Raw genomic sequence first — 72,089 nt, forward strand, 5'->3', positions numbered from 1 at the left:
CCTCCGCCCCAGAGCCAATGGCTACGATATAAAGGTACCAACCCCAAAACCCTACCCTTGGGCTATAAATAGCCCAAGAAGGTGAGGTTTTGGGGTTAATCATTCTTTCACACTCATATACACACACAGCCACCTTACATTCATATTCATCTTCATCTTTCCAAAAAACTAGTTCTTACTCTCACGCCGGAGGCGCCACGGGACTCCAACCCCCCTTACGGTGTTGTTTTGCAGGAACCCAACCACAGCTACACCTCTACAGCGGCGAAGGATCCAGGACGGTGTCGAAAGAGCAGCCCCGCCACCAGGAGTTATCAAGTTACACTTATTTCTTAACTATATTTATATGTAACGTAAAAGGCACATGAAGAAGCAAAGTACTGTTTGGCAGAAGTGCATGAAGGGATATGCGGAGACCACATATCTGCAAAGGCCCTAGCTCATAAGATTATAAGGCAAGGATACTATTGGCCAACTATTCATCAGAATGCAATAGAATTCGTCAAGAAGTGCAAGGAATGCCAACTTTTCAGCAACGTGCCCCGGATCAGCCCGGTCCTACCATCCTCAGTCCTGTCACCTACCTTCGCTGTTTGGGGTATTGACATTATGAGACCCTTCCCCCGGGCCAAAGGAGACCTCAGGTACCTACTAGTCTCTATTGATTACATGACAAAATGGGTTGAAGCAAAAGCAATGAGGACAATCAATCAACAAGACTGCATAAGGTTTATGGACAACATTTTGATGAGGTTCGGGATACCGCGAGTCCTAGTATCAGACAATGGGCCCCAATTCATTGGATCAGAGTTCGAGTCCTACCTCCAAGAGCGCGGGATCAAGCACAAAAAATCATCAGTGGCATATCCCCAAGGAAATGGCCAAGTAGAAGTAACTAACAGAATTCTGCTCCGAGGTATCGAGAAAAGACTCAAATAAAGCAAAAGCAAATGGCCAGAATAACTACCAAGTGTACTTTGGTCCTACAGGACAAGCCCAAGGACAAACACCGGAGAAACTCCATTCAAACTAGCTTATGGAACAGAAGCAATGCTTCCTATTGAAGTGGGATCTCCTTCCCACATAGCAATAAACTTTGAAGAAGAAGCAAATGAAGAAGGACTCAGAACAAACATGGAGCTAATTGATGAGGTCCGGGACCAAGCTGTAGAAAGGATGGAAAAATACAAGGAGAAAATAAGAGATCATTTCAGTAAGAAGTCAAGAGTCAAAAACTTCCAAGTTGGAGACTTAGTTCTTCGAGACACTGAAGCATCAGATCCCACAAACACTGGAAAGCTAATGCCCAAATGGGAAGGACCATACAAGATCAAAGAAGTCCTCAGGCCAAGAACCTACAAGCTCCTGAACATGGATGGCTCAGAAGTCCCAAACATTTGGCATGGACTAAGGCTAAGAAAATTCTACCAGTAGGAGAACAAACAAAGCAACCAAAAATCTTATAGCCAATATGACAAGCAACCAATTTGATTATCCTTCTATTTTGTATGAATGATTAATGAAAAACTTTTCCCCCTTTACATACTCTTCAAAACTAACCACTAGTACGGACAAACTATTAGTCAGGACTAGAGCAACCATTTTTACTTAGAATTAATTTTCTAACTAAAAGTCATCACTAGTCCGAACAAGCTATTAGTCAGGATTAGAGCAACCATTTTTACTTAGAATTAATTTTCTAACTAAAAGTCGCCACTAGTCCGGACAAACTATTAGTCAGGACTAGAGCAACCATTTTTACTTAGAATTAATTTTCTAACTAAAAGCCATCACTAGTCCGGACATGAAATCAGTCAGGACTAGAACAACCATTTTTACTTAGAATTAATTTTCTAACTAAAAGCCATCACTAGTCCGGACAAGCTATTAGTCAGGACTAGAGCAACCATTTTTACTTAGAATTAATTTTCTAACTAAAAGCCGTCACTAGTCCGGACAAACTAAGTCAGGACTAGAGCAACCATTTTTACTTAGAATTAATTTTCTAACTAAAAGCAATAACTAGTCCGGACAAGATATTAGTCAGGACTAGAGCAACCATTTTTACTTAGAATTAATTTTCTAACTAAAAGCCATCACTAGTCTGGACAAGCTATTAGTCATGACTAAAGCAACCGTTTTTACTTAGAATTAATTTTCTAACTAAAAGCCACTAATAGTCCGGACAAGCAATTAGTCAGGACTAGCGCAACAATTTTTACTTGGAAAAATATTCTAAGGCAAAAATAAACTACAAAAACAAAGCAAAATGATAGCCAACATTGAAAAATTACCGGACTTGAATAAGCCCGGAGCAAAGTACGAATATTACAGATGTCAAAGTTATCAAACGTCTTCAAGAAAAATCAAAATTACAAATTCAAGACTCCGGAGCATTAGGAGGCAGGAAACTGGGACAGGGCCCGTCGAACGGCTCCGGATCCCCTAGCCCAAGCTCAAAATCTTCCTTTGCCTTGATAAACTCAGTAACAAAGCTGTCCCAGTCGGCTTCCGGATTGGTCTTGATATGTCGCTCCGCCACCAACCAACAACGGGCTATCTCCGGAGCACCAGCATTGGCAAGAGCTTTGTCATACTCTTCAGATCTCTTAAACTCCGCAATAACTTCAGACTCCGGACGCACATCAGACATTTGCCTCCGGAGCTCAGCCAATTCAGATTTCAGATCAGAAGCTTCTTTTTCAGCACTCTCATCCCGGATCCTGACATCATCAAGCTATTGGTTCAGCCCGGAGAGAGAGGTGTCCTTAGCAATGATCTGGTCCCGGAGCCTACTAATCTCAGAATCCTTATCAGCAATAGCAGTCCGAAAACTTTTCAGCTCATTGTAAGCCAGAGAAGCTGATCCATCCATATACCCACCCAACTGCAAAAAACAGGAAAACTTAGAAAAATATTCTAAGGCAAACAAAAACAAGAAACAAGAACAAGAAGAAAACATACCTGACCCCAGAGCCGGGAACACTCCTTCATAGTTGCATCGAATCCGGACTGATTCATCCTTCTCCAATCAGCTTGAGTAGGAATCCCAGCCATGAAACGAGCAACTTTCTCCTCCAGCCCCGAACAACTGGCATCCAGACTCTCTTCATCAACAGTCTTTCCTTTACCAGCCTCGGACCCGGAACCAGCTTTAAAGTTTACGGCCCGGGGAGGCTTACTTCCAAGGGTGCGAAGCCTCTTCCTCCTTCTCCCAGAATCACCACCCGGAGCCTCGCCTATAAGACCAAGGTCCTCAAGATTAGAAAACTCATCTCCCATTTCAACCTCAGCATCTAGCTCCGGACCAGGATGATTCACATCAACTTCAGGTTCCGGTATCGGAACCGCATTACTCTGGGATCCCTCCTCCACAGAGGCATTAGATCCGGACCCACCAGCAGCAGTCTCCTTGGGCAACTTGAAAGCCTTACCAAGACCTTTCAATGCATCACTATATGCAGAAGACGACATGTCCGGATTGTAGTGTGGCAAACCTGCAAGGAACAAAGCAAAAACACAAGTTAAAACCAATAAACAACCAAGGCAGATGAAAAAATATGATAAATATATGAGAGGCCCGGACAGGAAGGAAACTACTTACAACCTAATCTATGCATAGTTCTATGATTCATAAAAGTGTCTCGGGTCATTTGGAAACCCGGAGATTCACAAAACGCAAAAATTAACCGGATAGCTTCACCCCGGAGTACATCCCTACGGAAGCGAGTCCGGACTCCTTTTGAAGCAATGTGGGGAATATAATACAAGTCTAAGCCCCGAAGCATGATCAACTCTCCATTCCAGTACTTCAACGAAGATTGCTGGATAACAGGCCTGTAGGAGCCACCATAACCGCTCTCCGGAGCCCGGAACCGAAGTTCATATAGAGGGAACTGACTGGACCGGACCAGATGAAAAATATGATGCCATAACTTGAACGTGGGTTGCACCTTGAACTTATTGCAAGTAGAAATGAACCAGGTCATCCACTTTATACCATTAGGGGTTATCTGCATCGGAGAGACCTTGTACACATATTTACACAGATGCTTCAGGAACAAATGCCAATGAGGATTCCATCTGGACCGGAGATGCTCCAGCCACACCGGAACAAACCCATCAGTCGGCCTATGATGAGCCCTCTCGTCCGGAGTCGTCCACCTCCACTCGATCCGGCGGTCCAATTGAAAAGCAGCCCGAACCGCAGAATCCTGAGCCGCGTGATCCAGGCCAGCATACTCATCCTTGAGCTCATAGTGCTCCTTAGCCACTATGCTATCAGCAAACTTCCTATCAAACGCCTCCCTATCGTAAAGTCCCGGACCAACGTTTTGCTTCCTAGCATATCCGGACCTAATGCTCCTATAATAAAAGCTATCTTCTATTTCCTCACTCTTACTAACAAAGTACCCCAGATTCTCCACCCACAGACCCTCCGGACTGCAAGGTACCTTTCTCGAAGAAATCTTAGCAACTGAAAGCTTCGTTACGGCCTCAGAGTCCGAAGTGGAAGCCCTCTTCCCCATCCCAGCTCGTTCAGAGTCAGCAGAAGCCTCGAGATCAGAACCAGATGGCCCCGGATATCAAGTTATGTAAGCTTTGGCACACGCCTTAGTCCGGACCATAAACCTAAAACAAGTGATAAAGGTTAGTCTAAAAACCCTACAGTTTATTTATCTTCAAAGCTAGATGGTCCGGACTACCCTATGTTCAATTTTATTATAAGTTAAAAGCGAACGGTCCGGAGACCAAATCCAAAAGAAAACAAAAACCCACAACTAAACAGACGCTCCGGACTGCAAAACCCCGAAGCTAAACAAACAAACCTAGCCTATTACTCCGAACTCAGATGTCACAATAACATAAAAACAACAACCAATTACAAACTCCAAATACAACATCATTAGTCCGGACTAGGTAACCAAGTCCGGACCCAACCAAAAAACCCTAATTCCAGAAACACTTACAAAACAAAATCAAACACCAAAATATAACACAACCACATATAGATACATATACACGAACATAAACACAACAACTCAACAGCAACCAAACATAGAAACACAAAAACACAACAAAAGCAACATATGAATCAATCGGAAAACAGAATAGAGAATGAAGCTTACAAGACAGAGATACCAGAGTGATTGGGGACGACCAAGAAATAATCACGAAGCTTCACGGACTCCTGTAATAAATGGCGACAACGACAAAAACAGCAAAGAGAAAGAAGAAAATAAGAAGTAGAACAAGCAAAGAAAACCAAAGGTAAAAAAAAAGTGAGGAAGCAGGGGCGCCTTTTATAGGCGTGGTGAATACAAAAGGGTCACGCCACGTGGCAACATCCTGACCACCCATCACACACGGTTATTAATGAAGAGTCATTATTACAGCACGTCTTTTGAAAAAAGACAACTGTAACAATTCAAATTATTGGGGGGAAAATACCAAAAAACGTTTCAACTTCCGAGTCCGGACTCCACCACTCAGCGCAATCCGGACTGAGGGGCTAGAAAAGCTCAGCCCTTTCCAAATACAACCTTAGTCCTGATTTGCCGAACTCGGCGCAATCCGGACTGGGGGCAAGAAAAGCTCAACTCCTTAAAAAAGCCAACCGCCTTAGTCCTGATTCGCCGAACTCAGCGCAATCCAGACTAGGAGCAAGAAAAGCTCAACTCCTGACAAGACCAACCACCTTAGTCCTGATTTTCCGAAATCAGCGCAATCCGGACTGGGGGCAAGAAAACCTCAACTCCTTAAAAAGCCAAACGCCTTAGTCCTGATTTTCCGAACTCAACGCAATCCGGACTGGGGGCCAAAAAAAGCTCAACTCCTGACAAAGACAACCACCTTATTCCCGATTCGCCGAACTCAACGCAATCCGGACTGGGGGCAAGAAAAGCTCAACTCCTGACAAGGCCAACCGCCTTAGTCCTGATTCGCCGAACTCAGCGCAATCCGGACTGGCTGGCAAGAAAAACTCAACTCCTGACAAGGACAACCACCTTAGTCCTGATTCGCCGAACTCAGCGCAATCTAAACTGGGAGGCAAGAAAAACTCAACTCCTGACAAGGACAACCACCTTAGTCCTGATTTGCCGAACTCAGCACAACCCAGACTGGGAGGCATAAAAAGCTCAAATTCTTCTAACAAAACAATCAAAAGCCCATGTTCAACAAATAAACCCAAATTCACTACCCCATCCAGAAAATCTGCATAAGGGAGTGGGGGGCAAATGATAGTACATATAGCTCCTAGAAGGACTACTCCTAGGCCTTCAACTCTATACAGCTCCTAGAAGGACTACTCCTAAGCTCCTAACTCCATATAACTCCTGGGAGGGCTACTCCTAGGCCCCTAACCCCACGCAGCTCCTGGAAGGAGTAGTCCCGCGCACTATCACTCCTAACCAGCTCAGTCCCGCATGCCTAACCTTGGTGGATCCCATCACGTGAGACGTTGGCCCAGGAACATGATGGGGACAACTGTCACACATCAATCATGGGAATAATCAGGGCACGTGTCAGAGGATCCTCAGAACATTCCTCAGTCAGTCCCGCGCTGACACGTGTAAAGCATCCACTCCAGCCAGGTGTCCTCCGCCCTAGATCCAATGGCTATGATCTAAAGGTACCAACCCCAAAACCCTACCCTTGGGCTATAAATAGCCCAAGAAGGTGAGGTTTTGGGGTTAATTATTCTTTCACACTCATATACACACACAGCCACCTTACATTCATATTCATCTTCATCTTCCCAAAAAGCTAGTTCTTACTCTCACGCCGGAGGCGCCGCGGGACTCCAACCCCCCTTCCGGTGTTGTTTTGTAGGAACTCAACCACAACTACACCTCTACAGCGGCGAAGGATCCAGGACGGCGTCGAAGGAGCAGCCCCGCCACCAGGAGTTATCAAGTTACACTTATTTCTTAACTATATTTATATGTAACGTAAAAGGCACATGCAACATGCAATTGCAAGAGATAATATCTTCGCGAGATGCTCGTAATTAAGTTGCGAGTGTCCCCGCAGAGTTTAGAGATGGAAGAAGCCAAAGGCATTAGCCATGCTCTTTTAAACGCCACCCACAGCTTATTTGTTTGGCTAAATTCTGACATTAGATATAAATTTTAGCTTTTTTAACCCCATATTTAATATTTGATTCAGAAAAAATTAATTTGATAGTTATTCTTCAAAATCTCAATATATGGATTTTTTATATTCAAGTAGAGAGGTGGGTATGATTTATGAGAAACAGATATGCGTATCAACTTTAGTTCTACTATTTAAATTTCTATTTAAACATTTAAATGTAAATATTTAATATTGAAATAAATCTATAAACCAAAAATATATTAAAATAAAAAATAAATTTAATTTTTTTAATGAAATTAAATTTTTTGACTTAAAATATTTTTTAAAAAAATATTCATTACAACACTCAACCAAACACATGATATCAAATATGATAATGGTACCTCATTCCCATAGCACTATAACCCTATTTCTGATTTCAACCCGATATCAAATCTTGAACCAAACGACCTCTAAGATGACTAATTATAAAACTATTTAAATGTTAGAGAAGTCATTATTGGATTTAGTATTTTACGAAATTTTTTAACAAAATTATATTATTCTCAAATTAGATCAATTTAATTTTCTACTAAATCAGATTATATAAACATGAGCATGATATGCAAGAACATTATGGACTGAAGAAAATGTGTTCGATTAATAACCTCAACTAAAAGAGGATAATCTAGTGTATACAGATGAGGTTGAAGAAGGAGGTAAGACAACAAGTGGTGAAAATGTTGATGAAGACGAGAATGAGGGTGATGCTAAATGTCTTGTTAAATAGGTGCAAAAATTGTTGTAAAAATAATTATACATCACTGAAGATAGATGATTCGCACCATCAGAACTTTATTCAATTATTATGCATGATGAGTTCTCAAAATTATAAGATTATGGTAGATTGCAAATATCTCGAGAACTTTTATTTGAGAAAGATGATTGGTGAAATAAAATTGCCTCTATAAATTTATTTTGCAACATATAATATTGTTTGGAATAATCCAATGGTTGTGATTACCATAAGTGAAAATTTTGGAATTGATATTTCTAACTTGAGGTACAAAGATACTACAGTTTTTGATAATTTTGATGTGGAATTTTGTGAGTTGGTATTGGGTAGACCGTATCAGTTTGATTTGAACTTATCTCACAAAACTAGGGAGAAAACAATTGACTACTATTTCTATTTATCAGGAATAGTCACAAAATCAACTTTTGTATCGAACAGTGCATCTCACTGCCCAAGAAACAGCCAAGAAATCATTGTTCAACAATCGTAATAAAGTCTAACAAAATAATTACTAGAAGTATTTCTCAACCAGTATCACAGTGATAAGTTGTATTAAAACAATATTGTAATTCATTTGCCAAAATATCAAGTCAAGATGGAAATAGTTGCACAATCAGAAGTAAATATTTTGTATTTAAAAGATTTAACTATTCTAGAAGTAGAATAGTGGAGGAGTACTTAAACTTTGTTTTGGATCCCAACATCTTTTCTTGATTGTCTCGAACGATCTGCATCAATAATTAAAAGATATCATTTTAATCGTGTATACGATAATAACTCGATGAACGGCTTGTCTAAACTCTATCGTCTACCCATACGATAAACCACAAATAAGGATAACCATTTAACAAAACATAATTCACGTAGCATGTGAGCACATAACTCAAGTAACATATAACTTGTTTTGTGAAAATATAGGTTTCAAAATTTTTAAAACTGAATTCGATTCAAAATATGATTTCTCAGTAAATACGCGACTCAAAAATATTTTCAAAATAAGGGACCTTTCGATTCCAGACACGTTCGTTTTGTTTAAAACGGATAAACAGTCTAATTGTTATCGAATTATTAAGAATAACTGAATTAATAAATCATTTATTAATTAAATAATTCAATCAATCACTGAAAATAATTAATAAAAATAAAATTTTATATTTCGAAAATGATTTAAGCATAATTTAATTTGTTATTTTAAATGAATTAATCAATTATATATATAATTGACAAATTTAAAACAAATGAACAAATTAAATTTTTAAATAAAAGAAAAAAGAAATATATTATAAACAAAATGACGATTTGAGTACCAAAATGAAGCTTAATATTATACAAAACTAATACATATCCCAACATTATCAAACAACAAGTTAATAGTCCGGAAAATTGATGAATATGAAGAACATAACCCCCCAATTTCCAATATAGACTTCTAGTAATCAAACATAACGATTAGATACCATATCCGACAAATGATCATATAAAGCTATATACATCATCAAAATAAGCCAAATATCATTCAATCAACTCCCAAATTCGAAAATAAATCTTAGAATCGAGTTTGGAAATTTACCGGTCAATGAAACGATATGATGTTATAATTGGATAGAACATGAAACAACGATCAATTTGACTACAAACATGAACACTTTTGCTTTACGGATCACCTCAAAACCATCGATTGTTTAAGAACACAAATCACCCTAACCTTACTTTTGAGAGAAAAAAAATAATATTTAATATATTTTTCTGAATTTTTATAAAATTTTATTAAATAAAATATATTTATTATATCATTAAATATCCATAAAATTATTTGGGGTCTAATTATATCCTTTAATAATAATAATTAATCCAAAATAAAAATAATTAACGGGAAAAATATTATTATCAAATAAATACAGAGGTTATGTCAAAATTCTCCAAAAATTACGACATTTCCAAAAATGTGAAAATATAAAAAAATTTGAAAGTCCCACAATTTTATAAAAATACAAATTTTGTGGGATTTGACGTCCCGATAGGGGTCTAGTCTAATAAACTTTTGAAAAACTAAATATTTCGTAAATTCATAATAAACCTCGAAAACAAATAGAATAAGGACCAACACATGACAAACAATTCAAAACACGCCATGTATAATATACGTTATTAGACACGTGCCTAAACAACGTATAATTCATATAAATGTATTTTAAACACGTAACAATTATCCAAAATTTATTCTAACCATTATGAATATTGACGCAAATATAATTTTCACTCGATCCCTATAATTTTAAAACAAACTCAATTTACCGATATTTGATAAAATGACCGGTTTTTAAATAAATTTTGAAAAAATAATAAAAATGGTTAAATACTGACAGAGATCGATACGGATCTAACAATTAGCACATTGAACCATACAAAAACACAACCTCGTCAAACATGAATAAAATATCCATAATTTTATTACTTTTAATTCAGAATAATCACATAAAATACTTCAATAATAATAAAAATAAATTCTGAAATTTCGGGTTATTACATAAATATTGATGATCATACCGCTTTATAAGAAATATCTTATTTTAGTTAGGATTTATTTTTATTTCGTTTTAGGATTTTCTATTTCTATATAAACAGTTTTATGATGTAATGCATGAAAAATCTTTTATTGAAATTAGATCCTAATTTTTTTTCTCTTTATCTTTATTGTGTATTTAAGAAAACCCTAGCGAATTCAAGATTGAACTTAGGAATTCAAGATTTTAAAAATATTTTTTGTGAAAATTCCTTGCTAAGATTAGCGTTGCGTGTTGAGGTGCTGGTTCACTAATTAATTAATGCTCTGTTTGGTAGTGCTGTTGAAAACTGTTGTTCTGTGAGAAAAAATGATGGTGGAAAAAGTGATGTGAGGAAAATTTAAATGACTGTTTGGTAATTTTTTTTTAATTATACATATTTTGAGATATAATATATAAAGTAATATTTTTGAAAATGTTTGATGGTGAAACTGATAGTTATTTCCTGTAAAAACTTAAAACTGGTTTTTCCAAAAGCACATGGGGACATGTTTTTGATAACAGCAACTTTTAGACCAAAAGCATTTTTCGAGACAAAAGCATTTTTCGAGACAGACAGTTTTAGAATTTATCAAACACCTTTTCGACAGTTTTTCTGGTAAAAAGCTGTTGCTGTAACTTTCTGGAACAACAATACCAAACGGAGCCTAAGTATCCTTGTACTTGTACAATATTCTACACTTCAGAGTTCAAGACACTTCTTCTCCAAGTACAACCAACACTACAACTAAAAGGTCAACAAAAAACAAATGTCGTGGGATCTCATCAGACGACCCAACGTACCCTGCCTTGTTCCTCACCTGTTCTGCTGTGCACACATATAATTCAAACATGTTAAGTACAGGCAGTGCATGCAGAAGAAGCCATACATGGTGAAGTGTTATTGAGTTAGCACACATTACACAAATGACTAAATGAGGTATATTATAAAATGGATAAACACATGCACAGATATATCCCTAGCTAGTACACGTCTCATGCCGTATGGTAAAAGGCTTTAGATATATAGAAAGACAACCCAACACTGTCTTCAAATGTACTATAAATTAATCAAGTATCGTTGTAAGCTTAAAATAAAATATAAGACCTTTTACAGCTTTCTTGCTAAAGTACACCTTGTTTAAGTTAAGTTTAAATCTTTGGAGGCATCTTAATTAGAGTCTATATATCCAAATTTTCAGTTCAAGTACAATATGAAGTAGCTAGATCTATCTCAAAACAGAAACTGAAACGGATCTCTGTGTTCATAGACTAGATATAAGCAGTATTGGCTACATCTGTGATGGCCTGGTGGCCTTTTTAAACCTAAAATTCCATCAACCTTTAACTTATAGTAGCATGGTCTGGTGTCACTGCACACACACATCTAATATAAATTACCTAAACTTCTTATAGGTGTAGTGAGAATACAAATGTATGATTCATGATACCAGTCAAGCAGAAAAGATATTTCAACCGATTTTTGTGTTTACAATATACAAGATTTTTTCAGATACTTATTATTATATCATTTATCTATCTATCTGTTTAGATCACAAGACTGGAGTACTGAGAAAAAACTGATACCATAAATCAGGATCTTGTGTAGAAAATATCGACAGGGAACCTTTTCAACCCACATAGCCGAATAAAGTGCAAATATTTTAGGGTGATCGCTTGGTCGTATCTGCTCTACCTACCAATTGCATGCAGCTTACAGCTGGACTCGGACCACATGATGATTGTCGTCGAGCAATATTAGGATAACATAAAGTGCACCTATTTTAATACGCACTTGATCATCTGACCACATAAAGTGCAATTTTTTTATGTTTTGAAAGCTTGTTCGTATCTTCGATTGTTTGCTAGCCATATTTGTAAACCAATGTGGATTTTTGGATCTGATATAATGTGATCATTATTTATTTAAATTTTTATTGTAAAGGTGGTGATTTATTCCGAGATCTCCGGTGTTTGCAAAGGAAGAAGAGACTTGTAACTATGCTACCAAGTTACTCGAACTTCATACATAACATGATTTTCAGGCCAACGTATGCTCAATATATATTTAGGGAGATACATTTCCGAAAAAGTAAATTGTCAGAGGAGCCGAGACGAGTCGAGGCGAGTCAAATCGTTCATAATGAACTGAAATAAGTGGGGGCGAGCCGACCGATTTGACCACCTCTAATAGGTAATAGCCCATCTAGCTATAAGAGGTTGTCAAGTTAGTTGTCTTTGCCAAATTATCATATATATTAATATTTTATTTTCACTCAATTTTATACCAACTTAGCAGCATTCTACTTCAATAATTAGCAACCTGTAATTGTTGTCTATTTGGTTCGTTAAATTAAATTGTAAATGACTGATAAACTAAAAAAATCATTATTGATATAAACCTTTTACATTTGTATATGTATTTTAACCATTTTAGAAAATTACCAAGTTTTGACAATCTTGATAGACTACTTCTTGACAATCATACAACTCCAACAAATTGATAACCAAAACTGTCATGTCATATAAGATTTTGTAACCCGTTGACAACTTCACGGGAGATGCTCTAATTGGAATTTAACATCGTAAGTCATGACGAGTCACTTTGAAGCAGGCACATGGAAATGAAGTACATATAATTAGAGTGAAAACTCATGTGAAAGTACAACAAGTCACTACTAGCACCTAGGATTTAATATTAAGAAAAATAAGATATCTACAAGTGACAACCATGCACGAGGAGTAATGCTTCATTATACACGCCTTGGGGATATTTTTTCTACTTTGATCCGTTTTTTGCTGGAGATATTATACATTGCACAAATGATATTTACAATTCCTTTAAAGACATTTTATCTTTGATTACTGTAAGAAGCATTGCACAAATCAGTTTTGTTGACAAGAGCTGCATGATGCAAATAAGCCCGCGTTTATATATTTAGCAACAAAAAGAAAACCCAAAGTATATATAATATTAAATAGATCTTCGCAAAGAAAAATTCAATGAATATAATACGATTAATATCCACATGAAAAAAGGGGCAGAGCGACATACGTACGTGCTAGGGTGAGAGAATAGAGGGATGCTAGGGGCTACATTTTTGTATTCATATGTAGGACAGCGTATCACAAACTTAACAATAGTCAGTGAACACGTATATTTTTGCAAGAAGAACAATAAAATATATGATCTGGACCTTTTGGTTGTTCCGGATAAAATATTTAATATATGTTTTTTTCTCGGCATATAATTTCGCATTCACCATCGAACAAAAGCCTAAATACCAAATACTGATTATCATGTTTATGAACTTAGTTGATCCACAAACCAGGTTGTATAAACTATAACAGCATTTTTAAGGGAGCATCCTCGATGAGTAGTTACTGAAATAGTTGTCAATTTTGACAAATATTATATAGATTCATATTTTATTTTCACTCAATTTTATATAAATTTGTTAACATTTTATTCCAATAGTTAGCAACTTCTAAAAGTTTTGGAAGTTGCAAAAAATAATTCATGTGATAAATGCCTAAAATGCTAATTCTAGACACCATCCTAACATCATATTAGCACCCAAACAATGCTAATTCATCTGTATTCCTGATAAATGTCTGAAATGCAAAAACACTACAAAAATACGTTAAAAACACTAACAACTTGATTACAAATCATCAATCCAAAACTTTACGGAGCGTTATAAAGTGTCATAAATGCCACTCAACAACCCCTTGCTAGGTCTTACCTGACTAATTCATTCATAGTCTTGAAGTTCAAATGAGACAGTTTCCTGTGTCATAGCCAACTTTCATCTTGACTTGCTTTTCTAAAAAGATAAGTAATAAAATTTGTATTAGATGAGTTGAAATAAGCTAGATACACATTTCATTTTCTCACTCCAGTGAGAACCCCTTTGTTGTTTGTAACAACACAGGATTCAGAATTGAAAGTTACAGAGTTGCCTTTATCACATAACTGGCTGACACTTCAAAGATTGTACTTGAGTTCATCCACTAGAGCAACTTCTTCAATGATGACATTCTCTTTTGAAATTAAGCCATATCCCACAGTATACCCTTTGCTGTCATCTCCAAAATTAAATACCTAAGCCAACTTTTTCATTGAACTCAGTGAGCAGGGTAGAGTCTCCAGTCATATGCCTTGAGCATCCACTATCTAGATACCATAGACTCTTTCTGTTTCCCTACACACATCAAAATCAAACCAAGTTGATTTTGGTACCCAAATTTCCTTGGGTCCAGCCTTGTTAGCCTTTTTCTTAGGTTTCTTAGTTTTTCTAGCATTAGACTTAGGTGACTGTAAATTAACCTTTATCTTAGGAGTGGGACTTTGAAACCCTTAATCAGTTATACAATCATCAGGCACATTGGGATTAACATGAAATGGCAAATATTGTGCAAATATGTTATTCCAGTAACGCATGCTAAATGAAATTTGAGGCATATTAAATGCAATATAATAAGGATTGTATGCAAATGGCATATTAGCATAATGTGCAGATAAATTTTGTGCAGGCATAACAGGCAAAACATGCATGGGTGATATGGACATGTTAGGCAAAGATGGAGGTGCATACATGGGTGCATGTATTACAGACTTGTAATTAGTAGATAAATGATTAACATTGCCACACTTAATACATGTCTTTCTAGGTGCATACTTATCAGGTATGTAGTTATTGTGCTTGTTAATTCCTACTTTCCCATTCCTATTATTTTTCCTTTTTGAATCTGTATTGACCTCAATCTTCTCCAATCTGCCACTCAACTGCTTCATTGACAGATGCCCTACATTCACTATGTTTGCATCTTTGACTTTGCTTGATTCTCCCCGAACAAAGTGCTTGGTTACTGAGCCATATTTCTCATTCAGCTTAGCTAGCTTGGCTTTGCTAATTGGCTTCTTTTCTATCAACTGATGTGCATCCTTGTCTTTCAGCGGATATTTACTTTCATTTTTCGACGGATAAGCTTCATCATCCGTTAATTTCACATCCGTTAATCAACCATCAACCAAAACAGGGTCTAGTTTCTTCTTGTCCTTTTTCCAGACTTCTTCACAGAAAGACTCAATTCCTTGAACTTTGGCAATTTGGGCACTTACATTCCTCGATGATTTCCAAGCCTTGATCACCTCTTACTCACGTTCAAGCTGCTTTCTTAAAATGTCCTATTTCTTCAAAGATTCAGTCAGTTAATCCTTTGCAATCTCGCACTCTATTTTTAGTTTCTCAGACTCAATAAATTGAGTTTTTAACACAATATTTCTCTCACTTAAAAACAGATTATCATCTTTAATTCTTGTGTTTTATTTAGTGATTGATTTAAGTGTAACACGCAAGTGATATAATTATGTGAGCATATCATTTATGGCATCATTACACTCATCTTTAGAAAGGTGTGCTAGGTTTGTAGTAATTACCTGATTTCTTGATTAATTGACCTCTGCTTCATCTGATTTGGCCATTAGAGCTAGGTTGACATAGCTTATTTCTTCATCTACATCTTCCTCATCTGCTGCCCAATCATTTTCCTGAGTCAAGAAAGCCTTTTCCTTTTGTTTGAGAAATTCAAAGTATTTCTTTTTATAGTCCACTGGCTCAAACCTCTTTTTCTCAGAGTTAGACTTTCTGCATTTATTGGCAAAATGACCACTCAAGTCACACTTAAAACGTTGAATTTTGACTTGTCCACCATGTTTCTGTTTGGCTTGATTGCTCCAAAATTCTTTTCGAATTTGAACTTGATTAATCTTCGTGATAGGAAAGCCAGATGCTCATCCATGTCCTCCATTTCATCCCGAATATGATAATCTTCATTCTCAGCCATTATCCCTTTTCTTTTGCCTTCACAAACCCTTGAGTTTGGTGCAGATTCCACGGCTTCAACCTTAACCTTATTCATCTCTATTGTTCAACTACTAATGCAATAAATACACCTTTCTTCCTTCCTTTCTCCACCAGCTCTACCTGCTCCATTTCGAGTTCATAGGATTTTAAGATACCATACAGTCTCTCTAGAGTAAATTCTTTATACTCTTGAGAATTTCTGAGAGAGACTGTCATTGACTTCCATTCTTTTGGTATAGATCTCAGGAATTTTATATTTGAATCTTTAGTTTGGTAGATCCTCCCATACAACTTTAAACCATTTAGCAGTTTTTGAAATCTACTGAAAATGTCACTCAGTGACTCACCATCTTCAAAATAGAAATGTTCATATTATTGTATGAGGAGTTGCATCTTATTTTCTATGACTTGCTCAGTTCTCTCACATAGCACTTGAATTTGGCCCCAAATTTCCTTAGCAGTATTACAGTTAATAGTATTGTCAAACATATCTCCATCAAGACCATTGAATAAAATATTCATGGCCTTTTTGTCTTTATGAACTTTCTCAATGTCTTCATCTGTCCATTCTGACTTTGGCTTTGGGACTGTTTGCTCATTTCCAACAGCTCCTTCAACATATGTTGCAGCCCTGCGAGGAACATGAGGTTCTTTCTCTATGTAGTCAATATATCTTTCATCTTGAGAGAGCAGATAAAGGTGCATCTTCACTTTTCAGTGATGATAGTTGTCTTTGTCCAGAAGTGGGATCTTCACTCCAACATCCTTTTTACTCATGTTGCTGGTTTGTTTTGATCTTTAAACTCTTAGTGTGTCAAGAGCTTGCACTGATACCAAGTATTATTCTCTAACAATCTAACAATAGAATTACAGAAGGGGGTTGAATGGAATTCTGGTTTCTTTCAGAAATTTAAAAACTCTTTTAAATATATATAACTGTGAATGAATAAGGCACATTCTCCATTTCTATTTTTATATATTATTTTATGTTAGGTCACACACACTGTAGAAGGGGGTTGAATACAGTGTATAGTACAATCAAATCGAATTAAGAACACAAGTATGAAACACAGAATAATCTTATTAATAAAACAATATTACAATGAAACCGTTCTCTCTCAGTGATGAACAAATATCACGAGAGCTGCTAGGGTTACAATGAATAATATTCTCAATTAAGATAACACGTCTAGTGTAAACCCTATGTTGTGTTTATATAGACACGTAATTACAAGATAATCTTCTAATTGATATCAAATATAAATCTGCATCCTAAAATATATCAACTAGTTATCTTTTCTTCCAAGTATTCTATTCTTCATAGAATTCTTCTCCATGCATATATCTTCTTGTTTTAGTCTAGATCTTCTTTCCTTTCAATCAGTCGCCTTCCTTATCTGAAAGTCTTCTTAAGTCCTGATATTATCTCCTGATAAATATTTTTTGATATCTTAAGTTCTGATAACTTAAGTTCTGATATCTTAAGTTCTGACTTTAGTATAAGTACTGATTTCCAGTTAAGTCCTGATTTATCCTGTTAGTCAAAATCTGAAAACTAAATACAAATCATTATTAGACATGACATCACAAATATATCTAACAATCTCCCCCAACTTGTAAATTAGCATAATATACAAGTTCAATAGATATTTGATGATGTCAAAAACATTAAGTACAAATGCATATAAGAATTTGACTAAATAACTACAACTCACAGTCCTTGTAACTTTTACCATCCTTAAAGTATGATATCAGCTTTAGCCTGTATATATTTCAAAATTTATCAGCTGTAGTTCTTGACTTGGCTTCAGTGTGTGATCTCTTTAATGTCAGGAGTTGTTCTGAGATAGTTCTTCAAAAGAGTTCTCTCAGCATATTCAAGTTCATTCTGCATCCTCCTTTTTACATCTTTAAGTTCAACTGTATCTTCACCTGTTTAAAATATAGCAGCCCTGAGATCATTTATTTTTGCTTTCCTTATCTCCTGATCCAGTCTGATGACATAGGCTTTATCAGACTCTAGATTGAATTCAAGTCCCTTAATACCAAGAAATGTAGTGATTTTGGCAGTATTAGGCTTCATCTCAACCAGTTCACCATTGTGAGCTCTGTACTTAGGATAGTATGGCCTGTCAGACTTTACAGAGTAAAGTTTCTTCTGTCTTTCAATATTAGACCTTATGTATCTGGCAGCACCATCTGTTGATTTGTTCTTCACTTAAAGTAGAAATAGCACATGTTGCAATTCTTCAAAGTACTTCAAATGGATAACATTCTTTCTTATATGGAATACCTTCCCATCTGTCATGAAATATAACATGATTTCTTCTTTCAATACAGAGTGGTAGACCATTTGTACAGACTCCAGTTGATTCAATCTTTCAGGAGTTGTTCCCACTCCTGGTTCAGAAAGAGATGTAGGATCTAAGGTAGAATTGATTACTCTTCTCTCATCAGTATTACACAGTCCTGTTTTATCTCTAGCTTCCTTCCCTCGAATAACTCTTACTTCAAAACCACTTGATGTAGTCTTCAAAGATTGAGTAGATTGTTGAGCTTTAGGGAACCCAGGTAGTAGAAGTTTTGAAGGTTTAACGTGAGCAATGTCAGAGGTTTCCTTTCCTTTATCTTCTGATATCAAGCCAACTTGAGCTCTATCAGAGGTTGCTTGCTTCATTGCCATATCAGAATTTACTAAGTCCTGATCTTGAACAACATGAGCTTTGTCAGGGGTTGTTTGAATATTCTTCTTCTTCAAAATCAGACTAGTATCTTCATCATAAGATACTTGTTCATCCATGGTTGGCAGATAGATTTTGATAGAATCATCAACTTTAGCTTTGCCCTTGAACCTTGAATCTACCTCTACTTGTGATCTGGCTTTGAATTCAGATTTAGTTGCCTTAGAGTTTGACTTCTCTTTAATCATAATGCCCTTAGGCTTTAGAGGTTTCTTTGCAGTAATATAAGCTTTAGACTTGGATTTGACATTTTCTGCTTTAAGTCTAGCATCTTCTTCCTTCAGACTTTCAAAGTCCATTCATGGATTGTCTTTGAGAAATAGTCTTTTAGAAATTTCTTCATCCAACTTCTGTAACTTGGGGTCTTGATAGTAGACTGTTGTTTCCTTCCCCTTAAGCTTCAGTGTCTGCTTAAACTTCTGTGATTCTTGACTCTCACCCTGTATCAGAACATCAGGCTTAGTCAGAACTTGTTTATCAGAACTTTTTCTTCTATCAACATCAGAACTTGATCTCTGTGTAGAAGTTCCCACTTTCCTAGATGAAGAGCCTTTGCCTTGACCATGACCTCTACCCTTTTCAGAGTTTCCCTAGTCTTCATTATCATCATCATTACCCTTCAGTGGTTGATCAGTTTTGCATTTGGACTTAATCACTTTCTCCCCCTTTTTGGCATCATCAGGTAGAAGGAGAGAGACAAACAATTCCACAGAGTTTTGGATTTCATTGAGTTGAGCTTGTTAAGCAGCTTGATTCTTTAAAATATCAGATATTTGAGCTTGCTGCTTTTCTTGAGTCTATTCTATATTCCCAATGCGGTCAAAGGCTGACTTAAAAAACCTGTTCTTTTCCAATTTGACATTCATGTCTTGCTGAATCAGGGTTTCCTGAATTTTGTTCACCTTGGCTTGAGTTATTGAGTATTGACCTTGAAGGTGCCTTGTACTCAATGCGGTAACTCTAAGCTATGCCTTGAAATCATCATTTAGCAGCATTTCATCAGCTTTGGCCAGGTGCTTAACAAGAATATTTGCAGTAGGAACAAAATCAATTTTGTTCCACTCCTTGATCCATTCTTTTCCTCTTGGAGTTTCACTCCAAGGTACTGGTGCATCCTCTCTAACAAATTTCTTGATTAGATCAGCTTTGCCTAGAACTTGTTGAGATGCATGTCCAGATGGACAAGTTGCATCAGCATTTTCATTTGGAGCAGCTTCACCAGCATTGTCAGCATTTGCAGCATCAGAACTGACAGAGCCTGCAGAATCAACTTTCTCTGATAAAATGATAGTGTGTGAGGCTATAGAGGTTTCCAAATCATCCTCTAAGTTCTGATCAACATCCAAATTTTGATGTTCACCTAATATCTGATCTTCATCATCTAGATTCAGAGGAGGTGTTGTTGGAATATTTGCATTAACATCAGCATCTAAATTTGGTGTTGTTGGTGAAGTATGTTGAAGAATGGTTGGAGCTTCCAAGTACAGAACCTCAGGCACAACCAAGTTGTGAATATATATTTCAGCACTTGTACCTGGTTATTCAGCATGTACTTGTTCAATGATAGGAGACACAGGAGGTGTAGGCACTCTATCTTGAGCAGTGTCTTCAACTTGAATTGGTGACAGTGGAGGTATAGATTCAGTGGTTTCAGCAAATGCTGGTTGTGTAGATGGAAGGGATTCAATCACAATTGGCTCCTTTGGGATCAGAGATTACTGACCCCCTTCCTTAGCTGCTGCTTCCACATCCTCAGAATCTGACTCAACTATGTCCCTATTAGTCCTTTGTTTCTTCACTCTCTTCAAGGGTGGAGAGACTTTGGGAGCTTTATCATCAGAATGTATCTTTCTAAGCCTTTTGAGAGGCCTGGAACTCCCAGTTTCCTTTGTTTTCTGAGGAGACACTTCCTTAGCTGCTTTTGCAACAGGTTCTGATGTTTGAACCTGTGCTCATCTTTTGATTCATCTCTCAGAATCATCCTCCTTCTTTTCTGCTGTGACTGAGGTACTATCTTAGTCCTCTTTGCTCTAGAAGAATAAGGCTGCACTTATCACAGGTTCAGATGCAAGAACCCGTGCTTCAATTGTTTCCTCAAACCATCAAAATTTATTATTGACCATTATTAAATCAAAACATTCATCACAGGATAAAGTTAAAAACGATGAAGTAAAGATTAACAGATTACAATTAAAACATGAACAGTCACATAATTTGAGAAACAAAAACCAAATCTTGCAATTTAAAGGAAATTTCATTAATATATCAGATGAGTACATTTCATAAAATTTATCAATTACATGCAAAAATTACAAGATAGTCCTATTCTAAGAATTCTTAACATCAACAGCCTTAGTCCTAGTCTAAGAGACCTAACGACTAGCTCCTTCTGCTGCTAACGAAGAGCACTGCAAGATGGATGATCCGTTCTTGCTGACGGAAAGCTTCTCTCCTTTCCTCTTCCAGACGATCACAATGGAGATGATAGTCCATATAAAAGAATAAGAGGTCTGTGTGAACCTCTTGTGGAACTGAGTTCCAGATTTCGTCAGAAATGACAGTTATATGCCACTCATGTCGCCAATCATCACAACTCAACTCGATATTGAAAGTATCATAGTTCAGGAGCAAGTTGAAACGAACCATGTTTTTGATGAGTATGTAAAAATAGTGAGTTTATGAGAAAAATGGAAGATGTATTGGCTGGAATGAATAGTTGGTTTAAATAGACAATAGAATACCAAGAGACGCAAGGAGTATTTAATAATTACAAGTAAAAATAATGATACCTCGTCCCCTAGACCAATGTGAAATAATAATTGTCAGTAAAAGATCTAAAGCCAGAGTTAATGGGCACGGAAAATAATAAATAATTAATGTGCACATGTAGGTTTTCAAGACATACACGTTAACCACTAGCCCATAATTATTATGACTGATTTATCTCACATAATCCAATATTCTGATAAAATATAGCCGTTCAAGTAGTGACCAAAAATAAATCAAGTAAATAAATATTGCCACGTAAGCATCGGAACTTGATTATTATCAAAATTTAAAGGTCATCAGAATATGGCTTCTTAACTCAAAAAGTGAATGTTTATTTCTGTAATTCTTCACACAAATACTGATTTGGTTTCAACAGAACTTAATCATCAGAACTTCCATCAGAACTTGTCCTCAGAATTTATGCAACTGACACTTAAACTGTTCATCTAAAACAACATTGATCACCACAGTAATTTTCATCATTCATATGGAGTGTAAGTGTGTGCATTAAGCTAAATATCAGACACAGAGTAAAGTCTGATTCACTTCAGTACATCTTAGAAATAAGGCATAACTAAGAACTTTACTTAAAATCTGTCATTAGTCTGAAGTCTACTATAGAATGAATTCATGCATGAGTCCACCTCAACTGTTTTGTGCTCATTTTATGCATCTTTTGAAATTCTTTTTTACAGTGGCTTCTCAGTGTAAGTGAGTCACGACTGCTTATCAGAATTTATGCTATTATCAGTGTATTTCGCCAATAATCAGAGAATGTGAAAAGGCACCAAGAAAATTTTATTTTGCTTTTGTAATGCATATTACTTAATACCAGCAATGCACTTGGGTCTTCCCTTCCGCATATATTTTTCTCTAGATCTCAAAGGAGTACCTGATATTTATTTCTTTTATTTTTTTTTCTTCTGATAAGTGAGGCTTATTAGCACTTAGTACATCCATAAGATTTACCAACATCAGAACTTAACAGATAAGAAGCACTATTTTAGTTTTTGACTTAGTAATAAGATACACAGAGTAAACCTAACCAAGCTCAATATCAGAATTTGTTTGTGTTAAAAGATTTCCACATAAACAGTTACTTCAAACATGGAATCTTTAGTATATTAAAGACTACTAGGTCAGCATCTAGCACAGTTATCCTCATTGGATTGAATAGTCACAGAAACATTCATATCACTACCAGTGTTTAGAAATTCACATCAGACAATAATCAGCACTTAGTAAATTTTAATTTAAGCACAGATTACATAGAGATAGTAATATCTGTAAATATTGATCATAAAGTCTGATGTATCAGAACATAAACTAAGCAGATTTAGAGGAAGAACCTAAAACCATTCCAAGTTCATTTACCAATTTTGTAAAACTAGCTTCACATAATGGTTTTATGAAGATATCTGTTAGTTGTTGATCTGTTGAAACAAAATGCAATTCCACTATACCTTCCATCACATGTTCCCTTATGAAGTGGTACCTAATGCTGATGTGCTTTGTCATTGAGTGTTGAACTGGATTACCTGTCATAGCAATAGCACTTTGATTATCACAGTAAATAGGGATTTTAGAAAATTCTAACCCATAATCCAGTAACTGATTCTTCATCCAAAGAATCTGTGCACAACAGCATCCTGCAGCAATGTACTCTGCCTCTGCAGTTGATGTTGAAATTGACTTTTGTTTCTTACTAAACCAAGAAACTAATCTGCCTCCAAGAAATTGACAGCTTCCACTTGTGCTTTTCCTGTCAATTTTGCACCCTGCAAAATCTGCATCTGAGTAACCTATTAGATTAAAGTCTGATTCCTTAGGATACCACAATCCTAGATCAGTTGTACCCTTAAGGTACTTGAAAATTCTTTTCACAGCTGTTAAGTGAGGTTCTCTTGGATCTGCTTGAAATTTGCACAAAGACAGGTAGCATACATGATATCAGGTCTACTTGAAGTTAGATAGAGTAGTGAGCCAATCATAACTCTGTAATCAGTAATATCTACTGATGTACCAGTATCCTTATCCAATTTTGTTGCAGTGGCCATAAAAGTGGATGGACTTGAACAGTCTTGCATTCCAAATTTCTTCAACAAATTTCTGTTGTACTTAGATTGACAAATAAAAGTTCCTTCTTCATTCTGCTTGACTTGAAGGCCCAGAAAATAGCTAAGTTCTCCCATCATACTCATTTGATATCTTGACTGCATTAGCTTGGCAAATGTTTTACAAAGTCTGTCATTTGTAGAACCAAAAATGATATCATCAACATATATCTGCACCAAAAGTAAGTCCTTTCCATGGTTGAGATAGAATAAAGTTTTGTCAATAGTCCCTCTGTTAAATCTAATTTCCAGAAGAAACTGAGCTAATCTCATACCATGCTTTTGGAGTTTGCTTAGGGCCATTAAGTGCTTTATCAAGTCTGTAGACATGATTAGGAAATTTTAAATCTACAAAACCTGGAGGTTGTTCAACATATACTTCTTCTTCCAATTCTCCATTAAGAAAAGCACTTTTTACATCCATTTGAAAGACTGTAAACTTTTTGTGAGCAGCATAAGCCAAAAATATCCTTATGGTTTCCGATCTGGTAACTGGAGCAAATGTTCCATCATAATCAATTCCCTCATGTTGAGAATATTCTTTTGCAACCGGCCTTGATTTATTCCTTGTAATTATGTCATCACTATCAATTTTGTTTCTGAACACCCATTTTGTAACAACAACTGATCTATTCTTTGGTATTGGCACTAGGGTCCAGACTTTATTTCTTTCAAATTCATTTAACTCTTTCTGCATTGCTTGCACCCAATCAGCATCTTGAAGAGCTTCTTCCACTTTCTTTGGTTCAGCCTGAGAAAGAAAAGAATAATAGAGACATTCATTTGATGTTGCTGTTCTAGTTCTAATACCTGCTTCAGGATCTCTAATAATCAAGTCAGGTGTATGTGCTTTAGTCCACTTCCTTGCAGATGGAAGGTGATCTCTAGAACTGGATGCTTCTCCATGATCCATGCTGTCTCCATCAATATTTTCTGATGCTTCCCATGAAATTATGCTCTCTGAGTTGAATTCTTCAGAATTTGAGTTTCCAGAATTATCAGAACTTGGCCTATCAGAACTTGACGAATCAGAACTTGAAGAGCCTGTTCTAGGTTCTAATGCTTCTTGAGATGTGGTTGGATCTTCAGTATGCCCCCCCCTGCATAGGTGCATTTTCCTTTGGCGTTGTCACCACAGTTTCAATAATATCAGAGTTTAACCCATCCGAGTTTGCAGTATCAGGATTTAGACTATCAGAATTTACAAAATCAGAATTTAAAACTTCATTCTCAAATCTCAGCTGATCATGATCATTGAAATCTTCAAGTCCAGTAATCTTCTCATCATCAAAAGAGACATTGATAGATTCCATGACAACCCTTGTTCTTAAATTTTAGACTCTGAAGGCTTTTGTGGAAAGTGGATATCCAACAAAGATTCTTTCATCAGCTTTTAGATCAAATTTGGATGGTTGTTCAGGATGAGTCTTAAGAACAAAACACTTGCATCCAAATACATGAAAGTATTTCATATTTGGCTTCTTTTTCTTCACCATCTCATATGGTGTCTTTCCATGCTTGTTAATAAGTGTTGCATTCTGAGTAAAACAAGCAGCCTGCACAGCTTCAGCCCATAAGTAGGTTGGTAATATTGCTTCATCAAGCATAGTTTGTGCAGCTTCAATAAGAGTTCTATTCTTATTTTCAACAACTCCATTTTGTTGTGGAGTTCCAGGAGCAGAAAATTCCTGCTTCATTCCACGGTCTTTGCAGAACTCTTCCATGATCAAATTCTTGAACTCAGTGTCATTATCACTTCTTATGATTTTCACAGAGTCTTTGACCAACTTATCCAGTTATTTGACATGATCAATCAAGATAGATGCAGTTTCACTTTTTATGTGCAAGAAATACACCCATGTGTATCTGGTAAACTCATCTACTATGACCATAACATATTTCTTCTTTGCAATAGACATGACATTCACTGGACCAAATAGATCAACATGTAGTAGGTGATAAGGCTCAAGAATTGAAGATTCAGTCTTGCTCTTGAATGAAGATTTTCTTTATTTTGCCTTTTGACATGAATCACAAAGGCCATCAGGAGCAAATACTGATTTTGGCAGTCCTCTCACAAGATTTTTCTTGACTAGTTCATTTATATTGTTGAAATTTAAATGAGAAAGTTTCTTGTGTCAATCCCAGCTTTCCTCAATTGATGCTCTTCTTAACAGACAGATTGCAGAACCATCAGAACTTGTTGAAAGCTTGGCTTCATAAATGTTACCATGCTTGTATCCCTTCAGAACAACTTTGCATGTAGATTTACTTACAACTTCACAGTGTTCTTCAAAGAAATCTACATGATAACCTCTGTCACATATTTGACTAACACTCAGCAGGGTTGTGTTTAAATCCTGAGACTAGAGCTATTTTTTCAATGATGACATTCCCAAGATTGATATTGCCATATCCCTGAGTTTTTCCCATGTTGCCATCTCCATAAGAAACTCATGGGCCAGCTTTCTCCACAAAGTCTGATAGCAGGGCTTTTTTCCAGTCATATGTCCTGAACATCCACTATCAAGAACTAGGATATTTTTCCTGTTGCCCTGCAATCATAAAGACCACTAATGATTAGTTTTAAGGATCCAAACTTTCTTGGATCCTTTGGCCTTATTAAGTTTGTTAACATTTGCAGCAGATTTAACATCAGAGTTTATGTCAACATTTTTCTTATCAGAATTTACAGTATCAGACTTTGCATCAGAACTTACATTAGAAGGAACAATGCTAACTTTCTTTAAAGAAGGTTTTATTTGATAATAATCATAGTACAAACTATGATATTCCTTACAAGTATAAATGGAATGCCATAAACTACCACAATGAAAACAAGGATTTTGTGGTTTAAACCTAACAGACTGACTCTTAACTCCTGACTTAGAAGGTAAGGAGTTTATATTCTTATTCTTCCTGCAAAAAGAAGCCAGATGGTTAGAATTTCCACAGTTATAACATTTCTTTCTAGGAGCATTAGGAACATGCATATAGTTATTGCTTTTATTCACACCTTCCTTTCCATTCCTATTTTTCCTAGGTGGTTTTACCTTGTTTATATTCTTAATCTCTTTTAGCTTATACTTAAGATGCTACTTTGTCATTAAGCCTATGTTGACTTCAGTTGGCTTATCCTGTTTTGATTTTTCAGAAGTTGACTCTGCCTTAACTTCTGTCTCAGTATCTTTCATCTTTTCAGAATCAGACTTTACAGTTTTAGCTACAGACTTTACAGGATTTACCTTTGGCTTATTAGTCTGTTTAACAACAATTGGCTTAATTTGTTCAGTTCCTGTTTCACTTTTATCATCTCTATAACCTAAGCCCTCTTTCCAGTTTTCACTACTTAATAAATTCTGAGTTGTTCTGCCAGAGTTAGTCCAAGTCCTGATAATCTCTCTTTCCTTTTCTAACTCGGTTTTTAGAGATTGATTAAATTTTAACACTTCATCTCTAACATAAAAAGTATCATCTCTTTCTTTCTGAGTATGATGGAACATAACTAACTCCTTTTCTAAATAGTCATTCCTTTTCTTAAAAGCCAGATTTTAAGAAGTTAACCTATCACATGTTAAAGTCTGATCCCTATAGCTAATGAACATGGTTTTAAGATAAGATCTCAACTCAGTAATATCATTAGTATGAAAAGTATAAGTTGTTTGAGGTACCTTTAACTCAACAGCTTCAGAACTGCTTTCAGCATTTGCCATCAAGGCATAGTTCACCTCATCTTCCGAATCTGAAATGTTTGTCCAGCTTTTCTTCTTTGTGATAAGTGCCTTGCCTTTGTCACCTTTTCAGTTCTTGCAATCAGGAGATATGTGGCCTTTCTCACCACAATTGTAGCATTTAATATTTGAGTAATCTCCTCTGTCAGACTTTCCTGCTTTGCCTTCAGATTTTCTGAATCCCTTTTTATTAGAACTTCCACTTTTCCTGAAAAACTTCCTTCCCTTTCTGAATTTCCTGTAGGCTATCTTTGTGATACCCTTCACCATAAGAGCACACAATCTCATAATCTCTTCATCAGCATCCATCTCAGATAGACTTTCAGTTTCTGAATCCTCATCATTATCAGAACTTGATGACTCAGTATCAGACTTTGTGATGAGAGCCTTTCATTTAGCTTTCTTAGAGGAAACCACTTTGGGGGATTCCTCCTCAGCCTTAAGAGCAACTGTTCTTGACTTTCTCCAATGTCACTTGCTTCTTTGATCCATCTCAAGTTCATGAGTCTTGAGCATACCATAAATTTCATCAAGAGCATAGTTATCTCTTGTAGTGGTTGCTTTCAAATCCCAACTTTCAGGAAGAGCTAAAAGGAATTTAAGATTAGTATCTTCAAGATCATACTCCTTATCCACCAGTGACAGATCATTTAAAAGTTTGACAAATCTGTCATATAAACCAGTTAATGACTCATCAGGTTTTGAGTCAAAGTGCTCATACTCTTGAGTGAGTATAGTCCTCTTGTTCTTCTTAATTGAATCAGTTCCCTGGCATCTTGTTTCCAAGGCATCCCATATCTCCTTTACAGTTTTGCAGTTTATTACCCTGTTTGACATGACATTATCAATGGCCCTATGCAGCAAATGCCTTACCTTTGCATCCTTGGCGATGAGATATCTTCAGCTGTATATTCACTTTTCTCCTTTGGCACAGTCATTGCTGGCTGATCTGCAACTACAATAGAGAGCTTGGTTGGCTTATGTGGTCCTTCATTAATTCTGTCAAGGTATTCTGGATCTGTAGCCTCCAGAAACATAGTCATCCTCACTTTCCATATGGGATACTCAGAAGATTTCAGTATGGGAACCCTAATAGTCTCATATCAATTATGGATTTGAGTCTTTGAAGTTTCTTCAGTTTTGGTGGGCTTGGTTGGAGTTCGTTCTTCTTCAGATATGATTGTTTTGGATCTTTACTGTATATATGTTAACATATTAGCTCTGATACCACTTGTTAGGTCACACACACTGTAGAAGGGGGGTGAATACAGTATATAGTATAATCAAATTGAATTAAGAACACAAGTATGAAACACATAATAATCTTATTAATAAAACAGTATTACAATGAAACTGTTCTCTCTCAGTGATGAACAAATATCACGAGAGCTGTTAGGGTTAAAATGAATAATATTCTCGATTAAGATAACACATCTAGTGTAAAACCTATGTTGTGTTTATATAGACACACAGTTACAAGATAATCTTCTAATTGATATCGAATATAAGTCTGCATCCTAAAATATATCAACTAGTTATCTTTTCTTCCAAGTATTCTATTCTTCATAGAATTCTTCTCCATGCATATCTCTTCTTGTTTTAGTCTAGATCTTCTTTCCTTTCAATCAGCCGCCTTCCTTATCTGAAAGTCTTCTTAAGTCCTGATATTATCTCCTGATAAATATCTTCTGATATCTTAAGTTCTGATAACTTAACTTCTGATATCTTAAGTTCTAATTTCAGTATAAGTACTGATTTCCAGTTAAGTCCTGATTTGTCCTGTTAGTCAAAATCTGAAAACTAAACACAAATCATTATTAGACATGACATCACAAATATATCTAATATTTTAACTTATGAGTAAATGAAATATTGGTTATATTTTTTATAATTTTATTTTAATAGTTGTCATCGTTACATATAATTATAAGTTTATTCCTTTAAAAAAATTGAGCCTTAAATCTTCTCCTTATATATATTAAAAGAGGATTAAGGGTAAATCGAGCCAATAAAATGGCCGGACAATTACGATTTTGCCCTTATATATTACAAAATCAAAAAAATGTCAATCATGTATAACTTGTGCTAAAATAAGAAAATATTTGTTAGAGCTAAGGTTTCAGCCCCTAATAACCTATTAGAAAGTTGATGTTATAACCATTATGCTCCAAGAATTTTTGAGTTATAATGAAAACACTTATTAAAAAAGGCAAATTCTCTCTTTCAATTTTTATATATTATTTTAACTTATGAGTGAATGAAATGTTGGTTATATTTTTTTATAATTTTATTTTAATAGTTGTCATCGTTACATATAATTATAAGTTTATTTTTTTAAAAAAAATGAGCCTTAAATTTATTTGATCAAATACATGTTAAATATATTATTCTTATAATATTATTTTTATGTGTTTTATTTGAATTAGTCAATTGCCGTCATCCGGATATGAACGATAGAAGTTAGCTAGCAATTTTATATAGTTTATCTAGTTTTTCTCGTCCGAGAATAACCGCGAAGTAGACATTATAGCTATTCTGGAGTTGGACGAATTATTCTAAAAGTACTCAAATTTGAGATCATTTATAATTTTTAATATCCAAATTCGAATTTAATATAATTTTATTCAAATATAATGCAGTCTTGAGTATTACAAATCAAATCTAAACAAAATTTGGGCAAGTATTATCTATTTTCTTTTCCTAACACAATAGTCTATGATGAATAAAATCTGAGTCCCATATTACCAGTTAACAATAGCAGTCGAAATCTCCACAAACCTTTAACAACCAAATATTAAAAAGTGCAAATTACGTAGTTTATAATAAATAACTATTAAATAAATATATTAAATTATATGATACAAAAACTATAGTCCGGTACCAATTAAAATTTAATTCGGACCTATGGTTCCATAATCGACATAACAACCAAGTATAAAATTCTTGGTCTCTATAATGATATTTGATCGAATTTAAACCAAGTTCAGCCCTGGTTTATCTTATTAAATAATATGAGACCCAAAACGGATATAATAACTTTCAAATTATGGTACTTATTTTATTTGAATTAACTTTTCACCATATTTTGATCATTTATAAAACGAACAAGAGACATGTATTGTATACTCAAAACATATATAATTAGAGCCACCAAATAGTTTTAACAAATTTCAACATTAATGATTGATACATAAAATTTATTTTAAAATCTGATCTAATATAGATAACATAATACATGTAGTGTGTAATATTATTTTATAAGTTATACATTTCTAAATTAAGAAAATTAGGATTAAAATTATTATTAAATTATATAATAACTATTGTTTACGTTATATTCGTTATGTCTATTTTTATTAATATTTTTCATAATGTACACTAACTAAAACAACATATCTTTGTTTGTTAATTTTGATATATTTAACTGTCCAGATACATTCTAGATGTTAATAACTAGGTCGAGATTTTGAAAAATAAGATTACACAAAGGCAAAAGATATTTTCATCGGTTAAATATTCTACGGTCTATTTGTAATTTTAAAAATACAAAAAACTATTGAATTAGAATTAAAAAATGTGACTTCATAACAAGATTTTATAAGATATATTAAACTGAAACATAAAATTATATCAATCAATATGCTAAATGAATACTAAATACGTGGACAATTCATAGACATTTTTAAAAATTATCATTTATATTATTTTAATAATATTTTGGTATTAAAAGTAATATATGTGTGTGCACATATATTATAGTTATTTCAAATATTATCACTTTATTAGTTACATAATTCAATAAAATACACAAATTTATAAAATAATATCAAATGTAGTAAATTTGAGTTAAATGAGTTAAAATTTAGATCTTTAATATTATATAATTTTTGAGTTAGTACAAAATATTATTAGATCAATATACAACAAACCCAATATATATATATAATCATGTACTTGTTTAGACTAATCCAAGATTATAACAAATAAACGAGGATTAACCAATAAATTTGCAAAAAAAGTTAGTATTTATCAAATTGTAATAAAAAATGTATTGAATTTTTTGTACAAATTTAAAATTATTGAATGCATTTTATGATATAGATAATTATTCAAATTTTATTATATATGTTTTAATAAAAGTTTTGGTTTATGAGAATCAAATGTGATGTTACGAAGTTACTGTAAAAGTATTAAATAAAAATATTTTTTTTTTAGAAATTATAATATATATATATATATTCAAGAAATTATTTCATATGTAAACAGTCTCGTGCCCCGCACGAGTTTTTACGTTAGTATAGGATTATTTAGCAAAAATAAGTAGAGAAATTATCAAAATTATTAATTTTTTAAATTTTTTTTACGATTTTAATATTTTCTGAAAATATTTGTAAAAATATGGTGAAATCAAAATCAACTAGAGCATTGAGGTTGTGTGGGGTTAAAGAAACCGGTCGAGTTTTCATGTAACTGCAGAAAAATCGTATATTTGTAAAAAACCTAAAAATAGTATTTTTACAAAATAAAATGCATTTTTGCATTTTCTTTTCAAAATACCAGTATTTTTGTAAAAATCTTTTTGTACTTGGATATTTATAAAAAAAAAGTTCAAAGAAAGTAATATAGGCTGAGGCACTAATTTATATGGCAGGTTTAAGAAACATTATAATTTCATTATCACTCCTTTCTTCACAAAATAATATTCAATTTGGAGAAAAAAAAAAAGACGTGTAACTGGACTTGAATAAAGTGACCAGGCTACTTAGTGTTTGATATATGGGCTTGACTATAAGCCCATTACAGACTAAATCCAAGAATCTTTTACTACACAACTTTTAGTATCTCATTTCTACACGCATCAATTTTCCCTCCTAAATATAAATAGTCGCAACTCGCAAACAAACAGGGCCATATTTAACCCCGCGACACTTATTGAAGTAAGTTCAAAATAAATTAATAATCTGTACGACCTAAATTTTATTAATTCCTCGAATTCTGAACTTAGTTATAGCTCAATTGTATATTTGATGCAAAAATGTGATATTGTAGTCTAGGTGTTTGATGAAATGCTTGTACATTGTAATTAACTAATTGTATATGTTTTAACAGTATACATATGTTAAAATTAAGGCACTTCTGTTTGTTCTGCTTGGTTTGATTTATTTGATTGCGAATGCTGCTGTTAATCGTAGTTGTATATTGCTGCTGGATTAAATTGCGTCAACATGAGAATAGACACATTAACTCTATAAATCTATAATTAATTTTTCGTTATGAACTTTGTAGGCACAAGAAGCTAAAATATTGTTTTCCATTTCTCCCGTAACTCGTAAGCAACACGTGAATAGTTTACGTTATATGCATTTTTAATTTATGTGTTTTTTTGGTGTATTGCATACAAGGTTATAAGTTTATAACTTAGAGAGAAAAATAGAGATGGTGGTGGGATTAAAAAAGGTAATGAAGAAGGGATTGGGGGAAATGGGATTTAACAAGGGGGGAGGAAATATTAACTGGTTTCCTGGTCACATGGCTGCTGCCACTCGCGCCATTCGTGATCGTCTCAAGCTTGCTGACCTCGTCATTGAAGTTCGTGACTCTCGTGTAAGGTTTTTGTTTGTGCAGAACTCACATAATTAAATATAAAGTTCACGTTATCACTTGCTTGTATGTTTTAACAGATACCAATATCCTCTACAAATCGAGACCTTCAGCCTATGCTTACCAACAAGCGCCGTATTATTGCTCTCAACAAGAAGGATTTGGCAAATCCCAATATCATGCATGTAATGAACTTTCTATATGTTTTTCTTTTGTAATTAAGGTTGATATCTGGTCCCAAATAATCTTATTATTTTATTGTTTGTGTTTACAGAGATGGAGTCATTATTTTGAGTCGTGCAAACAAGATTTCCTTGCCATAAATGCACATAGCAAGAGCTCTGTTCAAAAGGTATACGTATTAAATTATATATGGAGCCAAGATCGTTGTTTTTTAAACGGACTTAATGATTACGTTCTCTTATGTTTTAGTTGCAAGCTGGTAAACCACTGTAATTTTGCACTATGCTATGTTTAAATCTACTAATCAAATACTTATTATGTTCTGACTTTTGGCTTTTGGCTCACGTAACAAAGCTTCTTGAGCTTGCGGAGTTCAAATTAAAGGAGGCAATCACAAAAGAACCCACTCTCCTAATTATGGTGGTTGGGGTTCCCAATGTTGGAAAATCATCTCTAATTAATTCCATCCATCAGATTGCAGCAACTCGCTTTCCCGGTATGAAGTTCTATTATTCTTATTTAAAATTTTCTTGTCGATTATTACATTGGATTTAGTAACATTAAGTAGATGGTTTCACGACAGTGAACTTTATTTTCTTTATAGTGCAGAAAAAGAAAAAGAGAGCCACTGTAGGACCATTGCCTGGTGTTACCCAGGATATTGCTGGATACAAGGTTAATGTTGTGAAATAACTTTTGCCTGTTGAGGTCAATCTGTTGATTTAGATGTATACATTTTGCTATATCTGATGATATGTTATCGGTCTTTCGCCACACATGTACATTTTTTGTCGATTTCATTTGTAAATATGTTCTGGCATTAAGTTGATGTTCACACTTCCCTTTAAACACTCCACCACTCTGCCTGAAACAATATACTAAACTGTACAGTATAATGATTTCAATTTCTTTTTGACATTTTTTACTTTATTCTCAGTGTGTTGTTTGTTTGTTCCTGAATTCAGATTGCAAATCAGCCAAGCATATATGTCCTTGACACCCCAGGAGTACTGGTTCCAAGTATCCCAGACATAGAAACAGGCTTAAAGTTAGCTTTAACAGGTTTGAATTATTTTCAGAACTTATATCAACTATGGTATGTTGTATATTTCTGGGGTTATTTTTTAATAGCACTTCTATTTAGGGAGAACAATACTACAATATGTCTAGTACTAGAGAAATAAGTTGTTATCTTATTCTTTATTCTATTAGTTAAACTGATAATAGGACTTCTCTTGTAAAATAATTGATTGTTTTCAGTACATGTAATGACTGTCTCAAATAGATTCAAAGATGTAAGTTCACCAAATATGCCATTTGGTCTTTATATGTCTAGTGTAAAAATTCAAATAACTAAATAACATTAAAGGGAGATGTGTATTCTGTGCCTTCTAGTTTTTCTGATAAGTAAATGATTGTGTTTTAATAGTTGTGAAATGGGGAACATGCAATTGCATGTGTATGCATGTACCTCTTACCCTTCAATATCTCACTACACCAGATATGCCACCATACACACAAAAGCATGGGAGACTATCATTCTTCTTTAGAAATATTGAAGCTGATATCCAGAGTTCCTCTGGGGCCAAGGGCACACTTCAAATCTTTACTTGTTGAATTACTTAAACTTTTTCGGATGATCCAGATATAAAATCAAGATGTGTAAACAATGATAGGAAAAAGGATCATAAGATTTTATGTATCTCATGACCTGCATAACAAATATTTTCAAAAGGAAATTAAGCATGGATAATTTTTTCTTCAAGTCGCTACATTTTGCAACCTGCTATCAGTTTGTCTAAATTCCACAAATTCAGCGATGCTCTTATGCAGAAAAAACTGTCTGTTTTCACTTGATGGTGATGTGGTGCAAAAAAAAAATTAAGACATACCAGTTTGTTTAGGATTATCAAATCATCAAAATTAAAAGTTCAGCTCAGTATGGATGCATGTGGGAACAAGAAGATGAGAGATGTTCTATCTTATTTATAGTTTTAGTTGTTGCTATATGCCTATATTGCCTGAGGATCAACAATCTCTATAGCATATATACCTGACTATCTGATAATTTGTGAGTATTGGCATCTGAATTTTCTTTTAAGATGAATTTAGTAAGGAGTCCATGCATCTCCATATACCTAGTTGATTTTATTTTAATTTTTTAAATCCATTCTTAACTGTTCTTGTAGGATCTGTGAAAGACTCCGTAGTAGGGGAAGAGCGTATTGCTCAGTATTTGCTGGCAGTTTTAAACTGCCGTAGCACTCCCCTGCACTGGAGACACATAAATACTAGAGGATTGGAAGAAAACAATTCCAATGATAAAAATGAGTATAATGTCAAGGACCTTTTGAGAAACAGGAGGAAACCCCCCAATTTATCTGATGTGCACTATATTGAGGTAAGCAATGATCTTATAATTCTTATCCAGGAAGTCAAAAGAAGCTGCTATGAGATGATTTAGTTTTAGGAAGTGAAACTGAGATTCCGATTGTTTGCCGGAAAATAACTTGATTTTGGGAAAAAAATTGGAAATATTTTCTCTGGAGATTTCTGGGTTCCGTTATTTTTCTATATTAAAATATGGTGAGAAAATGTTTTCCTCTTCTGAAATGGGGAAGTCATTTTTCACAAATTCATGACTTTTCTCAAAGGAATTTTTTTCCTTCGAAAAATATTTTAGTTTCCCGAAAACCAAAACAAACACTAGAAAATCTGGAATTTTTTTTCAGAAAGTCAAACAAACAAAGAAGAAATGGAGAATATTTTCCAGAGCCCAAACAAATCGAAAAATCCGGAAAAATATTTTACAGGAAACATACGGAGCCTTAGTATCTTCAATGCCAATATCATGGATTCCCTGTGACTAAGGCAACCGGTGCGTGTAAAAATGTGTTGCATAAAGCTTTTTGACATGTTTTGTTTTATTGCCTTGTGCTTATGATATATTTAAATTTCAGGTTGTGTTTAAGCAAGAAAATGCCTACTACAGTATCTTTAATTATCATCCTATTAGTAAATTTAAAAGTTCCCTTTCTCGAGAATTATGCTTGTATACTGATGAGAATTTCACGACTTGTACTCTTGATTCCGTATCATGTTTGTGAACAAGGGCAAGGATACCCTAATCTACCTGATAAATATTACCCAGGCTAACTTTAGGACCGAGTTTGGATTTATTTGATGTTTTTACCTAATAAAACAAACACTACAGGCAGTGATCCACTCAAGAGTTGGACTACATGCCTAAGATCGGATAAATTCACTTTTCATCCATGCTTAAAGCTTTTTTAAAGGAACTTGTGATACATGCTGTAGTCTCCAAAATGTTGCCTCTTTTCACATTTTCCTCTTACTCACAATTTCTGTTGCTTACAGGATGTTGTCACTGAAGTCCAACGAACACTGTATGTGACTCTCTCAGAATTTGATGGTGATTTGGATAATGAAAATGACTTGGAGGTTTTAATAGCACAACAGTTTGAAGCACTGCAGAAAGCACTAAAGATACCTAACAAAGCATCGGAGGCTCGGACTATGGTTTCAAAAAAGTTTCTAACTTTGTTTAGAGCAGGTAAACTAGGTCCATTCATCCTTGATGAAGTCCCAGATGTCTCTGCATCCTGAGTCCTGCCTAAGGTGATCGCAATTGTAGCCCCGTCGCTTCCAAAGGTGACATTCGCGAGTTCCCGGGATGTTTTTGATATTAACAAGTGAACTTCACTCCTCACAGCACAATATTCAGGACAGACAAATTACCTGATAAACAGTACTAACAACTTGTAAGTTTAGCCACCCTCTAGAAACATTTGAATGTATAGTATTTTATGAAAAGTTTGACCAACCCCCGGTCAATGTAGACTTTACAAACTTGGCCCAGTCTATTTTTTACCAAGAGGAATTATAGTTTTTATTGCGTAATTTCCCGTCAATCAAGTTATTGCTTTCATATCCTCCATTTACTTAGGAATATGTGATATCCGTAGAGGATTGTTCTTTCCTCTTCTGTAGTTCTGTATGGCTGGATGGTCGCACGAATTTTTCGAGAAACATTTAAAAATGAAAAAATATGCTGCATATTCTGACGGTGTGGTGATGCCAGTTTTGTTGATAATAACTACGCATCATTGGAACCTTTTAAATCGCGGCACTTTAAACCAATTGGAGCGAAAATGAGATTTCAATACAAAAATGTATTAGAATTATTACCCTAATCATAGTAACCATTTAGAAATCTCATTACCCGAAGGGCCCTATGTAGTTACGGGTGGTAAACTTCTATAGTTTTATCTTGAGTTAGAATGGAATCTTTATATCACAAGTGGCTTACAGTACACTAGGAGTGTGAAAACTGGACCAACTAAATTTCCAAAAACTGCACAAGAATTTAACATGTACGATTGAGAATTTACCACTCAATGTAAGAGATTGCTATTGAAGTACAAGGCATTATTCAACTAGCCTATCTACGGTAAGAAAAAGAGCGAATCATAAAAAAATGACGGCATTGGGCATGGACACTCCATCCTTATACATGGGGGAAAATATAATAGCAACTCACTTATTTGATGCAATGAACTCCCGGTACTCTCTCTTCATCTTGACCCCCGACACAGTCCTGCATGTCGATTATACTTTGTAAGTGCACATATTGAAAGAATGACAAGGGAAATCTGCAATATAAGTAGCTTCAATAGCATATAATACTATGTACCTGAAAGGCTGAAACTGCTAAAAAAATGGAGAATTAAACAAGGACTGCAGCAAGTAAAACATGTATGGCAGTTTCGGGGAATATAGAAGGCTAATAAATTTACTTGTCCAGTGGGCTTATGTTGACTGTAATTTTAATTTTCCAATAGAACAAAAACTTTCAAAGAGCTGCTAGTAGGGGGATTTCATCAAAGTCTTTGCCTCGTAAGAGTTTATTATAGCTACATACTATATGGAAATATCGAATAGAGGAATATCTGATAGAATTGCAGGCATTCAGCTGAAAGTTAATAAGATTTGACTCTTAGTGAAAGAAAATGATAATTGTGAAACTCCATTCTTATATTTTATTAAAGTGGCATTGACCCTGTAGTCAGTGCAGCTACTTACTGGGCTTAGTTTCAATCTGTTTATCTTCTTTTTTAGTTAATTAGGAAGTAACTTGATATAAGGGTTGGCTAGAATGGAGCTTTAGTTGTAGTTGCACCTAAATTATTAGGTCTTGTTATAGTTCTAGCGACATGCATATTAGCCTATAGACTTGGTTTGGTTACCATTTCTATGGATTATCTTAGTTTCATTTTCTATATATGAAGTATTAAGGCTTTATGAGTTGGCACTCTTGACTATTGTTATGTTTTCACAAACTTACTTTGGCTTCAACTTCCGGTTATGCAGGTATCAAAGTTTATGAGCTAGGACTCAAGTGACTATTATTATGTTTTAATCAAGCTGCTTGATTACAGTGAATGATAATATATCAGCTTAGCAGGTTCAATTTATATATTATGTCAAGTAAGATTTTACATTCCGCAAAGAGGGATATGTGATCGTGTCATGCTTTATACTCTTTTTGGACTTGTGACATTACAACTGCCAGATATATTTTTGCTCTAAAAGAACAGAAATACTATAGCTACCAACCTGATCATTTCCTTATTTTTGAAAAATTGTACGCATGGTGTGCCCATAATTCCAGCTGCTTCGGCAACTTCTGGATCTTCTTCAATATCAATTTCAACAAAATGAACATTTTCATCATACTCATCTATGACCTGAAGATGAAGAATAGTTCAGAAGAAGCTCATAAACAATTAATAAGCATGAAACCAATGGATTTTTTTGTATTTCGTGCTAAGAATATTCCCTCTATAAGCGCGTACACCAAAATAGTATTTATCAATAGCAGAATATGTTTAAAATCAAATATATGTCTAAAGCTCTTATTTCTCACAAAATTTGGGCCATATATTTAGTAGGTCGTTAAAATTTTGCTATCTGCATAAGTATGATGTGGCCACAAGACCCTGTGCTTTACTCAAAAATAAATTCATAGAAGTGCCATGAAGGGACAAAAGAGGATGGACAGGTGATCTAGACAAGTAATCAATCAAATAAGATAACAGAAAAATATAGCTTTATGCCATCCTATCCCAGCCAAAACCCATTTGAAGAAGATGTACACCTCTCACAAACCAAGAAAAGAAAGATGCCTAGGATTGGCTCATATAAAACTAAAATCATCAAATTAGGAGCGTGCATACAATTTAAATATCGGGCTTCTCAACTTATTCAGTACTCTTGCACGTTTTCACCTATATAATAGTGCTTGTGAGGTCCAGGTCCCAGAAGTCCATACTATCTTCAGGTATTTATTATTCCCGACACCATTCAATAGCCCACACTCCCACAGAACAATACCAAATTTAAAGCATATCAGGGGGAATAAAGGATATTCACATATCGTAATCCTAATCTCATGTAAGAGCATCATAAAGTATTAATCAGTAGAGAGTAGAGACAAAAACCCCTTTCTTGAGTTATCGCACATCAAATCTGGCATGTTACAGTAATCCTGATTTGTGTCTGAAATGCAAAAATATAGTTATACCTTGCTAAGAATCGGCTTCAAAGTCCTACAGGGACCACATGTCGGTGATGTATATAGTACACAGATAAGCCTCGGACTTTCATGGTATAATTTTCTCAGAGCATACTGTGGGCCAGAAACGATCAATATTAGAGCCAAGGATAAAAACGATAAGAGCAAAAGACTTCTGTTCTTTTTTTAAAAAAAAATAAATTGAACTTGGTGGGCCATAAAACATATAATGATGCTAGTTGATTGAGAAAAGTTGGGAGGTGGAACACTTACCTGGCCTTTGTGCTTTGTAAGTGAAATGTCAAAACGCTCTTGTACATCTCTAGTTGTGAGTTCTTTCTTAACCTCTTCAGTTTGTGGCTGTTGAAATTAATGAGATGAGAGCCGTATAGTCCAGATCCTCTAGAAGAACTTTAGAGTTATACGTGCATCTAAAATCCATAACTGACGTGCACTTTCCAGAAAACATGACTAAGATTAACTATATAATGCTCAAAACACCTTGGAAAAACATATACTCCCCTTAGAACATATCCATTTAGTTAATGCCAAGACATAATTTACTCGGATGGAGATAGGTTCTGCTTCGCCTAAAGGCCAAAAACTGAGGGGAGGATAGGCATAATCTCAATCCTTTGATCTCAGTTGGTAAATAAAAGGAACATTCACAAGTGTTTTCAGTTTTGCCTACCTTTTTGAAGAAATCTCACATCATACTACTCCTGACATTATTTTATGACCTTATACTTAAGGAACATGTTATGCTTCTGCTAACGAGATTTATTCCAAACGTACGAGAACTTGTTGAGGAAAATATGTATTGATTCCAGTACCTGGTGGAATTCAATAAGGAGGTTATTGCTTGCAAGATATCTCTCCACTGATAAAGCAGCAATACATCCTGAACCTGCTGCAGTTATGGCTTGCCTCCACTCGTGATCCTACAGAATGCACAGCAGGATCATATAAAAACATTACTTATGTACCAATACAAATTTACAACTACCAAATATTAGCAGCAAGACGCGAGTGACTTTTACATCTTATACAACTGAGTGATGAATGCTGAAGATTATTGTTTAAGATTCGATTCCTGCACTCTCCTTTTAGGTCTTACTTCTTAGCAAAAAACAACAAAAGGAAGATACCAGGAGGATTCGAATACAGTTTTACAAATTTATCGTAGAAGAAATGGATATAGAAAAGGACAAGAAAAAGAAAGAAAACATGTTCCTTTTGTGTGAATTCACTGTGCTAGAAACATACTGTGAAACAGAAACATTTGAGATGATGCTTATGGCAAAAATTACCTGCACATCTCCAGCTGCAAAAACACCTTCAACTGAAGTTTTTGCAGTACCCTCCTCAACTAATACATAACCCGATGTGTCAAGATTAACTTGTCCTTCTAACAACTGGCTATTTGGTGAATGTCCTATCCCGTAAAATAAGCCTTTTGCCTCCACCACTGAATTCTCTGCCGTATCTGCCTTTCTAACTAAAATTCCAGACATTTGTCCTTTTGTATTGCTGACGACGTCCACAGTCTCCATATTGAAGTGCACAGTGATATTTGGATTGTTGTAAACTCTGAAACATTCGCCAGAATCAACCTGTTAAACAAACATTCAGGAAGTTGAAACTTAACATACATACTTTCGATTAGTAACTTGGTTGATGAAGAAACAAGGAACTAGAATTTATCTGCTTATATATCATTTACTGTTGACTACACACAAATATATACAATCAACAATACACAATATGGCCCACCTATCTTGCATAGCTCTGGATGCTCTTAATTGGTCCTTGCGTACAAGCAAGTGTACATGACGGGCATATTTAGTCAGATATAATGCTTCCTCTGTAGCTGTATCACCCCCTCCAACCACAGCAAGAACCTGTCCCTTAAATAGCGGTGAGGCACCATCACAAATAGCACATGCACTGATTCCTCGACTCCAGAACTCTTCTTCCCGAGGTAAGTTGAGCCTTCTTGCTGTGGCTCCAGTGGCAAAGATTACACTATGACACTTCACCTGAAGACACAAGAAGACAAAAAAATAAATCAAGCAACCATTTAAACTGTGACAGTTAAAGGAATGGAACAAGAGACAAATTATTGGTTTGATGGATTTTTTTTTCAATAGTTCATGTGCAGGTGACAAAGAAGTAGCCATTTTTTTTCATAACTTGTCTTTACTACCATGACCATATCAACATCATTTTTCTAGAACTACTCATATGACATTTACCAAGTGCAAGCTAGATCACACTAAATAACAAATAATAATTAAGGATATTGATTGTTTCTACCATGAATGACAAGAACCAATTAGACATCAGTATCATCATATTCTTATATTGACCAATCCATGGCATTAATGTACCAGATTCTAAAGTGAGTCGTATTCTGGGATTTGACAGACCTAATCTTGCAACATAAATAAATATGATCCTATATGGTAATGATACATGATTTTAAGTAAGAGACAGACCTGATGAGAGCTCAAACAACAAAACAGATCACATTTCCATCCAAGATGGTGCCCACACATTTTATAAATAAGCCAGAAATTGCTTTCTAAAGATTCTTCTTTTCGCTTGCAAAAATGGTCTCTATAATTCCATCTTTCTTCATGTTTTTTACAGAAAATAAATACACAAGTACCCTTCACTTCTACGCTGCACAACTAATGGTTTTCAATCATGTTTTTCACATCTTGAGAATTATGAAAGTTAGTCTTAAACTATTTTTGATCCAATGTCTTATACAATGTTAGATATAAATACTAGTTGAAAGGATAATTAGAGACAAAAATTAACTTAATAGGGAACTATTTATTGGCTATCTCAACCACATTTTTTGTGGGACTAACCATATTACATGGAAAAATGTTTCAACTGACCCCTTTTTCCAGCCAAAGGCAAGCTATTGACGACTGTAAGCCTTTCTTGACTGGATATGAGTCCATTCAAACATTTGCCAGATTATTAGACAAAAATAATGTCCAAGTTAATTTTTATGAGGTTTTATGTGTTCATACACCTATAAATTTGAGGGTCAAAACATAAAACGCCTAAAAAGCATGGTCAATAATTATTTTATACGGGCTCTGCCAGTCCGCCGTGTGTGATACCACCGATATGCATAAAATATGGAACATCAAGGGATAAAGAACATATATAGTGCCCGTTTACTGATCAGTAAAGATGAATTTGGATTATTCAAAATTCATTATTTAAATTGGAAGTGTCATTGAAATTTACCAAAACTAACTAGCGCAGCCTCACATACCATGATATATAAATGAATCTATCTACTTATCTACATTGATTTTCCGGTCATATAATTTTCCCGTGAAGGGTCCATGCTTTCTAAAACTAAAAAATCGTACTTAAAAAGGTAGAAAGACAATGTGAATAGAAGAAGTAAAAGCACATTAGGGTTGCATTTCATAGTATGATTTTGATGCCTAGTTTGTAGGAGCAACAAACTGTGCCACCCCTATCACAACGAAATACATTGTTGTAATATGGTAGACATATTAGAGTAAGTACTGGAAGCTAAATTTAAAGGCTACCCTGATAGAGAAGTTTTCGGCAGATGAAAGATATTTTCACCTTACGTTCACTACTTTGTACAGTAAAAGGTCTAGTCTCCACATCAAGGAAATCAACGTCTTCTTGAAATAATTGTGCACCCCAACGTTCAGCTTGCTTTCGCATCCTGATCATTAAATTTTTTAAGTTTCCTCGGATAGAATTATAGAAATATAAAAACTTTGCAGCCGGCTCGTAACAGTAAAGTGATCTGCTCTCAAGTCCCAAGAAAAAATTAAAAAAATAACTCAAAAGTTTCAATTACCCATCCATCAAGTCTGGGCCAGTTATTCCCTCCGGAAAACCTGGAAAGTTCTCTACTTCTGTAGTGGTCATCAATTGTCCCCCAGGAACGCCACCTATCTGATATCCTTCAAACACTATGGGCTTTAAATTGGCTCGAGCTGCATAGATAGCTGCAGTATATCCAGCAGGACCTGAACCTATGATAACCACATTCTCAATACCTTGAGCTGCAAGATGGACAAAAAAAACTTATCAAATGAAATACAAAATTTCAAAAGAACAGACGAATATACAATTTCGTAAAAAAACAAGTAATAGGAATCACTAATACAAGCAAAACCAGTCAATGAGCCTGTTTTGACATATCATATATAATGCTGAACACCTGAACTTGTAAGATGTATAGAAAATTACATAGCATGTTGATAGCTGTTTTTTGGGTTTTTGATTAGGTCCATAGGGATAGTGTCTTTTTTTTTCTCTCTTTTTTGTGTGTGTCTTTCTCTTTCGTTTTTTTTCCTTTTTATCCTCCTATCACTAGCCAGCTGTCCTCTACCCTAATAGTTGGATGACTTTTATAAGCTACTGGGACACGTGGAAGATGAGGAAGGGGGAAGGAAATGACGAGGTGTTATAGGTGAATGGCACGTGTGATGTTTAAAAGATAAGACTGTGAAGTGGGGCCATTTGCCTACGGAAATAATGCCTACGGGGTTTGGCACGTGGATGTTAGGGGCCTACGGCTCCCGAGGGCAGGGACCTGCCCTCGGGAGCCGTAGGCCCTTCAACTTGCAACACGTTGCGCGTAGGCATTATAATTGGAAGGGGAAATCTGGATGGTCTATTGTCTTGCGACGCCATGGTCTATTGTCTTGCGACACCATTGATATAGCCCGTAGAGTAACTGTAAAACTTAAGCCATCAAATGTATTAATATCTTTTTTATAAATGCAAAAAATTTCTGGAACGTGGATTTTGAAGCATTTACAAACTTGTAAAGTTTGTTTCTCCTTTGGCAAGTGCAAATAATCAAATCTTGATGCATCTAGAATCTTGTCAAACTTGTGGCTCCTCTTTGCACTAGCTTAAGGTAATAATCGAATACTACATAACTATAAAATTGAAATGGAAAGGTAAGGGAGATTCTAGAATGTTAACAGTATTCTGCAAAATTACTTGCTAATTTGGGTGATGTATACCAATCCATTTGATATTACAATCCTAAAATAACTGAAAATTCTAGCGTAGCTTTAAAACATTTATAAAATAGAATACTTAATCCATTTGATATCTTTAGCTACCATAGTGATCAGCTGCATAAATCATTTACTGCTAGTACATGACTATTGATAGTTATTTATCAAAAAAAAAACTAAGAGAGCTTCAGTTTTAAATGAACCAAACTAGTGTACACACATTGTACATGAACTTGTTCTTAAATTTATTCGGTAATTAAATGGAGAAAATATCTGAGACTAACCAAACTAGAAGAGGAAAATATGCATGAATAACGAAACAAAGGATGATTCTTCAACATATGTGAGCACGATAAATTTATTGATTTAGTAGCAGTGTAACAAAATTGTTTACATAATATATGGTACAGTGTACAACCTTATAATAGTGACAGTGTATTTTTAATCTCGATAAATGAATAAAAAATGTCCGCAACAGTAGGAATTGATAGATGGAGTAATAGTACCTGAAGAAGATAGAGGTGAAGAAGAAGCTGAGACACGTAAGGAGGAGGAGGAGGAGAAAACAGGGTGGCGAAAGAAACGAGGTGAGTTAAAGCAACGAGTTGAAGGAAGATGGGTGAGTTTGAAAGGAGTAGTAGCAGTTGTGGCTCCAGGGCGGTGGTGAGTTAAGGGAATTCCGATACCGCTAGCAGCAGCTATGTTGGCCATTTGTTTCGGACCATACAATACAAATACGTTCCCTCTTTACAATATCATCATATGAACTAGTAGTAGTAGTTTATCTATCGACTCAGAGTGGAGTTGTTTTTAGTTCTTTCTTGGTTTGTGTAATGTATATGTTGCCTATGATATTAGCTGGATATCCCGATCCTCCTTGGAATTTTATCCCTTTTTAATTTATGAGCTTAATGTTGCTAGGAGCCGGTCCATCAGTGTTGTATATTTATAAATATTATAAAATATTAATTATTAGTGTTTTACATGATTTTGAATTTCAACTCCGACAATAATCTTATTTTCCTTTCTTATTATTATTATATTAATAAATTTGAAAAAATATGGACAAAAAGTAGAAAAAAGAGAAAGAGAATTGTAAAAAGAAGAGAGAAAAATAATTTTTTTATTGTTAAAAATGTTTTAAGGGAGCACTAGAAGTTCCTTAAAAATAAAGAATGAAATTCAAATCTTAATGATATAAGAAAGTATTAAGATACTCTTGGAGTGTCATTTTTTGTTAAAATCCTTATAATTGAACTTAACAGCTCGAAGTCGAAGTTGTTGGACTTGCTTAGAGTGATTTTTAATGTGAATATACAAGTGATATAATAATTACACGACTTGATAAAAAATTATTAATTATGTCACTAAAATACACTAAGTCCTCATATAACTCATCTAAGTAGTTAGTGGCATTTTTCTCTTAATCTATACACTCAGGCTAATTATATAGAAAAAAAATCACTATTTTGAGACAAATAATTCTGAATATTATTTTCTGAAAGTATGTCACTCAATACCCCTCCAAGATTTCAAATCATATTTTTCTAAAATAAACAAAAATGTAGGTTCGGTTCCCGTTTTTGTACTTTTTCTATTTTATTTTAAATATATATAACTTTAAGTCGCGTTTTAAAATCATAAACAACTTATGTTTTTAACAATAAAACAAAACATAAAAATACGTTTTAACTTCCTAAATTCTAGAAATCAAGCTCTAATTATTAAAACTTTTTAATATTTCGGGATTCACAATTCTCGGTTTGGATTATATATATATATATATATATATATATATATATATGTGTGTGTGTGTGTGTAATGAATACAACACAAACGGGTGGATGTGTTCTGGATATTTTTAAGACTTTTTGAATGTTTGTTACTTGGTTAAAAAAGCAGATTAGAAATGCAGTAATATTATGTTGCCTGAAATAAAACAGTGCACACAATATTTCAAAACTTACTTAATTTTGTATTAAAATCAAACTAATGTTTTGTTACAAATCATGGGTTCTTTTTAAGTAAAAAACTCAGTTTCTTTCTTGAGAGAGTTACAAGAGAAACTATATGTTTTATACAACTAAAACGAAGGAGATCAGTAAACACGGGTTTACACAGCATGCAATAAGATGTACTAAACATTACTTTAAGTTATCTCTAAATCTTTCCATTTCTGATTTAGTGTATCTTTGCAAATTGTGTAGGTCTGTGACTTCCTTTGTCAATTAATCTTGGCATTTGATCTTGCACTCTTCAAACTGCTTTTGTAGACTTTTCAATATAAGTGATTAGATCGTCTGTTGATTGATAATCTTGAATATTTAATTTATCTACATTTTGTACTTGAAAAGCATATCGAGATCTCCAGTTTGATCTATAGAGCTGTGACATCTCGATAAGTATAATGACTTATCGAGATCTCTTAGTTCTCTATAAGTGAATTTGACTTGTCGAGATCTCTGAGTTCTCTATAAGTGAATTTGGCTTTTCGAGGTTTCTAAAACTCTGCATGTAAAAATGATTTGTCGATATCTCTGAGATCTCTGTAAGCATTTTGACTTGTCGATATTTCTGAGATCCCTGGTGAGAAAATTGACTTGTCGATATCTTCAATTTTCATATCTTCATTTTGACTTGTTGATCTCTGAGTTCTCTGTATGCAAAATGACTTGTCGATGTCTTCATTTGACTTATCGATATCCCCGGGACTTCTCTATAAACCAATTTGTACTTCTCGATAAGTCATTCTGAAGTTCTCGAATTACTTCTCTATATGACAATCTGTGATTTGTCGATATTTTAACTTAAAATATTTTTCATAAAACATATTTATTCAACTCCAAGCTTTTGTATCATTTCTTCTAGGCATGATCTGTCTTGATCTTCTTCCAGATTTTATTCCTTAGTATTGAACTGTTTACAAAAAAATAATCCAGTCTGATCTTTTAAATATTTTACAAACTCAAGTAATACAATACATTATACAAATTTAATTACCAATACAACTGAATTTTAGGGATGTCAGTTTGACTTAGTCTTGTTATAGTACATGCATGTCTTGCACAACATATATATAGGGGAATGATCAAATAGAAATCAAAATTAAAATAGAAACTATAAATTAATCTAAGTCATTAAATCAATATAATTTAATGGTCCCCCCTAAAACACCCAACTAATCTACACCCTCCCAAACCCAATCTCAATTTTTTCTCTACATTTTTAATTTGATTTTTCCAGTCAAACGGTAAGTTTTTTAAGATCCGACTTTAATATATTTGTCTTCATCTCTCAACGATCGATTTGCATACTATATGTGTTATGTTTCGAAGTAATTTTAAAAATATATATTTAATTTCTAGTTTCTATTCTAAAATAGTTTCTATTAGAGTAGCCCTCTATATATATATGGACAAAATACCCACTTAAAGTAGCGGTTTAGACTTAAAAATATAATATTATTTGACATTTTAGGTAAAAAAATATAATATTAGTTCAACTAGTGTTAGGCTCTCAGACAACAAATGAAGTATCTTTTTGACATTTTTTTTTAATTTTTGAGAGAAAAAACGGAAGACCAACTTTAATTATTACCCTCAAAATATGTTTTCAATTTTTTTAAAGAAGAAAATATTACACGTAATTACGTTTTTGCTTAATAAGAAACACTAGTTTTATTACCCTTGTAAGGCACGGGCTAGCTTTATTTATAAAAAATATTGTTATTTTTTGTGTACTCTTACGATATTTGCGTGTTATTTCATACCATATTGTGTGGTTCATGTTAGAAGGACTACTGCGACGACGAACATCCCTAAATTTATATTGTGTCGCGAATGTAAAGTTTAGAGTGCACTATTACCATTGAAAATACTTTAAATTTATATGCACTCTTACCATATTGAAATTTATATGCACTCTTACCATTAAATTTATATGTACTCTTACCATATTGAAATATATTTTTATATAAATATTTAATATTTTATTAATATTTTATATATTTATTAGAATTGAATTCGAGCATAACCTATCATAATTCGAGTTTTTGTCAATATTTGGCGAAATTGATTCAAGTTTTCGAGCCGAACTTGAGGCTACCGGACTATTTACGACCCGAGTTTAATGCTTGATTTAAGATTCGGTTGAAACCGAGCCCGTGCTCGAACCCGAATATTTTTAATCGAGTTCAAGTCTAAAAGTTTTCGACTAAACTCGACTTGATTATACCCTTAATTGTTGTAAAGTTAGTATTTTGAACTGAGTTAATTACCTAAGTTTCGATAATTATTAAACTATTATTAAATGGTAATATATTGTCAATAAGTTAATATGCTAACATAATATCAACAAGTTATTTATTTAATATTTGTAAATTTTTTATAAATAAAAAATAATTAAAATCAGGTGGTTGTACATGGATATAGAGTTAGTACATTATAGTGAGTTAATTATTCAAGTTTTAGAATAATTTTATTATATATCAATATTAGATTATATAGGTTTAGTCATCCAAACCTAATTTCATGTTTTTCCTAAAAAAATTGAACCCATAGAACTTTTTACGACCTGAATTTCGAGTTTGAAATTTAAGGTTCGGTTGAACTCGAGTTCGTGCTCGAACCCGAACATTTTCGAACTTGACAGTTTTCGACTCGACTCGGATTGATTATACCCTTAGTTGTTACACGAGCATAAAGTTAGTATCTCGATGTTAGTTAATTATCCGAGTTTCGATAATTAATAAATTATTATTATATGGTAAGATATTATCAACAAGTTAATATGATAATATATTATCAACAATAAATTATTTATTTAATGTATAAATTAAAAAAATTATAATCTCATTGTTGCACATGAGTATAAAGTTATTATATTGTAATCAGCTAATTACCCAGGTCTTAAAACAATTTTATTCTATATAAATATTGAATTATATAGGTTTAGTTACCCAAAATAAAAAAAGAATTATGTAACTCAATACTTGATTTAATCAAAATATAATCAAAGGAGTTTCTACCTCAATTAGTTGAAGTCATGTATTTGTTATAAGTGAAAAGTTAGCATATCGAAATGAGTTATTCAATCAAGTCTCAAATCATTATATTTTTATATAAATATTAAAATAAATATAAAATTTAATATAAGGCATGACACTTCGTGTAAATAAATAAGTTCTAACTCTATACTTAATATTATAAAAATTTAACCAAATGTGTCTCTAGCTCAAGTGGTTGATGTGTTTAATTTGCAACACTACATGTAAATAAATAAATTCTAATTCAATACTTAATATTATAAAAATTTAACCAAATGTGTCTCTAGCTCAAGTGGTTGATGTGTTTAATTTGCAACACTTCGTGTAAATAAATAAATTCTAACTCAATACTTAATATTATAAAAATTTAACCAAATATGTCTCTAGCTCAAGTGATTGATGTGTTTAATTTGCAAATAGGTGGCATATGTTCGATTCTCATCGACAATAACTATTTTTGATATTTATTAAAATACATGGGTAAAAGAGTAATTTTAAATAAAATGTTTCCCTAAAACACCTCGTGTAAATAACTAAGTTCTAACTCAATACTTAATGTTATAAAAATTTAACCAAATATTTCTCTAACTCAGGTGGTTGATGTGTTTAATTTGAAAATTGTTGAAATAGGTTAAATTCCCATCAACAAAACTATTTTTGATATTTATTAAAATACATGGGTAAAAGAGTAATTTCGAATAAAATGTTTCTCCAAGTTCTAACTCAATATTTAATGTTACGAAAATTTAACCAAATGTGTCTCTAGCTCAAGTGGTTGATGTGTTTAATTTGTAAATATGTGTCATAGTTCGATTCCCATCAACAAAACTATTTTTGATATTTATTAAATTACATGGGCAAAAGAGTAATTTTGAATAAAATGTTTCCCAAAAAACTTGATGTTGCACTATTATTAAAGATAATAGATTGCAAATACGTGTCATATGTTCGATTATCATCAACAACAACTATTTTTGATATTTATTAAAATACATGGGCAAAAGAGTAATTTTGAATAAAATGATTCCCCAAAAATATGTAAATAAATAAGTTCTAACTCAATACTTAATGTTATAAAAATTTAACCAAATATTTCTCTAACTCAAAATGTGTCTCTAACTCAAGTTGTTGATGTGTTTAATTTGTAAATAGGTGTCATAGGTTCGATTCCTATCAACAAAATTATTTTTGATATTTATTAAATTACATGGGCAAAAGAGTAATTTTGAATATAATGTTTCCCCAAAAACTTGATGTTGCAATATTATAAAGATAATAGATGGCGGTCTTCATTTTGGAGTGATATTTATGGGGTTTTTTTTAAAAAAAATTGACATCAGGCGTCATTCTCCCTAAATAGTAAAAATTGAGACTTTTTAAGCCTTCTGTCTTTCTTTTGCATTTCCATATTTTATTATATGCCATATCTTATTCATATGTGTCATTAATTTCTATGCATTTTCGTTTTTTAATGTCTCATTCAATTATATATATTTAAAAATTTACCAAAAATAGTAAAACGTTTATTAATATAAAAATCAACTTACCAAAAGTGTTTCAATTTTTTTGCAATTCTTTTTCATTTTTCTCTTACAAGATTGTTTGTTTGTTGCAGATTACTAGCAATTATCAGTATCGATCTCCTGTAACTAATGATCTTATATTTTCATGTTTTATAAATTTATATTCATCAATTGATTTATTTTTGAGGGAATGAATTGATTTCTTGAAAAGAAGAAAGTATATGAATAAGTAGTAAAATGGTGAATAATAATGAATAAATAAAAGAAACAGGCCGTGTACTTCCGACTTATTGGGCCTAGAGAAGTGTGGGTTGCAAAGCATCGCTAAAAGCTGATGTTCTAGTCCAGACTGTTGTGCTCGCAACTTGTCATTCCTCAAATGGGCCGACTGTGTGGGGATTTGCTAATTTGGGATTATTTTCAAATCTTAACGCATATACTATTATATTCGACAAATGTATATCCTTTATCCAGAATATGATTATAAAATAAGGAAAATGTTAAATCCAGAGCTCATTTTTAATATTCAGAGCAAATAAGTAATGAAAAGACTAAACTGACCTTCCTGAATGTACTTGAATAATCTCTGGAAATTTTAATTTGAGGGTAATACCGTCTTTTCACAACATATTTGCTCTGAAAATTAAAAAAAAAGCTCTGGATTTAACATTTCCCTAAAATAACTAATTGAAATTACAATACTATTAATTGAGCTGAAATCCCTCTTGTGACAGTTCGGTTTAATTGCCCGGAAAAAAGAAAGTATTTTGTTAAGATTTTGATTGTTTCGCTTTGGTTCATCAACTGTATGTTAATCATCATAAATTAATAAGCGTTGTTATACATCCCAAAATAGATTCTAAAACTTGTTCTCAGATGATACGTATACGTGATGTAATCAATTTTATTCTCTAAATTTGATGCATGTAAGAGGGCACCATCTCATTTGTTCAAAATCCCCCCAACATATTTTTATAACTAAATTTTAAAAAAAAATGGAGGAATTGATCCTCACTGTCCAGACAATTTTCATACTCCATACTCCATAGTGTAGTGGGAAAAGGCTAATAACAAACGCTAATGTGGGCTATGAATTACTATAAATGTGTGAAAGAATGGCGGTTAATTAGAGTGTGCAAGGAGTCCTATCACACGTGAACCCCAAATTTAGAAAAGTCTCAAAATTATTAAATACATGTACATATTTTTAGTAAATCATAAATTCGGATATTTTTAATATATTATTCATGAAATCTTAAATATGTTAAAGTTCTATAATTCACTTTTAACAAGCTTAATTATATATAAAATGTATTTTTACCATATTTTGAAGGAGCCCTTAAATTTCCATCTAACTTAATGTCTCCGAAAAAGTTAGAGGCGGCTTGGATCTAGAACTTCCACAGCCCACGCCTCATTCTCATTTTGGTGGCTCCTTTTTGCTGCTTGTCTTGTGGGGGCGATTGTACTATTATGCATGCACCCATGCTAGCATCACATAGATATCTATTATTTAATATAATTTAACAGTTTATATTTATTATTTAATATTATGTGTATATAATTTTTTATAAGTCACTTCTTCAAATATGATACATACGATATAACAAAATTTTATATAAAAGAAAGTTTCGCGGCGTCCTTATTTTTTGCGGACTCCTGGATTCCACTTACGTTCTGCAATTAGAATAATATATAAAATATTACATAACATATTATTTTGCAAATGATTTTATATAAATATCACTATTCAAACAAAAATCTTGCAAATCTCATATATTTTATGAGAAGGACATGTATGTTCTGCATAGAGATGCAAAAAAGTTCGGGCCCGAAAATCTGACCCGGCCCGATCCGGTCAAAACTCGATCCAGCTAGGCCCGGTCAAATCCCGGCCCGGTCTCGGCCCGGGCTTCGGGCTTCGACGGACCCTATATTTTTAATTAGGCAAAGCCCGACCCGGTTAAAAGGCCGGGCTTCGGCCCGACCAGGCCCAATTAAAAGCCCGAAAAAACCCGGTTATAATCTTATTATTCTAGTATATTTTCTTATATATTTATAAATTCACATTTACTATAAATATAAAAAATACTTTAAACACATATATATTTACATATATGTGATTAATAATATTATTTATATACTTCGTTGCATAAATAATGAAAGAAGATAAAATAAGTACACTATATATATTTGGATATCATTGTTATCATAACAATGATAAAACATATTATTCTATAAACATGTTTATTTTTTGCTGAATTTAAATGTTTTCAACGAAGTAATGTTTTCATAAAATATTTCATGTAAACTAATACATTGTTACGATGATCTCTAACATATGTATTCTTCAGAATCTCTAATAATACTCGATCCGATTTAAATTAGAAAAAAACTCGGCCCGATCCGACCCGAAAAAAGCCTAGTTAGACCCGTCTCGAGGACCCAAACGGGCTCTGACATTTTCGGAAATTCCGGCCCGGCCCAGCTCGGTCAAACTCAAAACCCGAAAAGCCCGGCCCGGTCAAAGCCCGTCCGGTGAGCCTTTTGTGCATCTCTAGTTCTGCAATATAAAGATGCAAATTGTGCAAATTAAACATGTTTTGTATAATAATATGTTTTACAATTTTCTACTCATAAAGTGTTTGTTTTTTTACATAATTTTCATTAAAATACTGATATTATGCAAGATTATTCATAAAATAATATGTTCTGTAATATTTTACGTAATATTCTAATTGCAGAACTTAAATGAACTCTAGGACCCCGCAAAAAATAGGACTCTATAGAACTTAACATCCTCATTTTTAGTAAATTTTAGATAACATTTCTAAATTAGAAGTGAACTTTTCTTTTTTTAAAATGACATTACAATATAGTTTCTAGTTCTTTATATTTAATGAGAACTTTTTAGGAATTTTTTTGGAGCAAGTGTTGCTGAGAACTTACCGTGATATTTTTTATGTGACCTAAGAAGCACATTTTTTTTTTAAAAAAATTACATTCTTTAAGGTTGATGTTTAACTGTCTCTACTCTCTCCTCGTATGCATGGACTGGATAGTACATACTACATAATATATGTTTTTTATGTAGATATTCTAACATAAAATGTGGGTCTCCAGTCGTATTGTTGATGTCACATTGACGCACCTTTGTGAACAGTAGTTGTATCACTCTATTCGCGGGATTCTCATGCGAGTACAATTTTTTATTTTTTTTTTCAAATTTATGAAGTATAGTTTATTCTACTTTATAAGTTATATGACTCAGATCAGCGAATCAACTAGAAAGTATTGAAAAATTGTTCGAGTCACGTGAACACAACGCTCTTTTTAAAATAGATAAGTCACTTCTATATGGTGTTTGAAGTTTGATTGACTTCCGTCTCACAACGAACAAATATGATTTTCAAGCACTTAACAAATTCATCTTTTACGAACTGAACCAATTCGCTTCTATCTCATATAAAGAACCTAGAGAGTTGAAGTTGTATCATTTTTTGTCATTTTCGGACAATGAGGCAGGGGCCTTTTTTAATAGCGGGAAAGTATAACTTACAAATCAAATTAAATTTGTAACCTCCAAATTAATAATTTAATAAAATTATATCATTATTATAGGGGGAAAGTATAACTTACAAATTAAATTAAATTTGTAACCTCCAAATTAATAATCTAATAAAATCATATCATTATTATAGGAATTACAAAATTAAAAGTATGTAGGTTATAAATCAAATAAAATAAATAAAATGTAAATAGATTTTTTATTTAAAATTTATCCAACATTTACTTCATATCTAGTTAATCGGTGGGATCCATTTTGATTTAAGAAATCAATATAAATAATCAAATATAACATATAATTACTGACATTATAAATATAGTGACAATTAAATAAAAAGTCAACCTTTTGGACAAGTATATAAAAAAGCAATAGTCGTCCTCGCAAGTCATAGCGACGGAATAGAAAAAGAGACTAAAGAAGATTGGCTTACAATTGCAGGAGTCCAATTCAGATAGATATGTACCTACCACCTTAATTAACTTGTGTAAAGTTCAATACTAAGAATTCAAAATTTATGAAAAATATGAATTAAGTAGAGAATTCAACCCTCAAAGGTCATGATGATACTTATCGTATCTTTAATAAACCAATTTAGTAACTCAAAACTATAAGTATAAACATCTATATATGGAGCTTCAGTAACCGATTCCAGATTTCACTTAATTTTGTGTTCTTACGTATATGTCATGTAATACTAATATAACAAGATATACGTCACATTATAAAATTGGTTATAAAATTGGAATGTATAAGATCGGATAATGTTTTGTATGGAATTCAAGATTTGGTCGATAGCTCAAATGATAGATTCGTCGGGGTATAGAGAGCAGGGTATCGGTATTTCAACGAAAATACATAAAGTGTCTCATGAAGTGTGTAATTATATTTGTATATAAATTATCTTCAAAATATTATTTAATTGTCTCTTCATTTATGAGAATATTGAGACGATTACAATTTATTATTTGTTCGACTCGATTAGTATTATAGATACCATATGAATTTTTATTATTAAATTAACTCCTTTGTTTTTTTAAAAAAAAAACAAAGATTAGATGACATTTTAGAAGTCCAATTTAGATAGATATATAAAGTACCACCTTAATTAACTTGTGTAAAATTTAAATTTACGGAAATATAAATCAAGTTAGAGAGATCAATCCTTGAGGGTTCATTAACCTAGATTTAATCTACCATCTCTTTCTATAGAGATGGGGGAAGCAGCTAGCGGGTCTTCTGGGCTGAGCTGTTTAAATGAAGTGCCAGTCAAAATGACAGACAATTTCTTATTGAATGATGTACGTGTAGTGTTTTTCTTTAAAGTTGTACGCAATCCTCGAAATAGTAAGAAACCAAACCTATGTTGTTGGAATATACTATCATCTATTTTGGAACATTCTTCTAATATTTTTAAATTTAAAATAAGCTAATATGATTTTACATGTTTGGATTTTAAAGTTTCAAATAAGTTAATATATATAATTTTCACAGTTTATTTTGAATACGAAATTAATTTTTATTGCCAAAAATTGGTGTTCGTACTGTTCACTTAAGAAATAGACTTTTGAATAAGGAAATGTTGAAATATATTACTCCTATCAACTATACTACGCATACGGGCCTTCCTTAAAATTTTACTCAACATATCTTCATCTTGAAGCATCTATTATACATGTAGTCGTTTCTTCTTCGAAGTTCTGTTTTAATTTTCACTCATTCATATTCGGACAAATATTATACGCATAGTTGTTATTTTTTCCTTAAGGCTAGGTTATTTGAAGTAATTCTGAAATTAGATATGAATTTTGTTTATTATAATCCTATATTCGGTGTTTGATTAATAATAAAATAATTTCAAACTCATTCTTGAAACGTCCGGGATATAGGTTTTGCATACCTTTAGGATGGACGTGGGTACAAGAGAATAATGGGTACGACGGAGGAGTATAGGAAATGAATTTTTATTCTCACTATTTTCATTGCTATTTAAGCCATTTCATGCAAAATTTAATATATATATAAATGAATAAACCAAAAATATATTAAAATAATAATTAAATTAAGATTTTTAAATAATGAATATTAACAATACACAAATATTTTAAATATTCATTACAGCAATCAACCAAACACGTGAAATCAGAAATGATACCTATTTTCCATGCCATCCTAACACGTTTATTAATTCCAACCCAGGGTCGGCCTTGAGATTCGAGGGGCCCTAGTTGAAACTAGCTCTATAACCCGTGCGAGGCACGGGCATTATCTAACATCATTATTATAAAATTTGTATATGTGTTTATGAGGCCGCAGGGGTTGGCTCAGCTGGTTAAAGAGGGGATAACTATCCTCTTGGTCACAGGTTCGAATCCCACGGGAGGAGAATTTATGATTAGGCCTCCTGAGTCAGAGCTTGTCGCTTAAATGCGGTTTACATTGGTTCACGTGATAAAAAAAAATTCCGGTTACGAGAAGTTTTTTTCATCTGTGTACAGTTTTTACTGTAAGGATGCGTATTTTCGGCCTTTATATTTTATAGCCGATATAAGATACAACCATTTTCAAAGCTCATAACTCATATTTTAATGAAATGTATACCTGCTATAGAATTGAAAAAATGTGGTATGATGTGATGTGCACTTATTTTTAAATTTGTATTTTCACAGGAGATGTACTTGAAATTGTTTAAAATTTTTAAATTTCATAATTGTTACCGTATAACATGGAAATTCATTATTTGACAATATCATGTTAATCGATTACAAAAAAATTGAGTTTATTTGTGCTAGTTACCTTAATTTCTTATATCTTGTATATATGTGTATGTGTATGTATGTATGTATGTATGTATGCATGCATGTTTGTATGTATTTCTGTATGTATGTATGTATGTATGTATGTATGTATGTGTGTATGTATGTATGTATGTATGTATGTATGTATGTATGTATGTATGTATGTATGTATGCATGTATGTATGTATGTATGTATGTGTGTATGTATGCATGTATGTATGTATTATTGTGAACTAATAATTTAAATTATAATCCAGGTATTACACGAATCTAAATAAGAATACGATGTTTGTTTTTTCGTTCGAAATAGAGTTTCGCATAAGTGAAATATTACATACGATATATTAAATGTGATAGTAATAAATATATAAAATTATAATATATTATAATTTTAGTCTATACTTATAAAAATATATATGTAATTATAAGTATAAGTCATTAATATACATTAATGGAGTAGTAATAAATATATAATTATTAGTAATTAATGAGTTAGATGTAATTAATATATGTTGTTAAATTTGATATTTATTAATAAATATTTATGAAGGGTACTTAAGTAATTTCAAATTATTAAATTGTCTCAATGAACTCCCTAATTGCTCTATTATATATATAATAGATAATAAATGAGTTTATAGAGCCCTAATATACATGTATTATGAAAATTCATATATATTTACTTAAAAATGTTAAAAAATTTTGGAACCTTAGGAGCAAGTTTTGCTCGTCTATATTCAGATCACCCCTGTTCCAACCTCATATGAGTTGAACTAAACAACCTCTTAATATCTTCTATTTAATCATTTGGGATAAGCATGGCAAGAAATAGGAAAATATGTAGTCTTATAAATAACTGATTTTTTATTCAAATTATCAAGAGAAATAGTCCTCACTTATAATATAAAATTAATTTTCTTAATAATTTTCTGAAGAGTGAGGTGGTAGCGGTTATTTGACGTGACAAATAAACGAGGGTATCTTGAACAAGTTGATTCGGTTGCTTATCCTAATACGTACACGTCTTTGTGAAGAGCATAGTCTAGAATTTGTACGTGTTTGAACACCAAATCAAATTATTCTACACACCACACCAGCTAACATTAATTCAGTTTATTTAATTGTTTACTGCTTAAATACACACACAAGCCAAACGCCTAGTCAATATTAAACAAATGAAAATTTGTCATCACCAAGGAAAACGCCAAACCCTATCCGGTCCGATTGCAGTTATTCAGTAACAAACTCTCAAGAGCAACACTTGATTCAGTGTTATAAATGCCTACTGCTATCCGCACTTTTTTAATACCGTAAGTTGGATGAAGGGTTGTGCCATTTTGATCGATCACATGAGCCAAATTTTGATTTAATTTTAAATGTCGTATTGGTTTCATATTCAACTATCTGCATGATATATTTATAAATCGGTTTTCTAACATGTCCAAGGAGTTTATATAGATTTCCTGTATACACAAAAATTAAATTAATTAAAATAAATTTAAATAATACAAGATTCTATTCAGGGTTTCCTCTACCACCTTAAAATTCTAGACGAACTAATTACTTAATATTGTATCAGAACTCGATTTAGGATCGTATAATTGAGAAATAATCTTAAAGAGTATAAGTTTGTCTTCCTCTACTACCTAGTGGTTACTTAACAATAAATTTATAAAATTTTTCATCCAACATGTGTCCAACACCCATTCAGAAAACCCTTTATTATCAAAAATAAAATGAATATTTATCAAATAGATATAGATGATCTACTTGCTCTTCTAGAACGTCTGATAACTCGAACACGGCCGAAATTGCTATATTGATCCTCGTGCAGAACTAATATCCAAATCATTAATACATTCCAGGCCGGTGGTAAAGAAATATTGAACTGCCACGTGACAGCTTGACATTAGATTCATATACTCCTATATCATGGGCGTGTTTGTCAAATCTGATATACTTATAAGTTGAATTTACAACTTTATAACCTCATAAGTTGAGTGTTAGTAATGACATATTTTTTCTTAATTTATTTTTTATTTTTCATTTTTTATCAATTTTAGTTTTGAAATATATTTTTTTAATTTTAATATAACTTAAATATAAGAATTAAGATAATAATATTTAAAAATTATATATTTAGTTCATTTAAATGAAAAAATTCTGACTTATAAGTTAAATTGTCCAAACACTTACGTAACTTATAAGCATTTATCAACTTATCACCTATCAGTCACTTATTTATTTAGTTTAAATTATAAGTTATTTATTTTAAAATTTCTCAAACGGGCACATATATTACTGAACTTTTAGTAAGGTAATTAAAAAATATTATGAGAAGGCTTTTAAGTTAGTTTTTTTTATGGTTATTATTTAATTGTTTCATGTTTGAATCCTATATTTTTATAACTGGCAATTTTTTCCATGAACTAAATTATTACCAAGAAAAATTTCTAATATTTACAGATACTAAAAGTACCACCCCTGCTAAATATTTGTGAGGAATGGTTGTATTGGACCCCTGCTAAATATTTGTGAGGAATGGTTGTATTGGTTGTATACTTGAGGAGTGAAATGAGTTAAGGTGTTTATCGATCATACTAGAATTCAGGTATCAATGATCCCCATGTTTCTCTCCTCTGTTTCTCTCTAAGAAAAGACCTTAATCTTTATATTATTTGGGATTATTATCGACCTTTTTGGTTGATAATAAGTCCATTAATCGGGAATTATGTTTTTTCTACCGGTTTGATTTTTGATTATTTTTACTAGTTTGAGAATTTGGTTGTGTTTTAACATCCGAGATTATATTCTTTAAATGTAAATTATGATTCATTGATAAAAATTTGTATAATATTACAGTTACAGTCGATTTGTCGAATGTGTTCTGATAAATTAGGTATATATATAATCATCATGATTATAACAAATTGTGATAAAAAATATGGAGAGATGGTAATAAATTAAAATATTGTAAAATATAATTTATTTTCATTGTTAGGAGATCTTAAGTTTATTGACCAAGTCTTCTAATCTATTTATATTAAATTATTATGAATGAGAAAAGTATAACTTTAGAGCATTATCATGGTATCAAGAGCATATAGTTTATACTCGCAAGAGTTTGCATACGAGTTGAAGAAGAAAAACACTACAAGAGTTTGTGGTGTGAGACAAAAAAAATAACGACATATGATTAATTTTTTGAATGGAGGCCGTGAATACGACCCAATAATCGTATCCCCGTTGGAGACGATAAAACGAATAACGGTTATTTTCCCGATGGGAAATGACGATGACCATATGGTAGATTTTTAAAACATAATATGTCAATCCAACGATAACAAAAAGAAGATTTTTGCAATAATCGTAATAGAAATTACGACTGGGATAAGATGACGAATACATAGATGAAAATCTGATAAGAAAGAGAAAACAGATTCAAGTGGGTAATTAAAGCGGACGATTCAGGAGAAAACTGAATTAAGTGGCTAATTAAAGCGTACGATTCAGAACGAGAAAACTGATTCAAGTCGCTGATTGAAACGGACGATTCCATCTTTTTTAAATTTATTTTGGCAAACTTTCGATTTGAGTATCATGAGTTTAAGAGGGGTTATAGGAAAATACGTGGAGATGGTAATAAATTAAAATATAGTAAAATATGATTTGTTTCCAATGTTAGGAGATCTTAAACTTGTTAACAAAGTCTTGTAATGTATATATAATAAATTATTATGAATGAGAAAAGTATAACCTCGTAACATATTTTTCAAATTGTTTGATTTACTTTTCAAAAAAAAACTGAATATTTCGACAAAATGAGTAGAGATTCGTCACTGTAAAAGATCTACTTATTTATGATAGTTTTGATGACGAAATCTTGATTTATTCTTTATAATGTGCTAGTATAATAACTCGTACGATACACAATTGTTTTTATCATTATATGTTAGTAAATTATAATTTTAATATTTTATTAGTGTGACTCGAACTTTACACTCCCTTGTATAAAATAGTAATTTTTATAAGTTGATTCAATGATTCTCATCAATTTGATTTAAAATGTCTGACGGTTTTGAATTGAGTGATCAGAGAATCAACAACTAAATTTATAATGTTTCGTATAGATTCGTTGAATTTTGATTATTATTATGAATATCGTATGGCTTATGATTAATGAATTATTTTACCCTTAAAAAACTTATTTAAGTATTAAAAAAATTGTTTATTCGGATCTGAAGACTGAAATTTGCAAATGATTAATAGCTTTTTGAAACAGAAGTACGGTACGAATTTCAGTTACTAATCCAAGATTTGGTCCTGGTTATTGTCCTATCTTAATAAAAAAATTTAATTACTCGATTAATGTTTCGTCCCATTTCTGAATTTTTAATAAAATTTAATATTTTAATCAACAATGAAAATATTGAGAGGAAGACCGAGACCTCTAACGATCATAACTCTTTTATTATCATTACAAAGAAAGACAAGCAAATTACGATCGTATTTGACGGATGGAGGATGTTCATCCGAAGTTTTATCATGTTTTTTGTAACGATTTGAAGTAATGAAATTATTCTTTCTGTGGCAAAAAATAAACTGGTTATATATAACTAAATATGACGAGAGACCAGTCATATATACAAGAATCGTATTTGGTAAATTCGTTAGTTTTATACTAAAATTCGACCGATTAAATGCAACCGTTTAATTGGTTGATCAATTAACAATTTGAGTTTTCCAGATTTTGGATTTAAATTTCAAATTTATATTTAAAATTTAAAAATCCTATCCAAAAAATTTAAAATTTCATAAAAATGTAAAGTTCCACCCAAAATATTAAATTTGAGTTCAACCATATATATATGCTCGTGTATCAAATTCGACCACTTTTGGTGCGAACAAAATTTCGACGATTTTGTTAAAAAATCAATTTCAATTGTTTTTGGTCGAATATTGGTGGCTAAATTCTTAAATTATAGTTTCTTCTAAATTTTTTAAAAGTTGAGATTATCATGATTATGTTATATTAACAAAAATATATTTATACTATCTTTATTATTATATTAAAAATTAAATATTTAAAATTTCGTTTATAATCTACTTAGTTTATAATTTGTCAGTCAACTATTATCATTTAAATATTTCAAATCAAATTATTTGAAAACTGTTAAATTTAAAATAAAACACACATATAAATAGATTAATATTTATAATAGAATTATTTAAATAAAAATAGAATTATAACATGTCCAATAGTCTTGGTTTAAAAAAACTATACCATTCATTCGGGCGGGACTAAATAGAATTATATCCAATCTTAAATAAAATATAAAATAAGTTTAGCTCATATAATGCCATTAGGTTGAAGCCAAATTATATATATTATTCAGTCGGTCTAAAGTAAAATTATATTTAACTCATGCTAAAATAAAATTAAACAAAAAACTAAATATAATTAGCTAGATTTGGTAGATATAACGAGATAAAATAAAATTTGTTATCTCATGCTAAAACAAAATAATAAATACTAACAATCCGGCTAAAAAAATTATTGAAACGTGCTAAATGAAAAATAAAATTTGAAACGTAATACGTTTGTCTATATAATATTATCACGCTAAAATAAAATATATAACTTATTCGATTTAAAATAAAATAATATATATCGAGAGCTAAAGTAAAATTAAAAACTAACTAAATATAATTAGTGGGTACATATAACGGAAGTGAGACTAAAACAAAATAATATTTATTATCGATCTATGATAAAATTAAATTTAAATTTAAACTAAAGATAATTTTTATATTATTGATTTGTGTTAAAGTAAAATTAATGTCTACCTAATTTATTGATAGGTATAATGTAGGTTTAGAAGAGTGATAACTTCCAACCTCATATTAAAAGTTTGGTAGTAGATCTATTTGTACAAATTAAACCAAAAATAAATTTGAATATTAGTCGGTATATCAAACTAAAAAATAATGCGTATACTAATATTGATGTGAGCTAAAATTTACTTTCCAATTAAAACATAATTATCTTTCATCGACACATCTATCAATATCAACGAAACTATATATTTCAATTAGATATTTGTTTTTAAATTAAAATATCACTAAATTATACACACGTATATTTAAAATTATTGTCAAATTATATTATTAAAAAATTCTAATAAATAAATTTCAGAGTTTAAAATTTCCGCTTTAAATTAAATTCAAAAATCATGTAGTTTTAGGCTAGTAATCTATACTATATTATAATAATCGGAATGAGTTATATTTTGGTATGCTCTTTTTTGGTTAGTTTAATTATCCACATTTATGACGAGGAGATCTTTTTTAAATCCGGACCGTTGGATCTAAATACTAAAATTATATACACTACTCAAGTTTCTAGGTTCGAATCTCTCCAACAACAAATATTTATACTATTAATTTACACTACTCAAACTTCGTGGTTCGAATCTCGTAACAAAAAATATTTATATTATTATTTATATGATATATATGCAAATTTCAGGTTCGAATCCCGACAATAACAAATATTAATATTATTATTTATAAATATACTAATAAGGTTGATGGTCTCGACCTCATCAATTATATACTATTTAATATTAATTAAATTTTTTTTATTATAATTTTGAAATAATATAAAGCTAGTTATTATAAAAAGAGAGTGGAATTATAAAATGAACATACTAGTATTAATTAATAGGACAAACATGTAAAAAATCCTCAGCTCGTGGCTGCTCATGAGACGGACTATATATATTGACATATGTACAAGAGGTGGGTAACATATAACATACGTTTTAATCATTCTCTCTGTGGAAGAGAGATCAGAGAGAAGAAGAAAGAAACAGAATAGTGAGTTGATAAATAATCCTCAACCCCCCACTCCTTGCAATTCTCATGAACTGCGTTGTCGTGTTGGGTTTCTATTGTTGGGGTTGGAAGCATATAACCGCTCTTATGCTCTTTCCTTCTTCTTCCTCTAATTATACCTCCACTTCTTCTCCCTCCATTTCTTCTTAAATTATAATTACTTATATATCTTTTTATATCTTTGTATTAATTTCTTGTTAATTATAGTCATTATTATTATAAGTTAATATATGATCATGATGATGGAGGGTGAAAATGAAAGGGATTTGTTAGAAGAGTACATGGTGAGAAAGTCATCGCCACCACCTTTCTTGTTGAAAACATACATGTTAGTGGAAGATCCGGTCACCGATCACGTGGTTTCTTGGAATTCCGACGGCAAGGGTTTCGTGGTGTGGCAACCGGCGGAGTTTGCTAGAGATTTGCTTCCTACACTCTTTAAGCACAGTAATTTCTCCAGCTTTGTCAGGCAGCTCAATACTTATGTATGTGATCCCCCTTCCCTACTCTTTTAAAAAAATTACATTTAATTTTAGTACAGAACTGGTATCACAAAGGATTTGTAAGATTTTTATTATAATTTGTTTGTGCATGTTGCTTACCCCTCAATCAGTTAAGTGGTTAAGCTGTCTATAGATTGAGATTAAATGCGTGTCCAACAGAACGTTAATAATGATTTCTTATTCTGTAATTGCTCGAACCGATTAATCCGAACATCAGGGAAGCTTAAGGAAACTGATTGCTGTCTACTTTTCTTTCAATTTATTTTCTTTACAAACTGGTTATGATGAGGTATAAAGTTTATTAATTTTTTGATGAAAAATAATACTCCCTCGTTCCCGGCCAATTGTTATCGTTTCTGAGGGAGTGTCCGACAGGTATTTTAAGATAAATATAAAATATAGTTCTATAATTTTTTAAATTTTTTTTTTTCTGAATAAAAATAGAATGTTTAAACTTTTATTCAAAAAAAGTTTTTTTAAAAAAAGTTATAAAACTATAGTTTTTATTCATCTTAAAATGTGTGTCGGACACTCTCTCATAAACGATAACAATTGGGATGGACGGAGGGAGTATACTTTTTTGATAACTGTTAATTTATTTATTATGATCGAGTAAAACATGGAATTAATTAGAGGGATGGAGTGTAATTTTTGAGTAATGGCAGGTATTTCAAATAAATGACACAGATGTTTATCAAATGATGTGCTATATCACATCTCATGCACGCTTCCCATATTATTATTTAAAAAAATTACGGTTTATATTATTGACAACTAAATATTTGAAAAAAAAATGGGATAACTAAGCATATTTCACAAGTTTTTGGTGCCGAGCTCTTTATAAATGTAAATTATTACAAATTTTATGTTTTCATGTGATTTAATTTTTTAAACAAAATTTCCAAATTCATTTTGAAAATAGTTCATGAATATCGAATTATCATAATTATATTTGATTATTTTGTAATAAATGAGATGTATCCTCGTGAATAATATATCACGGATTCGTTTGAAAATATTTTCGGATCCATTTTGTGGATCTATTACGAAGTCTTTCATGAAATGTTATATATTTCTATACATGTGCACTTGGAAATTAATATGCATGGTTTGCAATATGATATTCCGTGTGTGTGTAAATTATATGAGTTTTGTAGACGCGAAAACATCCAATTTGTGGAAGGAAGTCAATTCGTATATGTTGATTGATTGATAAAATTTCATTTGACAAGAGATGTTTTGACTTATCTGTTAACTCGTTTTGGAAATTCTTTGGAAGTTGGTTAGTGCTCTTTCACACCTTGAATGCTTTTATTTTTTAAGAAACTTCTTTACAAATAGCTAGTTCATTCCATTTTCCTCTACCGGAACTGTTTCGCTCATACGTCATGCATGAAGTCACCAGCTGCAGTTGTTTGAGAAACCCTAGTTGCCACGTGTAACGTGCATGTGCATGTGAGAGTGCATATTGTTTGGTATATAGCTAGTGCACAAAACACTGCAGGTTTAATCGATTTATCACGAATTATAATGAAGTTGTTGAATTCAGAATTTGATTGTTGCTTCATGTGTATATGATGTTCAGGGGTTTCGGAAAGTTGCTACAACCAGGTGGGAGTTTTGCAATGACATGTTCTGCAAGGGCAAGAAAAATCTACTCTCCAAAATAAGGCGCAGAAAGTCATGGACAAATAAGAGTACACAGCCGATTGCCCAAACCTTAAAATTAGAACAATCTGAGCAATTTCCAGATCATGATCAGAGGTCTAAATCAAGTTCTTCGACATCTTCTTCGTCTGGATACACGAATCTAGTGGATGAGAATAAAAGGCTCAAGGAACAGAATGGGGTTTTAAGTTCTGAACTTTCGACTTTGAAAAGCAAGTGTAAGGAGTTGCTTAATATGGTTGCTATCTACACAAAAAAGGAAAACTTAGATAATGATGATGATGAAAAAGATGAGGGGCCAAAGCTGTTTGGAGTGAAGCTTCAAGGTGAAATTAGGAAGAGAAAAAGAGAAGAGAATGCGGGCGATGGTAACGCTCCAACCTATTTTATGTCTCAGTTATGCAAATAAAAAGGTATTTAGCTCTAGCTAGACAAATTACTAGCTTCGACAAATATATTGTAATACTACTTAAATTAAGACTTATATATTTATATATCTGAGAGCCATATCAATTAAATATGATTTGGTTAAAAATTGTAGATGTTTAAACACAGATACCGTGAATATATGGATGTAATAGTTTCAAGTTTCAAGTATTTCGTGTAATGCTTTTGTGATGTAAACAAGAGGCACAAGCCTTTCAAGTTTCAAGTACATGAGATGCATGAATTACAATTTACAATTAATGATATTATGTCTACTGTGCAAGTTTTCTTCTTCTTCCTCCTTTTTGAAAAAGGTTTAACACGTAAGTTTAATGTAGTGTGTGGGTCCTAGCTTAGTAGCATCTAGAAACTTCTTTATTAATGCCAATCAAATCAAAACTGTTAAAATTAATTGAACGTTTAAATTTGGATTTTGTCAATAGCAAGAAGTGATCGGAGCATCCAAATGTTGGACCGATGATGGAAGTTTCTCTCAAATTTTAACTTTCTTTTTAAGGCTCTCAAAAGATGACACACAATACACAAATTTAAAGTTTATGTTTATTTTTTAATATACAACACCAAAATACACGGTTAAAATTTAATATTGATTTTGTATTTACTCTTCATTTACACGACATAAGGTATATGCGAGATAGTTTAATATTATAATTAAATAATAATATTTATAATAAATAAATAAATAAATATATATATATATAATTAAAATATGCATATTTATCAAAACAAATCAACAGGAAATGACACGAAAGAGAAGTACGTTTATCTGTATTTGATATGAAAATACGCGAAAACCAAAAAAACATACAAGATAATGGTATGATATTCTAAATTGAAGTATGATCTTATAAATCGGCATATATTAACCCGTGTGATGCACGGATAACACTGATTTAATATTATATACTCCCTCCGTTCTATTGAATTCTTTACATACTTTTGCCTCATGCCTGACACGTATTTTAAGCCTACTATAAAATATAATTCTATAATTTTTTTTTTAAATTTTCTTTTTATGTATAAAAGTTTAAACATTATATTTTTATTTAAAAAAAAATATTTAAAATTATTTAAAAAATCATGTTTTACGGAAGCCTTAAAATGCGTGTCGATCCCCCGTCCCCCAATGTAAACAACCGACCGGAACGGAGGGAGTATATTTTTAAAAAATATATATTGAATTCAATTTTTAATTTTGTTCATTCTAAAACTTGACTTCATGATAATTATATTAGTAGACGTATATGTTCATAACTTTTTAGAACATTTAAACTTATTTAAAGTGATAGCATTGGTAGGGGATTATTATTATGACGAAATTATTATTTTATTGAGGGTAAAAATATAATGTCTCCATTAGGTTGGGACCTTAAAAAAAATATTATTTTAGCATGGTGATTACTTAATCGATTAACTATAACTCTATAAAAGATATTTGAAAAAAACAATATTACTGATTGAACGATACAGTTTTATTGATAATTATATGTGTATTTTTTTTAAAAAATAATATTTATGTTTCAACTAAAATTTGATTTTTTAGTTCATATCATTAGGATACGAATTATACTTAGTGTAATATTAATTTAATTTATCTCGGATCAGTGGTTTACAATATTTTATTTTAGCTCAGTGCACAATACACCGACCAAATCAAACTAATTAGTTTTAGTTTATTTTTAAATTCTTTTAAAAGTATGGATCAATAAAATAATTTTGTTTTAGATTGAATAATTAGTATATATGATTTTATTTTTTTTGGTCAATTTTATATTTTTATTTCAGTTTTGTGTTAGTCTCAATCAATTGTATAATGTATTTTTTTTATCATGTATAAATAAAATATATTATTTTGTTTATCAAAGTTCATTAGTATAATTTTTAAGTAGATTTATAGTATTATTATTTTTTTCTTAAACAGAGTCACATTATATATCTACTAAATCTTTAACATTATATTTAATCTGCTTCAATTTAATTTAGCTCGAAGTAATAAATTAGAATAATATAAAATTCGATATGAATTTGAATTTAAATTGGTAGAAAAAGTTGAATTTAATATAAATTATAATGATATAGAGTTCGATATAAAATATAATTGAAATTGGTAAAGTAATAGAGGAAGTTGATTTCAATATCAATTAGAATTAGAATTAAATAATTAATTAAGGGTAATTAAGTAATTTCAGCAAATACTGACCAACTACCAAACTTTTAATGTTTCGTTACGTGTTTTCGAAATAAAGAAACTGAGAAAATTAAAGAAACGCACAATTGCAAATTGCAATAATAAGTTGAATGGGAATGAGTAGCTAGGAACATAGGCTACGAGAGATAACGAGTTGACACGCCTGGTTTTCTAGTCTCTTCTAGATAAAGACAAAGTAAAGAGCTTTTGGTTTCCTATATCGCAAGCGACTTTGCTCCAAAACTTGAAAAAAGTTAGGAGAAAACAAAATTGTAGAAAGACACAGTGGTATTAGTCATGATAAAGAAGTTTTGCTGTTGTAAAAGCAACCTTATAAACAATCCTTCACCGAAAGAAAAACACACATTCAATGCATTTGCAAAAGTTTGACACCAATCTCACATTAGCTTTCTTTGTCAGTACAGTAATCTTTCATTTTCAGTTAAAAACCAGCTTGTTCCTTTTCAAATTACACATCGCCCGTCACCTGCAGGCTGCAGTGGTTAATTTGTCTGTTATCTAAAAAGAACATGCACAGGACAAGGTTATCAAATTCTTTTCGAGGACATAATTTGTAAAAAAACATTGATCAGCAATTAATGTGTGCGGTGCCAATCTTTCAAACTATACATGGTAGACTGAAACAGTGCCTCCATTGCTGCAGGAAGGTGTGAGAAGCGGAAATATCACTCTTTTTTCAGGCTTGTTCACCTAATTACAATGTAAATTTAAGGACCATCTTCCTTCTCTTCCAATCGAGAAACATATATATATATAAAGTGAACAACAAAACAATTCATATACATAATGCAGATTATGCCAAATCCCGAAGTCCACAAGCACAAGTATCATGACTTGACAAAATAATAATATGTACAATCTAATTCAACCTGCTCGTGACCCATGCACAATTCCCTTGAATTAGAATGTAACGACCAATCACATAATCTCTAAGAGTCTAATTGCTGGTAGACGAGCGGAACACTTACGTCAACACAAGATTCGGTTTCACATGAATAAGTTATGGTATTTTTACTCTGGCTAATCTTCATACAAGGTCCCTCCTTTAGATGCATTTTATTGCTCTAGCTACTGTGATTCCTAAATATTTTTTCTTACCAAACAAATAAACAGTTTTCATTCAATAATAATTAATACAATCGTGACAAATCCTCAACTGCTAATACAATTATATTGGAAAATGAATATCGTACTAAACACAATTAGCTGCTTTGTTGGTGCCCCTAAATATCATTTAAAACTAAAAATGGTCCAAAATATCACCTTTGAAAATAATGACCCAACATATCACTTGCACTTTATTTAGTGTTTTGGTATAACGGTATTTCATTCCACATTTTGCTTATTTTTTCCTTTTTTTTAACAAGCAAAACGCAACATTATATACACAGTTATGTTCATGCCTCTTTTTTTAGCAAAAAAACGTGAGATGGTGTATTATTTTGGCACCAAAATATACATCATGTAGATTTTAACCCCAAAACACTATTCCATCTAACACAAATTTTTAAACCCAAAATAAAAAAATGTTAAACCCTACAATCATAAAAAAATATTTTAAATTGTTTTTAAAACCCAGAAGGAGATTGTTGAACCCTAAAATGTTAAAAGTTATTAAATTAATTTACACCCTTAAATTTTAAAATTGTTTAATTTAAAATTTACGGGGTTGTTTCATAGGGTTTAGGGCCCTTAAACTGTGGCGCCCCAAAATCCGGGGTCGGGAATCTTGGAGGCCACACCATCTAACCACTATAAATCACATACCTCACACCACAATATATAAATACTCACACCTTACGACCCCACACTTATCACAAACACACTTACATGTTATTGTCTTGAAAATGAACCATTCATTACTAGAGTAGATTAAACCGCAAATTGATACTCCCTCCGTCCCTCCCAAATGTTTACATTTGGGTGGGGCGCGGAGTTTAAGAAAAATGATAAAGTAGTGGAGAAAAATTGAAAAAATAAGTAAAGTAGTGGGACTGATTAATATTATATGTATAAAGTGGGTATAGTGGAGGAAAATAGTGGATGTAGTTAATTTAAAAATTATAAAAACTTTACTATTTTTGGAAAATTTTGAAATGTAAACAATTGAAAGGGACATCCCAAAAAGAAAGTGTAAACAAATGGGAGGGACAGAGGGAGTAATTATTAGAACCCAAAAGTAATTAAGTCTTACCGGGGAATAACCTTTAAGTAAGACTAGTCCGTCGGCCAAATATACGTTTCTTATTTGTTACCTTACATAAGTCATACTTATAAATAAGCCGAACTAAAAATAACTGAAAACCAATCCAGCTTATTCAGACTACCTGCGGTACAACACCAAACAATCTACGGAACAGCTGGCCATTT

At 32.5% G+C, this 72,089-nt stretch overlaps 3 protein-coding genes across 5 annotated transcripts; 2 read left to right on the top strand and 1 right to left on the bottom strand.

The window, feature by feature from the left end:
- Positions 1 to 32,466: 32,466 nt before the first annotated feature.
- On the top strand, positions 32,467 to 37,336 carry LOC141689286 (short integuments 2, mitochondrial). 3 transcript variants are annotated; one of them, XM_074493532.1, is made up of 9 exons: positions 32,477 to 32,578; positions 33,044 to 33,245; positions 33,323 to 33,427; positions 33,517 to 33,594; positions 33,780 to 33,921; positions 34,030 to 34,100; positions 34,391 to 34,487; positions 35,615 to 35,826; positions 36,804 to 37,336. In XM_074493532.1, the coding sequence occupies exons 2-9, from the start codon at positions 33,078 to 33,080 to the stop codon at positions 37,050 to 37,052; spliced, it is 1,122 nt and encodes a 373-aa protein (XP_074349633.1). In that variant the 5' UTR covers positions 32,477 to 32,578; positions 33,044 to 33,077; the 3' UTR covers positions 37,053 to 37,336. The 3 variants fall into 3 exon arrangements, with proteins under 3 accessions (XP_074349635.1, XP_074349633.1, XP_074349634.1); XM_074493534.1 differs by lacking the exon at positions 33,044 to 33,245 and having other exon boundaries at positions 32,467 to 32,578; XM_074493533.1 differs by lacking the exon at positions 32,477 to 32,578 and having other exon boundaries at positions 32,603 to 33,245.
- Positions 37,337 to 37,768: 432 nt separating this feature from the next.
- LOC141692974 (NADPH-dependent thioredoxin reductase 3) lies at positions 37,769 to 45,922 on the bottom strand. The gene is made up of 10 exons (XM_074497945.1): positions 45,572 to 45,922; positions 43,889 to 44,096; positions 43,645 to 43,750; positions 41,794 to 42,059; positions 41,331 to 41,610; positions 40,854 to 40,961; positions 40,294 to 40,380; positions 40,030 to 40,134; positions 39,063 to 39,193; positions 37,769 to 38,043 (listed from the first exon to the last, which is right to left on the bottom strand). The coding sequence occupies exons 1-10, from the start codon at positions 45,774 to 45,776 to the stop codon at positions 37,983 to 37,985; spliced, it is 1,557 nt and encodes a 518-aa protein (XP_074354046.1). The 5' UTR covers positions 45,777 to 45,922; the 3' UTR covers positions 37,769 to 37,982.
- An 18,874-nt stretch (positions 45,923 to 64,796) lies between these two features.
- On the top strand, positions 64,797 to 67,710 carry LOC141688860 (heat stress transcription factor B-3-like). The gene is made up of 2 exons (XM_074492983.1): positions 64,797 to 65,377; positions 66,981 to 67,710. The coding sequence occupies exons 1-2, from the start codon at positions 65,123 to 65,125 to the stop codon at positions 67,470 to 67,472; spliced, it is 747 nt and encodes a 248-aa protein (XP_074349084.1). The 5' UTR covers positions 64,797 to 65,122; the 3' UTR covers positions 67,473 to 67,710.
- Positions 67,711 to 72,089: the final 4,379 nt, after the last annotated feature.

This window comes from Apium graveolens, chromosome 10, assembly GCF_009905375.1.
Source record: "Apium graveolens cultivar Ventura chromosome 10, ASM990537v1, whole genome shotgun sequence".
Classification (NCBI taxonomy): Eukaryota; Viridiplantae; Streptophyta; class Magnoliopsida; order Apiales; family Apiaceae; genus Apium; species Apium graveolens.

Coding starts and splice junctions, on each gene's coding strand:
- LOC141689286 (XM_074493532.1), top strand. CDS start 33,078: ATGGTGGTGGGATTAAAAAAGGTAATGAAGAAGGGATTGGGGGAAATG. Junction 33,246..33,322: donor TTGAAGTTCGTGACTCTCGT/GTAAGGTTTTTG, acceptor ATGTTTTAACAG/ATACCAATATCCTCTACAAA. Junction 33,922..34,029: donor TGCAGCAACTCGCTTTCCCG/GTATGAAGTTCT, acceptor TTTTCTTTATAG/TGCAGAAAAAGAAAAAGAGA.
- LOC141692974 (XM_074497945.1), bottom strand. CDS start 45,776: ATGGCCAACATAGCTGCTGCTAGCGGTATCGGAATTCCCTTAACTCAC. Junction 42,060..43,644: donor TACAAAGTAGTGAACGTAAG/GTGAAAATATCT, acceptor TTGTGTCTTCAG/GTGAAGTGTCATAGTGTAAT. Junction 39,194..40,029: donor TGAAGCCGATTCTTAGCAAG/GTATAACTATAT, acceptor CTTCATCTTCAG/GTCATAGATGAGTATGATGA.
- LOC141688860 (XM_074492983.1), top strand. CDS start 65,123: ATGATCATGATGATGGAGGGTGAAAATGAAAGGGATTTGTTAGAAGAG. Junction 65,378..66,980: donor TCAGGCAGCTCAATACTTAT/GTATGTGATCCC, acceptor TATGATGTTCAG/GGGTTTCGGAAAGTTGCTAC.